Consider the following 72,089-nt stretch of genomic DNA (forward strand, 5'->3'; position numbering starts at 1 on the left):
TGTCCTCTGTTACTCCTTGATAGGCATTTTTTACATATTCTTATAATTGTGTCCTGAGCATCTCTGACATGCTATACATTTTCTGTACAATGGGCTTACTATTTCTTAACAGTATCTTGTGTTTTATTTGTTTTTGTTTGTACAACTACTAGAATCATCTTATTCCCCCAGATACATTTTTATATTCCTTTAATAAATTCAATAACCTTTGCTTACACTTCCTTTTCTTCTCCATATCTCCTACGACATAATCCTAAACTGTTCTACTTTGACATGCATATTTCTTATTATAATTTGCATTATACTGTTCTACTGTAAATATTTTCTCTTTGCTGCTTGTCTTATCTTGTACTTTATGTTCGCTAGCACCATTTTACTCTAATTTACATTAAAAACTGTGTCTCTCTCAGACTGTAATACTTGCAGGATTATAAACTACTGATTCTTTTATTTTTATCAGCTCAAGTAACACTTCCTCATTCTGTTTAAAACTGTCTACTGTAGCTTCAACAACAATTTTGTATCTCTCAGGTATATCACTTACACCAACTAACCTAACAAACTCTCCTCGTGGAATGCTCTTTTCTCTGATTTAGGATTAGAGTAATCTGAGGGGATTGTAGAGATATTTACCTGTTTAAGGTTCTCTATTCTCAATTCATATCGATTTATTTTACTAATATTTGCTTCTCTTTTCACGTTTTATTCAATATTACTAGTACTACAGCTACTACTAGGTCTCTGGCTTGTATTCCTATTACTACTAGCCTGATTTATTTTAAAATACTTAATCCTATTACCATTCTAATTTTGTCATGTATCACTATTCTTAAAAGTAACAGTGCTTTGGATCTCTACATTCTCGGATCATGCGGCCTTTAAATCTACAATTAAATTATTCTATATGCTTAGAGTTTTTAAGAATCTTTAAAATATGCCCTTTGTTAAAACACTTCGCATCTACTAAATTATTGCTAGTTTTTATGTGCAAGCCCGATTCTTTACAGTAAATGCCTGTGACTTGTTTACAATAAATTTCAACACTAAACAAACATCACACAATCGACGTTTTAAAATAACATATTAAAATAAGTCATATATATATATATATATGTTCATTACATTACACTCTTAATTATCACAGTTGTTTCCAGAGCTTTAAATAATTCTTTCCTTTACTGCAAAGTCACATAGGCTGTGTCATTTACTTTAGAACGCAATTTACAAAGCAAATCCGTCTTTCCGACTCTGTTATTAAAATACAATCTGTGATAATTTCACTTTAAAAACGTCACTATATGTTTTTAATGGCTGAACTCACGATATGCAGTCTAAATCTAGCTATCTTGAACTAAATTTTCAATGTATATTTATATTCCAACAGAGACATCGAATGTTCCACAAATTACAAGATATTATAATGCAATAGCACTGAATAAAAATAGCAAGAAACCTTCGAATATTCTAGTAATATGGTGTGATAATATAATAGTTATGCCTACAAGCTTGCATTAAACTATCGCTTCTAAAATAACTAAATTTAACACTAGGGCAGTCATGTATATCTAACGCTTATTGCTTCCTGTCCTGTCAACTGGTTCTGTTATTTCTGTTCTTCACAGAGTTGAATTCAAACATCTGAGCTCATATACCTATTTTTCTTGAAGCTTTTCTCCAGTAGCTATTTCTATTAACTCTACTAGGATTGCTTGTAGTGCATTTGCCTTGTTTGCATGTAACGTTATTAAATTTAAACTTAGCATCTCATAATTGGATGATACATATCTTGTGTTATCAGTTCATTAGGGTGTGCATAAGCTCTATGCAGTCTATTACCTAACTTCTATAGCTTATGACCAAATAATCTCACAGATTCGCCTCTCTACTTTCAAGCATACTTATTTGCATTATAATAGTGTTTTGTATCTCATACTTTCTTTACTGTTGCAGCAACCTGTTTTTCAGTAGCTTAAAGTCGTGGGTTATTTTTAGTTGATCATAGGCTCTGATGAACATTCTTGCTTCTCCTCTGTTCTTAACGTAAGAATATCTGCTTTTTTGAGCATCTGTGGAGCCTGATATTTTAGTAGCTTCATAAATTGTATCAATATCACACTCGATATATTCCTCAATTCTACCATAAAACAGCAGTACAGCACTCGTTAAATGACCAACTGGTGTGCTTGTGACTGTTGAGTTGCTGCAGCTTTGAACATTCCATTCACCATTATGTTAGCCCTATTCATCCACACCCTCTGTCTTAAATGATCGATCCTGAGATCGACTTGGGCAGGTGGTCAAGGTGTTTCACTCCCAATCTGATAATCCCAGGTCGAAATTCCCATCCATCAAACATGCTCGTTTTTTCAGTTGAGGGGACGTTATAATGTGGTGGTCAATCCCACTATTAGTTGGTAAAAGAGTAGCCCAACGGTTGGTGGTAGTTGGTGATGACTAGCTGCTTTCCCTCTCGTCTTACGCTGTTAAATTAGGGATAGCTAGTGCAGATATCCCTCTTGTAGCTTTCGTGAAATAAAAAACAAACATAATTGATCCAAAAGTCGTAGCTATATTTAATTCTTTTACTACTTATTTCTAACTTAAATTAACTTATATTAATTTTCTTTCCAAATTATTTACAATATGTTGTTAGTTAATCTGAAGAGCTTATACTCTATCCCAGTTTGCAATGGGCAGGTAGGAGGTATTATGATGCTTACTACATATAGTATATATTTAATACTAGGATATGCAGTCTTGAGTATAAAGAAAACTAACTCGTGATATTTATGTAAAATATAAGAATTCAGACCAAGAATCATGTTACCAAAAAACAAAAAAATTTACTTATAACTGTATAAAATAAAAGAAGTAACAACTTGCTTCAGTTGGCTATTCTTTGATACTTGTTCCAATATTCTCAAGAGGTGCTCAGTTAATTTAATTAATAGATCAAGAAAACTATCTTTTAAGCTTTACTAGTATTTCTTATACGAGATAGCACCTTTAACTTATACGGAGGTAATATAAATTTTTTTGGCTATGTGCCGAGACTCACTGGCTAGCTGAATGAAGGCTGGTACTTTTGGTCACTTTTTTTGGCCACTGCTGCTGTGTTTTTAACTCAGCTTTTATAAGGCTGAAAAATAATGTTATAAGATTCCAAAACCATAATCAGTTTCTGGGTGTAGATACAGGAAATTTTAAGTTCATTCAGGTTCACTTATATCTTAGTCTTGCAGATGCAGTTATAGTAGAACAAAAACACTGATTTTCTTTAATTCTTCCACTTGTTTCTTTACTTATGATCACCTTTTCTGATATGTGTTGCAATTACTCATATACTCCCTGAAGTTTATGGGTTCTTGTTTTCAACAAACTACTTGTGAATTTAGTTGCCTCATGAGTATATCTTTTAGATGACAAGACAAACTAGTCTGTATCCTTCAGTATTTCCTGACTGGAATTCTAGCCTTTAAATAAACACTTATAGCTAGCTTGCATTCTACAAATGCTTGATTTTATTATGAGGTCGCTAAGGTTTTACACGCCTTTGAAAACTTTAGCTGTTTATTTTGAATTTCGCGCACAGCTACACGAAGACTATCTGCGCTAGTCGTCTCTAATTGAGCAGCGTAAGACTAGAAGGAAGGCAGCTAGTCATCACCACCCACAACTAACTCTTGGGCTAGCTACTCTTTCACCAATGACTAGTGGGATGATCGTAACATTATAACGCCCTCAAGGCTGAAAGGGCGAGCATGTTTGGTGTGACGGGGATTCGAACCCACGACCCTCATATTACGAGTCGAGTGCCGGACCTCAATTTTAACTAAAACATAATATACTATCTCGCAGTTCTTATAATGAGGCAATGTAAAAGTTATCAACCATAAGACGTTTCTTCTATGGACCTTCTATCTTACATGGACTTCTTTACCTCTGATAACTGATGTCTCTTGTTGTAATCTTGTAGATGGAAATGTGGATGACCCTGGCATGTTAGTATCCCAGTACTTACACATCAGGGAGGTTTCACCTACACTTACTTTTGTCTCCTTTCAGTTGTCATTCTCTACTTTTGTCTCCTTCCAGTTGTCATTCTCTACTTTTGTCTCCCTCCAGTTGTCATTCTCCACTTTTCACACAGCCCATGTTAGTGAGTTTTGTTTTTGCTTCCTTTTTTCATGTCTCACAACCACTTTATACAACATATATATATATATATATATATGTTTGTTGTTATAAAAGCACTAAAAATCACATTATGAACACTTAATATTAATAAAACATCTAGAGCAAGTTGATTATACTTGGAAGCAGTAGAGCTAGTATCATAAACTAAATTATTGGATTGGCTGTATTTGCACTTTTACTGTAGCTGTACCATAAATATTGTGCGTGAACATGTTTCATTGTTAGAGACAAAGCAATGTACAAAAATAAATCTATTATACAACAAATAGCTGTTTCAAAATTTTATGTACATCCATATGTATATTATGGAAGTGATGGAACACATGGAGTAGCTAATGTTTCTAAAACTCTACATTAATGAAGGGAATATAGAAAATGTTAACTCTACCAATCCTCCTTAGTGCCTTCTGTTGATATGGATTTTTATACAAGACTGGTTCTGTGCTATTTATTTATATCTTTCAAGCTATTTTGAACTTGACATAAGAAAAACTACAGCACTAAATCGTGCCTTCCCTCACACCTGGCTTGCATCGTACATCTTTAGTCATGATAACCCATTGCACTGTCTCTCAGGAACTAATTCCAGATCATTCCTTATGGCAACAATCCACACCCCTCACCGGTATTGTTATGCAAACTCTCTCATTTCCTCTAACACAGCATGGAATAATTCTTGTCTTTTCAGTCCAAAGCTACCAGGCAACTGACATAGAGAGTTCTTCATTGGGTGTTCAAATCTCAATGGTACAAGACTGAGAGGACCACCTAGTTGTGAAATAAGGACACACTACTACATTATTAACTAAGCCATTCTCAGTGGATAGATCCACTCATATTGGTCTTGGGTTTGCTTTGAGGCACAGATCATGAATATTACTCCGTGCCCCTGATTTCTGTGGTATCTCACATTTCTCAATATAGAATAGTCCAACTTATAGCCATAGCCATAGCCATACCACACAATCATGCTCAGCTGTGCACGTGTGCAATAATGTACTGTTTAGCAATCTGCAATTATTCTCACCTTATCAATATGTTAACAACCAGCAAAAGATTAATTAAACAATATATTTTACTCTTAAAACCTCTAGTGGATGGAGAGTATTCTTTGCTTGAGATGAATGTGGTCTCCTATCGAGAGCTACCCATTAAGCTACCACCTGTCTCGTGAATGTCACATGCCATGGGCTATACCTTTCTAATGCTGTTTGCTGAAAGGAGCTTATATTTGTGGTTTCTCTGCATTAGATCCTCCACCATCTTCAATGTAGGATTCTAGCTCTCGGTAGTGTAGAAGGGTGTGTAGCATTTACAAAATTAACATCTTCCTTATCTGAACAAACATTTCAAATATATATTCACCTATCTGCACCATCTTCCACTCTTTCCTCCCCACTTCCGGTGCATTTAGTTTGCTTCATCAAGATTGAGCTTTTGTTCATGGGAATTGCTGTGCATGAAGGATGTGTCACTTTCCTGTTGGTGGGAGCTATACTCTAATAATAACTAGAGTATAGGCTGATGCAATACATGCTTACATGTGTAGTGGTTCAAATTTGCTTAATGCATGCAAAGAAAATATAGTACATTGCTTAAGGTAATACGTTAACTGACAATGATGATTAACTTGATATAGCACATTGCTTATGGTAATACATTAACTGACAATGACGTTCTGCACGTTTTTCTCCTAACCCAAGGCGCAGGTTAAGACTAAAGTAACGAAATTCAAGGCTGTTCTAATCCCAAAAAGCGACAATTAAAATGAACAACTTTTTACGTTTTATTTTGTTTGTTTAAACTTCTTTTAGTATATTTGAGAACGCGTATTATAAATTAAACACTTTCGTTGCATCCATAAATATCCATAATTAATAATTAGAAGAATGTGGACCTGTGGGTCGCTCGAGAAGTGTCACGTGTGTTGCTAAGGCATTCTACTGGTAATAAAAATGTACCTCAAGCTAACTTACGTACTACGTAACCATGTAAGGTCTGGCAATATGTTGACCATATTTATTTACTTCGTAGTCAAGTTTCTAGGTATAAAAGTGTAGAACATTCATGGAACCATAAAGGTGAAATAACAGTTTATCCTATTAAGAACTTTTCTTTCGCTCCATGAAAATCAACAATTAGAACCTGTGATTTCCTGTACCCAAAGTACGTGATGTCTGATTACACATGCCTACGAATTTAAACTTCACAAAAGTTGTTTTGGTTTTAATGACGGATTTTTCGTAGATCGTAAGCTACGTAGATTTCAAAATTAATATTTTTTCTTTTTATTTCGTAAGAATTCTTTACAAATCGAGGGGGGCTCTTACTTAAATAAAATTTACCACAAATTTAATAGAATATGTTTTGAACATTTACACAAACTCTTGTTTTTACCACAGTGATGAATAAATAATGTTAAAATGTTTGTTTGTTTAAGTTAAGCACAAAGCTACTCAATGGGCTATCTGTGCTCTGTCCATCATAGTTATCGAAACCCGGTTTCTAGCGGTTTGAGTCCGCAGACATACCACTGTACCAGTAGGGATCATGTTGAAAAGGAAAAAAAATGTGAAAATGCACGTACAAACAAATACTATCCAGAAGTAATACGTTATGTGGCCTGTTAACCGTTAATATACTAGTGGTGTGTTTCTCGAGAATCCACGAGAAACACACCACTCCGGATTCTGGCGCAGATAGCCTAGTTGATTTGCGCCATAAAACGCGAAACCAATCAATCCCGTGGATTCTAGAACGATTGATAAGACTAAAGTCGCGACTGGCCTAGAGAAATATATAGCGAAGGATTGTCAACATTTTTAACGTATCAAAAAGTGACCCGATTTGAATGAAAATGATTCGTTTGTGTAAAAGCATATATGAAATTGTGTGAAAATACTATACATGATGAAGAAAAATGGATATCATTTTCGTATTCAACGTACAAAAATTACCATAGAACATGTAGACAATAAAACCTTCACAGGCCTGTGTTATTTTACAGTTACCCACAAAATATGTGAAGATTGGTCACTTACCTAAAGATTCACAAAATCTGGTTTTTGTAACACTTACTTATTGGGAATTCATTACTATACTAAACACACAAAGTCCTCATTGTTGTAACATTTTTTAGAAAGATATTACTTTGATTTTCTCACAAAAGCCAACTTAGAATACAGTACAAGTATGGAACCTCTGTCTTTAGAATTAAGTTATATTAATTTTTAACCCTAATCAGGTAGTTAAGTCACTCGACTCGTAATCCGAGGGTCGCAGGTTTGAATCCCCGTCACACCAAATAAACTCGCCCTTTCACCCGTGGGGGCGTTATAATGTGACGGTAAATCCCACTATTCGTTGGTAAAAGAGCAACGCAAGAATGGGTTGTGAGTAGCGATGACTAGCTGTCTTCCCTCTAGTCTTACACTGCTAAGTTAGGGATGGTTAGCGCAGATAAAACAAACAATTGTCACCTTTTACTACCCTCTACTCGCTCCCTGCTCCAGGTTTCTATAATTGAGAAGGTGGAGGAGGGGGTTTAGGATAGGTATAATGAGCCCAAATAGAACATAAATTAAAATTGGGGCAGGCCACTACGTTAGCTTCGACTATGCCTTTGTACAGTCCCAAATGTACTTGTTATAAACAAATGTCTTAACACTGACCTTTTAAAACGCCTTACTATAACATAATAGCACCAATAAATAGTTGTTTCCATAGTTACATACACAGTTGTTTACACCAGACCTTAAAACTTGGTTACAGAGTTCATCGAAAGAAATATTTTAATTTGGAGAGGCTTTTATCACCATCTCTCCCCTACGTGTATCTCGAAAGCTAACGAAGCGATGTACACGAATATTTTACACATGTAATAGTCCTCCCCAAATATGGTCTGGATCCGGATTCTGGATCACTTTCAATCATTTCTTTTATAACATGAAGATAGGGCATTTTTGCGGTTTAGGATTAATAACTTTCTAGAGTTTAATCCGATTTGTACTAAATGAGCACACAAAGGTTGAGACTCCTCATAACATCACAAGAAATGGGCACACAAAGGTTGAGACTCCTCATCACATCACAAGAAATGATCAGAATCGCAGATCATTCTGGATTTAAGAAGGACTTTTTAGTTGTTGAAATTGAAACTTGATATTATCTAATATAAATGCACGCAATTTCGAAAAGAAGCGGCAGGGCGAGGACATTGAATTTCTCTGAATACCATTGTTACTAATGCATTTCGAGAAACGTTTATTCAAATGTAATAAATAACGTAAAGAATGGCTAACATTTTTGTTGTTTTAGGATATGAGTTGGCCCTCTAGTGGGGCTCTGGCTCTCGAAGCTGGAGAGGCGGGTTCGAATCCATGCGAAACCACAAAATATTCTCCGCACCATAAGCTGTGGGTGCATTATAAACGTAACAGCCAAACACAAGGCAGGAATGGCGGTGTTAGCGACCTTTACATTGCCTTCTCTCTGGTCATTAGTTCAAAATAAAAGTCAGTGGCACGTAGTCATAAATATAGATAGGCAGATTTCACCTTGAAATGTAAAATGGATGAAATATCAGACTACAAACTCCGCCCTCCTCAACGTGGATGATGACTCGTGCTGTAGCCGAACTGTCAAGTTAATTGGCTCATTTATTTTCACAGAAATATTAATGAGGTCCTTCGTTTTGACCGCACGTTGGTCATCGAACGAAACAATAATCTATCATATTTCTCCTATTCATGAGCTTCTACGTCGCTTCTTGCGTTCTATTTCCCTGAGGATCTATCGCACCCAACAACTGTAGAATTTTTCATTAATCAACCAGTTGAAATGCCGTTCAAATAGCTGAAATAGAATAACATATATTGAATTTACCTGCTAACAACTGTATGTAATACTTCTCCTAAGTGTGAGGTTAATCACGGCTTCCTGGTTATTCAGAGCACAGCACTTTTTACAGCGGAACAGTATTTAGCATGTCCACTGAACAGGGTATGTAAAATGTGCTTAGTCTATATTTAGTACAAAACAATGAAGACCCTTTACTATTCTACCCAGTAATAAACGTATAGAATTGGCATATCATTGTCGTACAGAATTATTTTACGCTATCTGAAGCTTAGACGTCCTAACATTCCGCTAAATAAATGTACAGTGCACTATAACTGCGGTCTGCTCTACCTGTACATTAACTGTTAGCGAGCTCAGACCGTGTATAAACGTGCACTGAAGTGTAACAACGCAAGCCATTTAACGTTTAATAACATTCATCTGTGTACTAATGGCGATCCGAAATCTTTTTAATTGAATATGTGCTCTTAGAGCTTGCTTATTAGAAAAATAACAGCAGTGTTTATAGAACATTTTTTCATAAGCAAAGTGAACCTATGCAGAAATCAACACCAAAAAACTAGTAAAATTAAGTTCTTTTTTCACTTTTTCTAGTAACCACTACATTCTGCCCCCGGTGAGTCAGTGATAAGTTTACAGACTTCCAAAGCTAAAATCTGATTTCCCGCTGTGAACATATATCTATCTCACAGAACTTATTGTGTGTCGTTGAGCTACAAAGCAAACAAATGGATTCAGGGTTTAAAACTTAAAGAACTAACAGAATGATAATAATAAAACCCTCCGTATTCTTACTATCAAATAACGACTGTTTGAAATGTGGACTACAAACCTCTTTGCAACATCACAAAAATTAGTACATATGTTAATGTGATAAATCAAATTATTAACACAAGTTTTCAACAGCTCAAGTTTCAGTTATAAAAATATTCGTATATTTCTGATTAAAAAATGTGAAACCCTTTGGCTAAAACAGATACGAAAACAAGCCTTTCTTATATTTATTAACCATCCGAGAAAAACAACAACAACAAAACTACTGCACATAATTATCAGATAATTTAAACGTTAAATAACTGATATGCTTTGTACGCCATATACTACCAGTGGGAATCAAAAAGTTGCAATACATTAAATCATATTATGTCTATTACAAACTCACAATCCACGTGGGAAGGCAATAAGTATATGAATTTATAATGCTAAAATACAAGGTTTGATTCCCTGTGGTGGAACAGCAGATAACCCAACGTGGCTTTGTTTTAAAACAAATTGCCCTTCAATGGCACAATAATATGACTACGGAGTTACAACGCTAGAAACCGGGTTTTTCATATTGTGGGCAGAGCATCAAAAGCCTATTGTATAGCTTTAGGCTAAACCTGAAACAAGCAAACAGATACATACTATGTGAATACAATTACTCAAAAACTGAGTAAAATAAATAGCTACCCCAGCAGTAAGTATTAAAATTGAGATTGTTTGTTTGTTTGTTAATTTGTTTGATTTTTGAGTGACTCATGTGTTATGCTGGACCTTACATCCAACAAAGATATGGCCCCACAAGCAATTAGGTGGATAAATAGTCTAGAAAAAAATATTCTAAAAAAAGCTGATACAATTGAATCGCGTGGATAAATCTATAAGGTTGATAAAACCACCGTATTCGTCAAATAACCTGAATCAATATCTGAATAAGTTAGTTGAGAATATTGAATAACAAGCATAATATGAGCACCTGAAAACAACTGAAGTAAAAAAATCAAAAACGCACGTGAACATTCGAGAAAACGTGGCATGAAGTGGAAACAACAGTTTTCAGATCTGGTATTTATTTAGGATAGCAAATGCTGATTAGTTCATGTTGTTTTCGTGTATTTTTTATGCTTTATTTCTGCATAGTTTTCCATCACCGAACGTACAGGCTCTTTCAGCCTTGGGTACGTTGTAATGTGATGGTCAATCCAGCCATTCGTTGGTAAAAGAGTTTCCCAAAAGTTGGCAGTAGATGGTGTTGACTAGCTGCCAACCCTCTTGCCTATCACTTCAAAATTGGGGACAACCCTCGAGTCGTTTGTGCGAAATTAAGCAACAAAACAAACACTATTCTACAGTTTATATATGTTAAAGGTTAGTAATTTGTCTTCGTAATCGTTATTTTATAAACTAACGCAAAAAAAATGTGAGAAAAAATAATATCAAGAGATCTAAATTTATGCACAAGAACCAGTATAACACCAAACTTAAAGTAAAATATGGCCAGGTGGGTTAAGGCGTTCGACTCGTAATATGAGGGTTGCGGGTTCGAATCCCCATCGTTATAATGTGATGATTGATCCTACTATTCATTGGTAAAATAGTAGCCCAAGAGTCGGCGGTGAGCTGCCTTCCCTCTAGTCTTACACCACTAAATTAGGGATGGCTATCGTAGATAGCCCTCGTGTAGTTTTGCGCGAAATTAAAAAAAAAAAAGTAAAATATTTCATTCAACAAACGGCAGCTGAAACAGTAAAATTAGCAAATGTTATCCTTCAAATAGACAAAAAAGTAGGACAAAAATATGACTTAAGTAAACTCCAGTCGTTACATTCCGAAACTTAGTACATAATGTATACGTCAAGGATATCAAGTAGCTAGAAACTTTATATTGAACGCCTTTCTATGTAGTAAACTAGCCTGCTAGGGTGGGCCTAAGAAATGTTTGGAATAACACGTTAAATACAGTAGTAAAGGTAGCTGTCTGAATAAAACCTTGAATGTCCTTTTGTTTAGAATACAAATAACTGGTCTTTGGTTAGCAAATAAATTAATTACGCTTCTTGAAACAGCCACTACGTCGTTTTATAACACGAATTACTATCATTTAGCACAAGCACAGTGTTGCACAAGGTATATTTTCAGAAATTTCTGCCATTTATTCTTTATTCCTTTAACGCCAAACACCAGCATATAACAAAGGTAAAATGTTTAAAAATTATGCAGACAAGATTAAGTTATGCGCAGTTCATTATATATATATTTTTTTCTCTCTTACTATGATTATTTTGTTTCATTTTATTCTCACCATTACTAGGGCTACATTCTTCTTGGCACACAGAACCGTTGTTATGCATCCGAAACTGTTACAGATACACCTGGATAACAGGTGACCAAAACAGGTAACGAGTCGTTTGTTTGTGTTAGAGTATTCATACAAAGCTACACTTGGGTTATCTACGCTAGCCGCTCCGAACTGTAAACTGACAAGCTACATGAAAGGTAGTTAGTTAACAACATCCACCGTCAACTCTTGGACTACTCTAATCTAAGAGTGGGTTTTGACTGTCGCTCATATAACGCGACGGTGGCTCCCGAAGTATGGAACGCAGTACTGGTGGCGAGGAAAGTGAGATTTATGACGAAGATCGCTATACCCTCCTTATTCTTTTCTGATCAGTTTGCTTTTCCTGCAAGTTACTAGTAAATTATACGTCTGTGTACGACGTTCACTGGAAGAGGGTAGAACCGACCTATCATCACACAAACACCAGAAAAACGACTCGAGCTTGTTTTTAGCCAGTAGTCACCCCCTGGTACGGGAGTAGATCTACGGATTTACAACGCTAAAATCAGGGGTTCGATTCTCCTCGGTGGAATCAGCAGATAGCCCGATGTGGCTTTGTTATAAAACACACACACATATTCAGTAAAAAATTATCAGAGCTAACAGAGACCCATCTCACTGATTCAAGTGCCTGTTGAAGTGAGAAATTTAAGCCCGGGAGATGAAAGGTGGGAAATTGTGTTGTTGTAAATAACACGGTGATTACAATTATAAAAATTCAGAATGTATTTCTCAGCCTACAAATTTATCTCTACAAATATAAGTGGATATGTATTTTTTATTATAAAACAATAATTTCGTGTTTTTTAAACGTATGCCACTCGATATCCTCCTGTTACAACCCTCGCTTATCCTCTTTGTAAAATAGGTTTGGTTTGAATTTCGCGTAAAGCTCCACGAGGACTATCTGCGCCAGCCGTCCCTAATTTGGCAATGAAAGTCTAGAGGGGAGACAGCTAGTTATCATCACCCATCGCCAACTCTTGGGCTACTCTTTTGCCAACGAACAGTGGGATTTATCGTCACTTTAAATGCCCCCATGGCTGTTTGATGTGAGGGGTACTTTAACCTGCGACCCTCTTTATAGCCAGTAAAGTTAGGAGATAGTTCGTTATCATCACTCACATGTTAATAAAGACACTTCCTTAGATTCAACCGCTAGCTAGTAAAAATAGTTGTTTTCAATCACAAGGTAATAAAGACAGCTTTTTGTGTTCAACCACTAGGTAACTACTGTAAGTTACCATTTGGTGAGACACAGCTTTTTGGTAATAAGCCTGTGTGAAAGGAAATATTTTTTAAAATGTTTGTTTAAAACAGTTATTAAAACAAACAATATCTTCTGTTCTGTAATTAGAGAAAAAAACACGAGTGTTTATTTTTCACCCAGTTAGCAGTATAGAATTTTTGTGTTACATTTTCAACGCTCTCTCGTCACATCGTGTTCTTGTTACCCGAATTCCTAAACATGGAAAACGATGTTTGCAAAAACAAAACAAAACACAAAAACACCTATTGTTACGTGTGGGAAACAAAAACTAGTTTTTGCCTAAAGAAGAATGATAACTTCAATTTTTAGCCGAAGTTGGAATTTGAAATAACGCAGAAAAATATGAAGCCATTCTGCTCTACAGACGTTATAAAGTGTTTAATTATTTGTTGTTGTTTGGTATAAAAGAAAAATACTGTTTATAACACATCTATGTCATCAGCTGTTCTTAAAATTCCGAGTATAATTTGATCTAAATGTTTCAATTCCAATATGTCTATGTAAACTCTGCATCCTAGATCGCTGAGAGAAGTTGGGTTTATACATTAATGTTGTTATCCATTCTAAACAAAGGTCTGGCGTTAGCCAATTAAATTAGAATAAGAATCTAGCCTGTCACATGTTTCAAATTTGTTTATTTTTTGTTTTATTTTTTACAGGAAGTGACGTCATTATTTCTGTTTCGAAAGCATCAGTGTTGATCTTCAAACATATACACGTGGTATTAAATGCTCTTTTATCTAAAAGACTTTCTCTAGCTGCTAGTCAATCTACAACCCAGGTTGGCGAGGACTATGATAACGCCTTGCGGGTGTATTGTCGAGGTAACCTGTAATTCCTCAAGTATCCAGCCGAAAGGTGAGAGACCTGAAAGACAGCCACCACTTCGGAAGTTTCCTTCTTGTTGGGCGCACGGTGAGTCTAAAATAGCTCATTTTAACGTAAATGCTGTTTTAATGTGCACGAAACAGACTGATAAGAGCTACGATTTTAAACCCACCTCCATGTCTGTTTGTTTTTTAAACAGATACCCGCGCGATTTCTTATCAGATTTGAAAATAGAAAGTTAAGAGAGGAGCTGGATAACTAGCTATACGCGTTAACTCAGTAAGCCTAACATCTTGCTAGAAACAATCTCTTCTGCTAGTTCTGGTGAGAATTGGAATGGAAGTTATCTCAATCAAATTGGACTGGTTTTAACCTTAAAAGGTAAGCTATATTACATCTGTCTACCAGTCAGCGAGTAAGTAATATAACTATAGTAATAACGTATTTGTTTCAAATTTAAGCCGTACATGAGCTTTCTTAACATAACGGATTCTTCATTAGAACATACACACGTCACCAAAGTATTTCGCTACATGTATGTTAAGAGTGACTCTAAAAAGAAGTATAGTTAATGGACGTTCACTCTCCTCTACACGTTTTTAATGCTCCGATCTCTGTAATACATTCTTCAACACGTCATTGTTACAGAACACGAGCCATAACATATTAAGGTGTCTATTCCTATCCTCACTTTTCCATGTTTCAAAGGGAAGGGATGTATATTAAAACATGTGATACACTATGGATGGGATGGTGCTTATTACAATAGCATGATAACCAAGGAGGTAGTGGATGTTTACTAAAGTTATATGATACACCAAGAGTTGTGGATGTTTGCTAAAGTTAAATGATACACCAAGACTATTATACAAGATGTAATAATATTATATGATCCACTAAGGTCTAAAAGAATGTATACTAATGCTATATGATCCACTAAGGTCCGAGAGAAAAGGGTATATTCTAATCAAAGGATTTCCCAAGAGTGATAAAAACTGTGTAAAATAAAGTGGGCTGTATTAAGAATAGTAAGATTTCTGACGACGTTGTTCATGCTAAGTTAAGACTGTATTATTGAGTATAACACAATCAACTTGTCTAGCCGAACAAAGCAACAATTAACCACTTACCTGTGTGAAAATAAATACCAATATCAGATATATAACCAAACTTAGAAATATTTACTTAACGAAATAAACGTGTGCGTTTTAAGGTAATGTGTACAACAATAAAAAATAGGCTCTTTTGAACTACTTGTTTATTTTTGTCAGGCTGACACACTTTTATACTAAATCAAGATGAAGGTAAACCAAATAATTTCACTGTTACCACAGAGATAAAATAAGAAATTAATAGTTTAGTAAAACTACAATATTTCAATAGCATAATTTGCTTGGAAATATTCGCTTCTAAAATGTTCAGACAGTAACTTCTGTTTAATGTTTGTGTCCGAAAACATACGTAATACGGTTTCATTTAATTTCAGATACATCCGTACAGTTACCATTAGGATTTCTTTTTTTATTTTAGCACAACGAACTATCTGCACTGTGTCTATTGCGGGAATCGAAGTAGGAATTCTACACTGATAACCCCTCATCTCACTTCTGAGTTGAGAGGAGAGGGGCCTATCGATTGCTAAGTGTGTGCCGATGTATATTAGTTTATCATATTATTAATTTTTGAACAGTTTGTATATGAAATTAGGTTACACTCAGTATAGGTTACGTAAACAATTTCAATGATCACATTGAATGTTGGCCTAAATGTTGACTGCTATTTCCTGTTATATTTATTACGCATAAACGAAAGACGTATTGATTAGAGAAAAGCTATTCGGGTTGTTTCTGATTCAAGTCAGTTATGTTAATTACAATAATTAATATCTCACACTTATTATTAAAAAAAAGAAGTACTGTTGGTTTTCAACAAGCACGTAGTTAATTCTATGCAGTTGATTCCGTTAGGGCTACGTTTTTTCTTCTTTTTGTTGGTCCACTTTTAATGTGTTGCGTTTAGGTCAATAAACCCTAAATCTACACTTACCTTAAATTATAGTGTTAGTTGTAGTTCTGTGATTACTACCTTTCTCTGTGGTATTTTGTGGAACCTCAAACGTGGGAAAAAATGTATAATTCAAAATTCGTGCCCTGGTAATACTCTCAAACAAACCATTTAGTTATGAAAAAAAAATAATTGCGGAAACAAATCCTTTTCGTGAACGAGAGTATCGAATGAAAAATTGGTATAAGAAACGATATAAACAAGATATGCGCAGTGGATAATTTAATGTTTGTTGTTGCTAAGCTGTGCTGTTGCGGACATATATTTTACTTATACTGAAACGTAACATTTTATAATGTTATAATCTATCGTAGTCAGAAAAACAATGAATAGAGGTTTTTAGTTTCCATTGAAAAACAGGTGTTTTTTTCTACACGATGTTTCCGTCTGTGTGCTAAAAAGTGTCAAATTGACAAGAATTTATAATTTAAAATTTTATCAGAAAATAACGTAAATAAATGTTTCTAATTTCTGCAGACCACTTCTTGTTGTTTGCTCAAGGACGTGAAAAAAAGGGGTAGGGAGTCGAGTTATAAAGTGATAAAAGGATGAACGAACGTAACGTAATTCAACTCTAAATACAAGTACTGAAGGTTCTGAATTTTCAGTACGAAATTTATTAGAATAACTTCACGTGTAAGATGTTTCAACGAGTGAATCGCAAGTGTTAACTTCTCGGCTGGTAATTAATAGCATCATGAGCTTGGCCTGGTTTCTAAAGCTACACAAAGAATAATCGGCCTTCGTCCAAAAATTCCTGAGATTTATGCACACGTACTGTGGCACGTGAGGTTGCTCTATTTTACTAAGCACCGGTTTTTCTGGTTCTGTGTAAATGTGCTGATCACACGTTCGATTTCGGTACAAAAGTGTAGTTGAAACCTGTTTACTTAAACTCTTAATTCGCTATCTACCTGTCATTTATACAAACTTGTCTTGAGCTGACGAGCTTACAACTTCCTTGATTGTATATCTACCTACATATATGTTTGTCTGTCCATCACTGTTCATGCATCATTCATTTCAATCAGACTTAGACTGTTGTTATTGTTGGGTCTTCCAGTGTTGTTCATGCTTTAATTTCTATTTGTGTCGAATAAACTTAAAATCGTTTTTAACTATTCCATTCTATTCTTTAAAAAGGTATAATTAACACTAAAACTTTAATATAACTTTACCATTAACTCCTGGTCATACTTAAAAGTCAACCATAACTATTTAGTTAAGAGGCGTACCTAGTTAAAATAGCGTGTATTGTAGTGCTGCCATCTGTAGAAAAGAGCATAACAAATAGGTTTAAGGATATCAGCCTTCTGTAAACTCGATTTTATTAAAGTGTTTTTAAACTTTTGTTTATTGATATTCCACAGTAAATAAGGATAAATCCTTACAATCTTCTTTAGGTTCGTTTAATTAGAATAGCTTTGAACTGCTTAAAACTGATCTTGAGTCTTATATTAACAGAGAAACACTAACTATATGATTCAATAAACCGTTAACATATTAGTGAGGTTTAATTTTAATGTTTTGTTATTTAAAACTGTAAACTGTCTAATTCACTTCTGTTATAAATTTACATTTACTAGTAAATGTGTATTCGAACTAGGTATTGTATAATTCAATTCTGTCATAACGCTATGTTGAACAATTATTTTTGAAGTTCTGTGTTGTGTAATGTATTTTTATAAGAATTTTGTTACCTAGTTCATTATTGTTATCATTCTGTTGTCTAATTATTGTTATAATTGTGCTTTTTTAAATTTATTGTTAGAATTCTATGTTATTTAATATATTTTTGTAAGAAATCTATGTTATCTCATTCATTATTGTTTTAATCCTGTGTTGTCTAATTACCTTTAGAATTGTATTTGCGTAATAATAGTTTTATTAGAAGTTTGTGTTGTGTAATTCATTATTGTATTGAATCTATGTTGGATAATTATTTTTAGTGTTCTATGTTGTGTAATCTATTTTTGTTAGAATTTTGTGTTACTGTTATAATTTTATATTCTTTAATTATTTTTTATAATTCTTTGTTATGTAGCATATTTTTATTAGAATTTTCTGTTACCTACTTCATTATTGTTATGAATCTGTTTTGTGTAATTATTGTAAAAATTATGTATTGTCTGATCTACTTTTGTCAGTTTTGTGTTGTTTAATTCATTATTATTATGATTCTATGTTTTTCAATTATTATTAACATTTTGAGTCATATAATTTGTTTTAGTTAGAATTTTGTGTTGCCTAATTCATCATTGTTATGAGATTGTTGTCCAGTTGATCGTTGTTATTATTCTATGTTATTTAATTCATTGTTGTTGTAATTCTGTAGTTTACTTCCTTATAGTTCGAATGCTTTTATTCCCTTATCCAACATTTTTATGATTCCATTGCACATTTTCACAATACTTTCATTTGCTTTGTCATTTTTCAATATCTTTGTTGTTCTGTGCTATCTTTTATCAACATGTTAGCTTTGTGTTGCCTTACATAACATTGTTAAAGTTCCATATTATTCCTATTCAGTATTATTGTAGATCTATATTGCCTTATTCAACATTATTTTAAGTGTGTGTGTGTTTATTTTAGTTAGCATACAAATTCATTGAGTACTAACCCTAATTAACGACCTGAAAAGAAACAGAACGCAAAATCTTTTTTTAAAGTGTGTTTTTAATCTGCTGTGATCTTAAATGTTTTCAGTTTACAAAATCTTAATGTTTTTTAGTCTTTTATCAGCGTAAAAAAGTAAAACATTCAGTTACACAATCACTTTTTACTGTATATTTTTACGCATTATTGACTAGAGTATTTGTTAGATCTAAGCAACACCTTTTGGGAAACAAGTTTCTGGTTTGCATGTTTTAGGTAGATGGACAAACAATCTAAGTCTGTTTAAGCGTATAAGATGAAAAATTCGTAACTCATACAAAGAAATCTTTATTTCTAGCCCACTGGAAACTTTGCAACTCCTATTGATGCCGAGCGCGAAATATTTCATATTGAAAAAACAACAACAAAACTTAACTGTTTACAAAGTAGTTTATTGTACTTAGTCTCAGTGATAAAAATGGGCCTAATAGCCGTAAGAAAAACAACATGTTAGGCTACAAATATTTTGATTTCCATCAGCACATAACACTGAGCATATTTATTTCTCCTCTAGAAGAACACTCTTGGTTTAAATGCTCTCAATCACACTATTTTTTTAATACGAAAAAACACTAATTAAATAAATATACACACTTCTCACTAAACACTACTTTCCAGACATTTTATTTATGGAATTTGTGAGTAATAAATTAAGCATGAAGCCTGACTAAACTCGATTTACTACAATTATTAATAAATTATAATAATTAAAGCAAGCCCCACTGAATAGATCAAAACTAAATATATCACGGCAAATAATGTAGGTAATTCTATATACTAGTCTAACTAGAAGAATGTAGTCTCATAAAACAATTCACAAAAGTATGTCTAACATGATTTGAGTACAATCATCATGCAGGGGCGTAGATTTTTTACACCCGATGGGGGGATGATTTTTGCAACCACTTATGTGGACTGTTCAATTTGCAAATAGATAATCTCTGATTACGTGAACCTGAAAGTTGTAAACATACAGTCACAGAGTGATCTTGTTGCTACGATACTTGCATGTATACTTAGGCCTTATGACTGATACTTAAAAACTATCGCTTAGATCGAAAAGCTTAGAAGCACGCCTATATTAAAGATATACATTTCGGCTACTGAAAAAGCCTACATCTAGGCCTAATTATGTAATTCGATTGGTAAGAACACGAGAATCACAAGAACAAACACACAATTTGTAGGCCTGTGATGCAATAAAACAATTCAACAGACCAAACTTTAGAGGGATAAAGAGTTTATGCACCATACCCCCCACCTAAAATAAAGGGGGGATGTATATCCTCCATCCTTCCCAGGATCTACGCCCCTAGTGCAATGCTTTATCATTTGTGCTCCCTCACTATTTTTTTTATATTTTCGGCCATAATCCTAGTAATATCTCGCGAAGTTCAGACCAGCTTTGAATACTCCTGTTACTCCTAAATTAGTATATACTAATCTAATATAACTTTCAAAAAACGAAATAATAGTAGGAAGTATTCAATAGCCGCGGTTGTAATTAAATCTAAAACCAGTCAAGAAATGGATATATGAGTTTAAAGTTTGTATTTAAAAAAACAACAACAAATACTCAGAGCCATTCTATGAGCCGCTATGCCGTGACTAAAAATTAAAGTATGTAAATATATATATACACACACATAATAAAATGTAAATTCATGAAAAACAAATTGCAGCCACAATATAAGCATACAACACTGGGACACAAAATACAAGATGGGTCATTTTGCAAGTGCCCTGGTTTTTAGAGGTACTGGTAGAAGTAAGACCGAAATTGTGTTGGAGGTACACTGTTTCTCTAGTTTAACTTTAAATTTGCTGGTCTCACATGAGTAAGAAAAAAAAACAGAAGTTTTTGAAAAGATGAGGATGCTTTAGCCCACAAATTCTCACATCTTTACCACCTTTTGCTCTCTGCAGCCACATGTTGGAAGACAGTTTCTCACAAGAAGCAAAAATGATACTAAAAAGCAGCAAGAAATAATAGAATACATCCCATCAGTAGGGAAGACAACATATCAGTTTAATGGGACCGGATTCTTCACAGTAGATGCCTGTGACTTTTTATGATAAAGGTCAACGATAAACAGACAGCACACAATCCATTTGTTTTAAATAATATGTTAAAAGCAAGTCAAACGTGTGTAAAAAAATTCTTTACATTATTGGTTACCACAGTTGTACCCAGGTCTTTAAATAATCTTATCTTTTCCATCAAAGTCACAACAGATGGGTTCAGTTAATTTAGAACACTCTTTAACAAAACAAATTATTATCCTTTATCTCTGTTAATCTGTGAAACTCACTTTCAATATTGACCATTACAGATAAACTAACTATCACGTTCTCTAGCTTCACTTTCACTAACTTCTTCTTTGCATTCTATGATCTGCACGTATTTATGACACGTGACGTAGAAATCTAGAAATATCTAGCCCTCTAGTGACAACAATATTCACGTAAAGAGAAAAACTTGAAAGTGTCGGGTATGATGACGTCAACAATATTACAAACATTAAGTACAGCAATCAAACGGCATACACAACGTACGACTTGTACGTAGTTACGAACGAAACTTGTAAGAATTGTTGCTTTTAAAATAATTAACTTTTAACACACTTGTTATGAAAACTAAATCATTAAATATGAGATCACTAAATAAACTAAATAATCATTCTCAAACTAAACAGATTTGTACATCGAACACAGCAAAACTGTCCTTGATGTTAGAATTCCAACCCTTAATACGTTGTCTGGATATAAATACCAAGATGTTAAGGTATTATCAACCAATATCATAAGTATAGCTCCTATCCTCTACCTTTCTATGCTACTATCAGGATCTTCAATAGTTCTAAAGAGAGACATATAGTAGCAGACCTTATATAGGGCAGGTGGTATAACTACCAATATATTAATTTACCTATACAATATATGAAATGTTCAATAAGTTTTTGTTTGTTTGTTTGTTTGTTTTTTGGAATTTCGCACAAAGTTACTCGAGGGCTATCTGTGCTAGCCGTCCCTAATTTAGCAGTGTAAGACTAGAGGGAAGGCAGCTAGTCATCACCACCCACCGCCAACTCTTGGGCTACTCTTTTACCAACGAATAGTGGGATTGACCGTCACATTATACGCCCCCACGGCTGGGAGGGCGAGCATGTTTAGCGCGACCCTCGGATTACGAGTCGCACGCCTTACGCGCTTGGCCATGCCAGGCCCTGTTCAATAAGTAATTCTAACTATTTTGCCTACAATAAATTTTATAATTTATCTTTATTTTGCATATTACAATTTTTCTATAGTTATTAGAAAATAATTTAAAATATTTAATTAAAATTTTATCCTCGAACCTATTAAAAAATCAGTTTAAATTTATTAGATTTTATGAGCAGTAAATTAAAACAAATTCTATAATAACTAGAACTGAAATGGATAGACTGTACCCACAATGCAATAATGGTCTTACTTCCGCCAGTCACCCTAAAACCGAGAGTACATTACCCACTTTGCGAGTTATACCTCGGTGTTCGGTACAATTTGTTTTGCTTATTTCACGAATCTACATGTAATTAGATTTCATCTAAAAGATTTGGATATGTTGCATAAGATTCACGCTATGCTTCCTTTTGATGTATTCTATTTTTAACTCTTAGTTTCCTAAATATATATATTATATTCTTGAAGATAAATTACCTTAAAAACCTATATATAAATCAAACTACTGATGGAATTAGCTTTATAGGAAGTTCGTTTGTTTGTTGAATTTCGTGTAAAACTGATAAAGGACTACCGGCACTACATTTCCTAATTTTGGAGTGATATATTAGGAAGATAACAAGCATTCAACACCACCCACCGACAACACTAGGGCTATTCTTTACCAACGAATAGTGAAATTGAGCATCACATTATAACTCCCTCATGGCTTAATAAAAATGTAATATAATTTAACCTTCAAGACATGCAAAGACTAAGTTTCTGCTACATGCTCCTAGAAACGAGCGACACCAGTCAGGCAGAAGTTTATATAATCCTTCCTTATAGCCAATGAGAGGACATTAAAGAGCCCTGACAGTGTACTTTAACTTAAGATACGTGTTACTCTTACCTAATAAACTTAACAGGACGGCTGGTATGGCACAAGAGACCAGCATGGCATTAGACTCGTAATCTGAGGGCCGCGGGTTCGAATCCCCGTTGCACTAAACATGCTCGCCCTTTCAGTCGTGGGTGTGTTATAATGTGACGGTCAATCCCACTATTCGTTGGTAAAATAGTAGTCCAAGAGTTGGTGGTGGGTGATGACGACTAGTTGCCTTCCCTCTACTCTTACACTGCTAAATTAGGGACGGCTAGCACAGATAGCCCTCGAGTAGCTTTGTGCGAAATTCCAAAACAAACAAACAAACAAACACTGCTAAATTAAGGACGGCTAACACAGTAAGTCCTCGTGTAGCTTTGCGCGAAATTAAAAACAAACAAACATACAGTACAACAAAAAATTATGTCTGCAAACACCTAATAAAATGAATAATATAATTGGTTCAATAAATAATGACAATAATTACTAATTTAGCAATGTAAGACTAAAGGGAAGACAGTCAACTCTTGAGCTACACTTCTACCAACGCATAATAGGATTGACTGACATTATAACGCCCTCACGGCTGACAGGGCGTGCAGTTTTTATGTGACAGAGGTTCGTACCCACGACCTTCAGATTGCGAGTCGAGCGCTCTAACCACTTGATCATGATAGTCGAAACCGTTTAGGATAACAATCATTTCTTATACATAACAAACTAACTAGGAATGTCTAATGTTACAAAAATAATAAAAGTAAACAGAGATGAATGTATGGCTATAGGTTTAAAATTCACAATAAAAACAGCCTATTCGTTTTCAATTATTCGCTAGCTTCTACATTCAAGTTGCAACTTACTACACTTTTGATTAAGCCATTTTCAGTATTCATTGTTATAATATTGCTTCCTCTAAAAACACTAGTAAGATTAAAGTGCGTTTACCTTGAATCACCTAACATAAAAGTAAGTTTCTTACAAAATATACGACCGATTCCAAATTAAACACTAGAGTTTATCATTAAAAGTATAAAAATAACCCTGTGATTACTGGCAATGGCAGAAAAGTATTTTGGCTAAAGGTAAGTTGAAAGCTATTGATGGATTATTCAGAGCAGCTCAAAAGTATATCAGTTTCTAGATTCACTAAGGCTCCTGGTTCCGGAACTTACCATAAAATGTGCAGGATGGTTGTAATGAAATGGAACACTTACATCTCAGTTAAGTAGTCCATTAATCAAAAGGAAGTACGTGTGCTATAATTTAATCAATATGTTTCTTCCTAGAATGAAAAATCAGAACACACAGCCTTAAAAACGTACATCGTGATTCGCACATTAAAACACTATATGCTTAAAAGAAGTAGCTATTGTTTGACTCAAAAGTAGATACAAAATTGTGCCCTTAAAAAGCAGTTCCTGTTTCCTGTAAAAATCAGAACGCAATACCCTTAAAATGTGGGTTTCTCGTTTGAGAAACAAAATGCCATAATCCTTTACCGTACAAAAAAACGTAACGGAATATTTTTTAAAAGATTATATCCTTCTCCGTGCAAAAAAAAACAACCAAAAACACCAATATATCCTTAAAAACTAGTTCCTAATTCGTGCGAGAGACAGAGCATCGTAAACTTAGGAAAATAGTTCCTTTTTCTGAAAAGGAGAAAGAAAAAACAAAATAGAACACCATAGTCTCAAGAAGAATTCATTTTCATAGTGGAAAGTAATAAAATTTTCAAACGAAGAAAACTAAAATAGTCCAAAAAGGTAATCCTTCATTTAAACGAAGAACTGGGCATCATTACGTGAAGAAATTAGTTTTTTAAAAAAAAAACACTACCTTGTTATCTCAAGAAATATTATCCTTCCAAAAAACAAAACTACGGCTCTGTCAAAAACGAAACTAGTTCTTGTACCGTAAATGTAGTGATCACCTTTAAAAAAGGAAAAGAAAAGAAAAATGTAATTTTAAGTAAGTATGTTGTGGCCGTAGGAAAATAGTCCCTCATACGACGAAAAAGACAAGAACAGTCAAAACTATTTAACAAATGTATATCCGAAATGTTTATGTTTTAGATATTTACACTAAGTACTTGGTCATTTTAGATCCAACACCTTTATTTTCTCAATCCTTACCGTAGGCCTAATGTTGTTATTTGTTTTTCCCTTCTTCCTGTAGAACTTCTGTAATCCAAGTTTTGAAGAATGGGTAATTCAAACTCTCGGTCAGTCAACTTACCACGGACTCATTCTTCTGTCTCTTCGATGTTACAGAAAGATGATGCTCATATCCGAAACGTCTCAAAGGTTCGGGTATTTCCACAACCACCAAGTAGCCAAATGTTGCGGACTACAGAAAATGGCATGTTTCTCCAAAACGAAGGCACCATTACTGGAAAGAAAGCGCAAAGATCTGCAACTAGTGACGTTAACCAAGAGTTTGTAGGTCTTCTCCGTAAGCGACTAAAGTTGCAGGAAGCATATTATTGTGATTCGTCTGTTAGACGAGATTTTTTCGGATCGAATAAAGCGTACAGCGATCCAGATATTGTACATAGTATGTTGAACTGGCACGATCTTCTGGATGACGAAAAGGATGAAGTCAACAGTATATACCACTCCAAAAGCCTAATTGCTCTGAGTCCTAGTGAAGCCAAAATTAAGGCCAGAAAGAAGTCACAAGAATTTGGGCGATTCAATTCCAGTAGTCTTCCGCGAGATTTTAGCAGCACACACCATCTTGACACAAGAAGATATGTTGATCAGTTTAACAATCACAAAAAGTCATTCTTTTCCAAACTGCGAAATAATAATAAAAATGAAAACAAGAAAGAAGTTCCTGCACGTGCGCAAAATCCAATCATTCCAGCGCCTGATTATAGCACTGAATCTGAGGAGCCAAAAATTGAAGATAGCGATGATAAGGGGTATTGTTCTCAAGAATTCAGGGTAGAATCTCGAATGAGAAATAGCTACAACGAAAATGGGGAAAACAGGAAATCGAAACGCAGTTTATACGATGTCAATAAAAAACATCTTTACGATGAAGATACAGACAAAGCAGGAGTGGAAACCTATTCGAGCGTTAGTACAAATTCAAAAACACCGAATAAATATGAAGCATTTAATAAAGAGTTATGCACAACATTCTTAGAAGATATTCCTCAGCGACCAAGCTGTTATTCAAGACTTCAGAATTCAACCCTCTTAGAGAGACAGATTAACAGATCACACAAAGAAAGTAAAACTAATTTTGATCCAAAAATAGTATCAAGTGTTGTCAAAGTATCAAATCAACCAATAATACCGTGTAAATCAGAAACAACTCAGTTATCTTGTCCTCAGACCGTGACTAGAAACAATAAAGATTATATCTCATCTTTTGATTACCAAAATACGTATCATACTTCAGAAGTCACTAATAAAGTGGACCTAAAACATCAAGACAAACCTTTCGCTCATGTTGAAAATATGTCATTCAAACAAAATCAGTGTTTACCAGTGTATGACTGTGGGATGTATAGTCCTGCACTCAAAGACAAAACTAATCTCAGCTTGAAGAACCCGTGTGATCAAGCGAGACCTTATCTCAACGCTACTGGACTATCCTCCGAATCAAGCCTGTCTGATGAAGAAGATATAAAAATTAGTGTGAAACTAAAACCCATTTTACCAAGGAAATACCTTCAACTGCCACGTTTCTCGCCAACTGAAGCTTGGAGATCTTTATTTTCTGATGTCCATCAATCAGGAGCAAGCAGCGAAGGAGAGGACGAGGTAAAATTACACCAAATTCATAGACCTATGGCTCCACCTAGACTTTTCACTGATCGCTGTGGAGATTCTGGAATTTCTCCAGATGCTGGAAGTCCAGCATTAATAAATGATACTTTTGAAGTTTTATTTTCTGATAGTAAACAATGGAAGAGTCTTCAAAACGGGCCTTTACTAGCTGAAGAAACACGGGCTTTCAATAAACAACATGATCCAGTGCAATGGACTCCTGCACAGGATTTGGACGATTCAGAAAGAGGAAGCGAAGAAAAAGAATTTGAAAGTCTTATTCCTTCAACTCCAATTCAACCCAAGCCAGCTTTCCTGAACAACTTATGTACTGATTATTATGCTTCACGACATATTACCGAACCTAACGGAATAAAAGCGCCACCATGTGGCTCACCAGAACCAATGCACGTTAAAAGCGAAGAAAAATATAATAGAACTAACAAGAAAAACCAACAACACTTCAATAGTCTACGTAATCTAAAAAAAGCTTTCGGATTTCGAGATAAGCTCTCAACTTTAGAAATCGTTGATAACGTAGATTCAAATTGGCGTCTCAGTCGTAGTGTACCTGATAACATTGATAACACTGAAAAATCTGAGATTCTGAAACCAGATTACGGACATCTAGAAAGAAACTGTCCGGGATCCTTGGTAGTAACTTCTGACAAGGAACCACAACAAAGCAAGCCGCTTCCAAACAGTGAGAAAGAGTGTATGATGTATCTACCAGGATATGAGGTAAAATGCGTGGAGAAACATAGCGACAATGTAGAAACTACATCAATTCAGAAGGGGAAAAAAACAACACATACTAGAAAGAAAAACAAATTTACATTCCAAGGCACTTTTCGAAAAGAAGAGAAACGCAGATTAGAAGAAAAATTATTAAATGAGGTTGCAGAAAAGGAAAGACTGCGCGAGGCAGAAATAGAATGGATGAGTAAGGTAGAGGAAGAGTTTCGAAAACAGCGAGACACAGAAAAGCTTAACCTACGTAGTCAATTACGGGTTTTGAACCAACAACATGAGCTGCCAAAGGACAACTCCTTCCGAAACCTTAGGCCAGAGAATGAATTACGGCCTGACTCTCAGAATGTTTACTGTTTTTCAGAATTAGGTAATCTGTCAGTTAGCAGTGAGAAAATCAAAGGGTATGAAGACGGCGACACAACTAATAGGCAGACGTTAAACGTATCGAAGTACTACGACCCTGTGGATGAGCCCAGGATTAACAATAGGCCTACAGGAATGGGAAAATGGTTGCTTCGTAACCAACATGTAAGTGTTAATACACCAGACCCATTAAACATTCCTAAACAAGTTAGAGAAAAAATGAGATCTGTTGACTCACCTGCTAAACATCAGCACCAACAAAACCACTGTATTCTGAAACTATAAACAAAGAGGGTTTTGAAAGCCAGATACACCAAAAAGACTTTAGGAGGAACAGAAAGGTATCTAACGATTATGATATATTTCCTCCTTCAGACACAGGACAAGTAATAAAATTTGAAAAGTCAAAAAACACTTCATTTTCACATATATATCGACCACACCCAACTAGGAACGATAATACAAACAATAAAACGTTGAATTCGACATACGTTCAATATGACAAATACGGCACAAACAGAAATGAGGACTTCTCGTGTTTAAAGGCGCCAACGAATATCAAGTCTCCTGCTATACCAGAAAGAGAGAACATTCTAACTAAAACGTCGTTAAACAGTTTCGATCTGCCTTCGTCTCTAAGTACAAATCGTGATAAACAGTTATCAGAATCAAAAAACAACTTTAGCAGAAGAACCAACAACAGGGATTTAACACTCGAATTCATTGACTTTACCGAACCTCACTCTGAAAAAAAGCTTACACGGATTAGCCGCATTGATTGGATTTAACAATCGTACCCTTTGCAGGAACACTGAATTCCTAAGGTAATTCTAGTGATATTTATTTCATATTACAGCATTTGTTTTGTATCAATTATATCTTTACACTCAGCGTTTTTTTCACTCTGTTACATATAAACAAACAAACAAAAAACGGACAGTAATTTCGGTTTAAAATTCTTCATCGCAGGAGGAGATGGAGATAACCGGGGGTGCTCAGAAAGATGAACTTTCTCTTCGCCCCACACTTGATTCGAGCGACCCGAAAAAAAATAAAAATAAAAAATAGAAAAAAGAAAAGAAAATAATCGTCTTGTGATTAGGACATTGCGTTGTGTTATATATAATTATTGGATAACCATATTTTATACAAGTTCTACTACAAGAGTATCCCAACTGTTGGAACGCTTCCTAACTTAAATGTAATAAACAAATAGCTCCTGTTTTAAATTTGCAAAGTTTTATAAATCTAGAAATCATCTCTAAATAACGATCGTGTTCATGTTTGCCTTAATTTTATATTAACTATGTACTGGATACCTTAAAACAAGTGACGACAAATCTAGTCCGGCATGACCATGTGGTTGAGGCTCTCGACTCGTAATCTGAGGGTCACGGGTTCGAATTTCGCGCAAAGCTACACGAGGGCTATCTGAGCTAGCCGTCCTAATTTAGCAGTGTAAGACTAGAGGGAAGGCAGATAGCACTGCACAACAATTTTTTTTGAAAAGTTTTGCTTCCTGAAAAGTTTATGCTGATTGTGAGAGGTACCTTGTGAGTATGCACAAATATAGTTTTGGTTTTGTTTCATCACGTAGGAACTCTGAGAAATAGACAGTTAACTGTTTACCGGCAATAACGTATTTAACTGCGTTTATGTTTCTAATACGCTGTTAAGTTCAACATAATTAAAAGTGTTTTGCTCCTGATTTTCGTTTGCATTCAATGTCCAGTGCATCACGTTGCAGTGTCCAACAATAGTCAGCAAGCATTGACGGATTCCAGTTGCCCTGATATCGTTTTTCCATTGTAGCAATGTCCTAGTGAAACTGAAGATTTCGATGAAACGGTACGTGATGGGCAAATTTGGATGTGATTTTCGTGATCAGCAGCCAAACATCTATAAGGAACACCCAACAGTGTTCAAGAAGCAAAAATTTTGTTGTGCAGTGTAGTCATCACCTCCTACCACCAACTCTTGGGCTACTTCCGCGACTCTGGATTGCCAATCGAGTGCCTTAATCACCTGGCCATGCTGGGCCTGTTAAATTAATAACAAAGTAGTTTAATAAACCTTTTATATCAGTAAGCCTACAATCAGTATGATTGTAGGGATAACTAAACTAAAAATGAGAACAATGAAACAGCGTTTCTTACTTTGTTAGGCCTATCAAACAGATCCTGCATACGGCAAGTGTTTAATCTGAATTAACATTACGAGCTCAAGATGTATTTGCAATTATATAAATGGTAAAAGTAGCGCCATTAAAAACAGCGTGTTCTCAACAGACATGCAAGTACAACTGTATACATATAATATAATTAATAACTTAAAGTCAGTGATATGGAGAACAGCATTTCTATCTCAGCAAGCTCACGTGTTCAATAGTGTAGACAAAACGTAACCTGAGAATAATAAAAATGTAACTTCATCGAGTAATATTGACTTAGCTTATTCCTTCAAACCAACAATTTAAAGGTTTTTTTTAATTCGAGCTCAAAGAAGAACGGTGTAATGGAATAATGTTAAAAACTGAAGATGTATTTCCTAAGGACATCAAAGAGAGAACTTTTAGGACTTGGGCTATTTTGCTCATAAAGAGATTTTTATTGGATGATACCAGATGTTTTGAAACCATTGCAAAACTGGCTCAAAAGTGGTTAATAAGGCCTAGTAAACGAAATATACTGTATGTAACCAAGGAAACTAACGTGAAAATGCATACAGCACAATCGTTCTCCAAAAGTACTTACGCTCTCTCCAGCTGATACAAACCTATAGAAGATGTATATGAGCAGGGTCCCCGAAAATGTTCTCTTTTAAGAGTAAATTAAGCCAAATTTAAGAGTAATAATTTTTTTTTATTTCTTGCTTTTGAAGTTTATATTTCTTGCTGTGTTATAGAAGAACAGAGTAAATAATGTCTCTCGTAATTCATGGTATGCGTATGTTTTACTGACGTCATGACAATACAGGTTGCAATGTCAAGCGTTCCTTATGTGACGTCATTTAGTATCTACTTACCGACTGACAGATAACACACAACTGTATAATAATAGCACGACTGGTTAAAACAGGCAAGCCCTCCAAATGGCATTCGATCCCGCTTTAGGGAAGAAAACCAAGTGTTAATTATTGTAAAATTTCCTGAAGACAGCCCACAGTATAAAGTAATGAAAGTGTAGTAATTTTGATTAGAGTACAAAAAACAAATATGGAAAGGAATAAAAGCTTTATTATTGTTATTTTATATCTGGGTGGGTTTCATTTGTGTTTATTTATTAAAATCGAATATCACAAGCACTAAATATAAAGTGTCCACACGCAATATTTAGTAAGGATTCCAGAATTAACAATAGGAACAGTTTATTTTTAATTCTCTCGCGGATTTCATTACTTAAAATTACGAAAACAAATCGATCAACGTATGTACATCGTAGTATTAGCAGCAAAGATCCACAAAACATTTGCGGTCAAATTCGCTCCTTTATTGCAAGAATACTTATTTAAATATAGGGGTTTTAGAATAATACAAAAATAAAACCATTCAAATCTTAAATCTAGTCCACTTATTTTATTAATAAGTTAAAACCTAATATTAGTTACGCTGTTATTAAGTAGGCCTATGTTCGATGAAGAGATAAATTAACAATGTAACTTGTGGACGTTTTTTCTTTAGTTTTGTTAGGGTTAAGTGCCTAACCCATTTAAGTATATTTATTATGACTAATGGCTCCTTCATTCTCTTATATATTATCTCTTGAAATCTACTGTTTCGTGAGGATACTATCGAATAAAGTGAATAAGAGAGACATATTGCATTGGCTAGCAGGTGTTGACCTTCTAGTCTGTATTTAATTGCTTTTTTGTTTGTTTGTTTTGGAATTTCGCACAAAGCTACTCGAGGGCTATCTGTGCTAGCCGTCCCTAATTTAGCAGTATAAGACTAGAGGGAAGGCAGCTAGTCATCACCACCCACCGCCAACTCTTGGGCTACTCTTTTACCAACGAAAAGTGGGATTGACCGTCACATTATAACGCCCCCACGGCTGGGAGGGCGAGCATGTTTGGCGCGACTCGGGCGCGAACCCGCGACCCTCAGATTACGAAGCGCACGCCTTAACGCGCTAGGCCATGTCAGGCCCTTAATTGCTTTAATGAATCATTTCAAGATTACACGATAAACTTACAAAAATCGCTTGAAATATATACTGTTAATTTTGAAACCTGTTTCACGCGGGACAGTAAATCAATTATTTATTAAACGGAACTAAACAGTGATTGCTAATAACACGAAACACCATTTCAAGATGGATATATTGAAATTTAATTAATTCAGTTCTACAATTTTTTTTCAGAATTTCTAGTGGCACAGTGGTATGTCTGTGGACTTACAACACTAAAAATCGAATTTCGATACCCGCGGTGGGCACAGTACAGATAGTTCATTGTGTAGCTTTGTGCTTAACTACTAACTAAACAATCTGTGTACTGAAATTTTGAGTTTTTGAGATTAAATAGAGAAACCTGTATTAAGTCACATTTTAGAATAACAGTAAGCATACTTTTAATAAATATACTACCATGATTTTCCAGCTTTCTTTAACACATGATTTTAATCTACTGACGTTCGATACAGCTTGAAAGAAACAAGATTTTCGTTTTACACTTAAACTTTATGTCGTGCCCACTGGACTGCCACTGTTTCTGTTCATAAAATATCTTTATATTTCGTACCTTGACCGCTATGATTTCCTATACGTCATAACTTGCTTTTAAATCTATCTATGCATATACGGATCTTATTGAGAAGGTAATATGAAATATGCCATTTACATTGTCATAATTACAGTCACCCTTTTTGCAAAATAAAATTAATATTAAACTTTATTCATTCAAAACCAATTTTACAACATTACCTTGAAAGGGATTGATTATTTTATTATACTAATGACGCACTTTCACCAACGAATAATGAGATTGAGCGTCACATTATAACGATCCCGAGGCTGAAAGAGCAAGTATGTTTGGTGTGATGGGGATTCGAACCCGCGACAAACAGATTGCGAGTCCAACTCCCTCACCACCTGGCCATGCCGGGCCTAGCACATTTTAATAAATACAGTAGCTGGAGGACGGGTGAGATAAAAACTCATTTGTAAAAAAGGATAAGAAATTGTGCTTCTATTTTTTGCTTAACATAATGAGCAAAAACGTGTAATAAAAATATTTAAAGGTAGCAATATATTTTCTCGGACACACACTTTGTTTTACATAATAGAGATACATTAACAAGCTTGTTTTTGTTATTTCTAATAGTTATTATCATTCATACTGTTTAATGATACTGACAAGATATATATTAAATCTTTTTTCAATAATTTATTTTACATCCATAACACTGATATATTAAAAGTGTACAAAGTTTGTAAATAGTATATATTTTCTGAAAAACGTCCAAGTGGGTCAAAAACACGAATCAATATGTTATGTTTATAGCAGTGATGTTATATATATATATAAACATGTGTTTAATAGAAATAAACTTCTTTTTTAAGTTGCAAGAACATCTGAAATTCAGATAAGTTTTAAAAAAGTTTATTTTAATTAAACACATCTTTATATATATATCACTGTTATAAAAAATTAAACTGTGGGTTGATTAAACTACTCTACTAATTACCCGATTGCTACTTATCCACTAATCAACAAATGACTAACTGTTACAATACTGCTCTAATCAACTGACAGTTTGATAATATTAGTAGAAGTAATCCATTTATTAAAACGTTCTATTAATCAACTGGCACTTAAATAGTAGTGGTCTACTAATGAAATGATTATTATCACTCACAATTTCCTATTAACCAACTGACGCTTAACTCGTAGCGTTGTCCCTTTCTCAGTTGATAATTACAGATTACAATTTCCTATCAATCAGTTGACGCTTAGCTGGTAGAAACTGTCCACTAATCAATGTTTGTAATAAAACAATTTTTGAGTATTTATGTTGAACTTTAAAACAATGTTATAAATAAATAAATAATATTCTATCTCTTGGAGTAAGCCCAAGATTGTATTCTGGTACTGACTATCTGCTAATATTTCGTCATCGCTTATTGAAATAATAAAATAGGAAATGAAGCTACGTGCATGGTTTTGTAAAGTAGCCCATTTCACAATAAATTTGATGTTTTATATACATAGAATGATTTTGTTCTTTCTCTGTACTGTACGTGTCATTCAAGTGAGTAAAAGATATAAACCTTATTAAGCCTAACCTTGTAGGTTAACAAACGTTCTTCTGTCTACACACTTAGGCTTAATAACATTTTAATCTTTTATCATTATCCGTTTGTTCAAGTTCATTCAAATAAGTGACATACCTTCCGGACGAACATCGTTACTCACTGCTAGGTTTGACTTTTAATTCCTTTATTTATTGGGCCAATAATGGTGCTTCTGCTTATTTTATTTATTTGTATTGTTTGTTGTGGAAACAGGCCCGGCATGGCCAAGTGTGTTAAGGCGTTCGACTCGTAATCATAGGGTCGCGGGTTCGAATCCCGGTGGCACCAAACATGCTCGACCTTTCAGCCGTGGGGGCGTTATAATGACGGTCAATCCCACTATTCGTTGGTAAAAGAGCAGCCCAAAAGTTGGCGGTGGGTAGTGATGACTAGCTGCCTTCCCTCTAGTCCTATACTGCTAAATTAGGAACGGCTAGCGCAGATAGCCCTCGAGTAGCTTTGCGCGAAATTCGAAACAAACGTTGTGGAAATATTAGACGGACTAATTACGAACAACAGTGTTTTTTTCTTCTAATACCCTTGCTTCACAACAAGACTCATAGTTGTGAGAGAAAAACAACAATAATTAATATGTCATTCACAATAGTGGATACTGTTCTTTGAAAACCTGTTTATCACATGCTTTCGAGTGAAAATATGTTCATAATGTTCACATTAAATGCTTGAAAAAGGCAATGAAGAAAGCAAGCTTACGTTTATTAAATTAATTTTATCTTTACCTTCCAAATAAAGATCTTAAGATGCAGGAAATATACAAATCTTACTTCAAAGGGTACTAAACCAGCCACATAAGACGCTAATCTTTAGAAATACATGCAAACTTTACTAAAAAAAGAAGTTCCTAAACATAAGATCTGTATAATTGATTCTTTTACACGATCAGTGTTTTCTTGGCTTGCTTTTTCACACTTTGAAATATTTCTAAATAACGCTTTCATCTTCAGTTGATGCTGTTGTTTCCAACCGTGTTAAATGATAGATCGTGGACCCCCCAAATTCAAGTGTAGCCATTTCCAATACAAAACTGTTCTACAGAAAAAGGGCTACTCTTATCAAATAGTTGTGTTTGCAATCACAGTTATAACATCTCCACAGTTAAAAATTAAAAACGTATTCAGCAGCAATTCCGGGTTCAAACCTTGGACTTCCTGATTTGCAGGCCTGTATACCATCTTTGATACCTGTCGTCTTTTTGTTTTGTGTTTAACAAAACTGGTGTCAACGTTGCTATTTATTAGTGGAAAATATATTTTTTTAGTTTAAGTTTGTGCTATTTTATTGAGCCATTTCGCTAGAATTAGTTTCCTCAAGAAATATGAATCTATTAATTAAAGTAAGTTTCGTATGTTTGCAAATAAATTTTTTATTTGAAAAACGGCAGTTTCTTTCTATTAAATTAATTTTATCTAGTGCATTCGTACTTTAAAATATTAATAATTACATCTTTATTTTCGTTCCAATCTTTTTTTTTAAATAAAGTAAGCAAAGGAAAAAATATTTTTGTAGGAGTTAACTTTTAAAATACTCTCGATCACCCACATGCTTCGAAACTTTCTAAAAAAGTGTGCTATTAATCAATAAACACTATTCTTATCTTGGACTTTACTGAACTATCACATGGTGTGTCTGTCAGTTCATTGACGAGTCAAATCCTTCCATAGGATTTGGTGTTGAACTCCGGCATATTTGGTACAAGAGAATGACATATTCTTCTCTGATGTTATGCCATTCCATAGCAAGCCATCCTTCAACTAAAAGCTGGTACCCATCGTACATCCGGGTAAACTGAAACACGTTGGGTAAAACATCTTGAGACAATGATACAGTATGATGCAAACCAGCCTCGAAAACGTAATCCTCGGACTGAGAGTCCAGACGTGCGAAGTCACTGAGCCACACTATAGTTCATTAGTGTACGCTATAAAATCTCTGACAAAGTAATATCCTGATAATGATTAACAGTCAAAGTGATATCCTGATAATGATTAACAGTCAAAATGATATCCTAATAATGATTAACAGTTACTTGTTGTCGGTTTCTTTTCAAACGATTCAGTAAATGACATCCTTGTAATTATTACAGATTATTAGCAACGTGTGTGTTAGTTGGTGGGCTTGATGTTGTTATCAAATGTCTGATCGATTAAGACGTCCACTTTGAAACATGCTGATAACAATGCGTACGATTAAATTTTCTTTTAAACCTGTCAGTTCCTCAAGCAAACGTTAAGAGGGAAAGAGATAATCAAACTGATGATACAGTGAAGCCTTAATTGTTCGTTTTTGAATTTAGCGCAGTTACAAGAGAACTATCTGTGCTGACCAGCCCTAATTTAATAGTGAATGACTAGTAAAAAGGTAGCTAGTCAACACCACTTACCACCAAATCTTTACGTACTTATTATCACAAAAAAGGAAATAGTTGTGAAACGCGATGAATTTTAGGAAGACATCTATACAAATTTACTCTTGTACAGTTAATCATGAATGAATAGTTTATTAATTTTCTACTTATTCTGTTATTTATTTAATATTCGTAATTTCTGAAAGGCACAAGTCTTAAGCTGAAGGAAAAAAAAGAGATTTTTTTTTTACTTCTCACGCACTTGGATTGTTCGTTTTGTTTAGCACAGTGTTCAGAATGGGCTACTTGTGTCGTGCTCACTAGATGGCGTACAAAAGGAAGAAGCTACTTTTATAGGCATAACTTAGCAAAGAGATTTGTATTTTCGACAAATGAAAATAAATAAAAAAAATCAATAAGTCTAAAGGATTATTTTTAATCTATTTGGTGAAATTGGGTGTAATACATGTCTAGTTAAGACTTTTCTCTAAAACTTTATATTACTATAATACAATGAGGACTCTCTGAACAAATACTGTATTACTAAATAAGAACAATATACAACTTTCTGTTGACTAAAACTACAAACGTCCACCAACAAGACAGTAGGAAGTCAACGGAATTACAAGGCTAAATCGGGGGTCGATTCACAGCAATGAAAATAGCATATAATCCAATGTGGCTTTATATTTAGGTAAAAACAATAAAAAAACAACCACATGGAGATTTGAATATAAAAGTTAAAAAATACTATTCTATAAATGCATTTTTTTTTCAATGACGAAACGCACAGTAGTGGTTGGGTTGGACATCCTCAATGTTCATCAAATATTCAAAACTGCCTAAACTGTTGTCGCATAGAGTTATTTTTCGAGCTTATATTTATGGCTGAACAGTCTAACGGAATTTATAGTAAACGTTTCATAAAGGGAAGACATTCGTAAAAAAACAACAACCACAACAAAGGATAGGGTTTTTAGTTAAAAATAAAATAACACTGCACAAAAATTTTTTTTTGGAAAGTTTTGCTTCGTGAAACGTGTTTGCTGATTGTGACAGGTACCTGGTGGGTATGCACAAATATAGTTTTGGTTTTGCTTCATCACGTAGGAACTCTGAAAAATAGACAGTTAACTGTTTACCGGCAATAACGTATTTAATTGCGTTTATGTTTCTAATACGCTTTAAGTTCAACATAATTAAAAGTGTTTTGTTCCTGATTTTCGTTTCTATTCAATATACGGTGCATTACGTTGCAGTGTCCAACAGTAATCAGCAAGCATTGACGGATTCCAGTTGCCCTGATATCGTTTTTCCATTGTAGTTATGTCCTGGTGAAACTGAAGATTTCGATGAAACGGTATGTGATTGGCAAATACGGATGTGATTTTCGTGATAAGCAAACAAAAATTTATAAGGAATACCCAACAGTATTCAACAAGTAAAATCTTTGTTGTGCAGTGTAATACTAGAATCGTAAGACTTTTACTACTATTAGTTAGTTAGTTAGTTATCACCATTAGATTCCATCTAGGAACATAGGGCCGCAATCGCTTGCGGATTCTTCAACAAGTATTTAAGTGAGCAGGTTGTTAGCCCACTGCACTTTACTACTATTAGTAGTCAAAAATATGAACATAAACTGTATTAGGTTTTCACAATAATACGACATACGTAAACACTTGTCACATCGTTCGAAAACTTTTCAACTTAATGAATTTTTTTTTTTTTTTCAATAATGTCCCTAGTGGCAGAGCGGTAAGTCTCACAACTTGCAACGCAGAACACAGATAACCCTACTGCATCGCTTTGGTCTTAATGCCAAACGAAAATAAACAAATTTTTCGAAAGAAAATACAGTAAATTAAAGAGCGTTTAAATTTTCCAAGTAGTTTGCTCAAGTGTAAGTAAACTAATATGAAAGCGTATTAAATGTCTTAAACTATATTTCACTGGTTTTTAAGTTACTTAGAGAGCGCTGTTGAACATTAGTGTTGCAATGCAACAATAAAGCAATCGGTTGTTTGTGTGCCTGTCTAGGAAACAGTAGAACGAAGTTTCGAGTTGCTGGACAAAGCAAGATCCGAAGCTTTAGCTACTTCTACAATCCCATTATTTGGTGCGAAGATCCCAGAAATCCTTTATAGCAATAGATGGTGCTGATTTTCTTCCCCGCCCTCCATTTCAGGTTAATAGTTAAGAATTACAAACGTGAAGGTTGAAAATATATTTTACTCAATCTTCATCAGAAGTTGGTCCACGTTTTGGACCAGTGAAGGTCAGGTTCAGGTTAGACCTTTTCCTCCCTCTTTGGAATTGTTATTTTGTTTGTAAACTCACTGAATTCAAGGTAATAACTCTTATTACGTTACTATTGCATTACTCAGCGTGTCACATTTTGTTCATTGTCTGCAGTTTTAGTTAACATATGCTACTAAAATATCAATATAACATAACAGTTTAGTTTGATTTCACTCAAAAGTACATTAAGGTTGTCTGCGTAAGCTGTACGTGGCGAAACACTAGAGCAAAGTCAGCTAGTCATTCCCACCTACACCAACTCTTGGGTTACTCTTTTAGAAACGAATAGTGTGATTAACCCTCACGTTGTAACATTGACGCTGCTGAAAGGGTGTGCATGTTTGGTCGTATGGAATTTCAAACCTGTAACTCTCAGATTACAAGTCAAACTCCCCAACCACCTGGCCATTCTCGGTAACATAGCAGGTTTAACACATGCATATTTTGAAATACAATATTAATAAGTGCTGAGTTAAAAGGAAACAACTCGTTGTGTAATAGTTTATAATATTGTGTCTCATCTTGAACGATGGTATGGTGACGTGAGGATGTGAATTATAGTATTTGTGCAGTTCCGGATTCTATTTTTCACGTGTTTTTATTTTAATGCTAGTAAGTTTTTGTTTTTTTTTCTTTTTCCAGATAAAAATGTGCGATAATAAAAGTGGATTATATGTTGAATTGCTATTGCTGTCATACAAGATAACTAAAAAACACACACAAGGGAATGGGGAAGATAATTAGAGTGGGTCATTGATTAGGGACAACAAACACTATGTATACGATCGTTGGTTGCACAAGTCTATATATTTATCCGCGACTTTGTTTGTCTTTCCCACTCAGAGAGCTTCAACCGTCTTATCGACTTATGTTCTCATTTATGTCTTTATATATCTGTGTGTGTTTGTGTATGTAATAAATAACCCGCTTTTGTTTTCTGCTGAATGTATCTTTCCTCAATTCAGTCAGGTCATGATGAGGTTTAACTCTTGTGATGAATGTTCTTCCAAACCTTTGATGAGAACAGGTGGTATTCTTACATGTACAAAGTTGGTAGAGTGGAGAATATCAGAAGCTGAGTGAAATCTAACTCAACCGAAACTGTTTAAACTCTGTGTTCTGACTTTTAATCATCCTATGAAATATGTGTCATGAATAGGCTTTAGATTTTCCCAGGATAAGAATGTTTAGAAGTTTTTCTGCTGCCAACTAATTTAATAATTAATTATTATTTATTAAACTTTGTTCTCAGTAAAATTAAATTAAATAAAAAGTTCAACTTAACAATTTGATTAATAAAAACAAACCCTTTTGGCAATATTTATACCTAAAAACCTTTCATGTAATAAGTAGCTGTTGATAAAATGACACCTTAGTCAGTAGTTGCAAACATATTTCAGAATGTCCTGTCACAACCTGTTAACAATATTTTTACAAAACCTACCTGCACACAGAATTAACTAATTTTGAACAGATAAACTATAGTAAAGGTAGCTAGTAAACCACATCAACTATTGAGCTACTCTCTTAGAACACATACATGATGCCAAAACATAGATTGCATATTTTCAGCAATGGGATGCAAACCATATACTACACAATACAAAGTCCAAATACGTTAACTATTTATCCAAACTCAGCACTAGAAGAAAAGCACAAAAATAACTCCCAACAGAGATATAATCTTTCAAACCCATATGCCTATACCAAATATTTCAGATGAATAACATACATCACAGACACAATTTCAGAAATGTAAAACATATTTTATCATTGTAGAACAAGTCAGCATTTAGGTTGTAAAACTTAGACTACCCTAATATTCAAGTTATCTTTGCCAACCTTTTCACTTCCCAGTCAGTTGTACAGTCTACTTGTAGATTGTCCAAATCCCTCACTTTGAAAACCTTAATGAAGTTTCTATTTCTTCATTTGATAAAACAAGTTTAAAACCTTACGTTTCTCCTCATAACTCTACATTACTCAGACTTACAGAATGTTTTTCCTAGTAGTTGGTTAACAACTCACCTGAACTAAAAGCATTTGAATTGTGATGACAGTCATGGGTGTAGATCCTGGGGTGGGATGGGTGGGATACATCCCCCCCTACATTTCAGGTGGGGGGTATGGTGCATACAATCATCCCCCCTACAGTTTGGGCTCTTCAGTTGTTTTATTGCATCACAGGCCTATAAACTGTGTTTGTTCTTGTGATTCTCGTGTTCTTACCAATTGAATTACATAATTAGGCCTAGATGTAGGCTTTTTCAGTAGCCAAAATGCACATCTTTAATATAGGCGTACTTCTAAGCTTTTTGATCTAAGCAATAGTTCGTAAGTATCAGTCAGTAGACTTAAGTATACATGCAAGGCTTGCAAGCACTATCACAAAATCTACCTACGTCTTGTACGTAGTGAAAGATTAAGAAAAATTTTCATCGCAACAGATTGAACAGAGCATGAAATTCGAAAATATTACTCCCAAGCGTACACTCCTGTGATCTAGATCAGGCAGGCCATTTGTAGCTAGTAGCTGCATCAATCTTATGTGTACATTGTGCAGTTTTCCTACACCATTTGTTCCTATACATATCTAGCCGGTTTTATTGTCGAACGCCTTACTCTCCTTAGCTGCCAAAGATGCTGACCACAGTATACGTTTAGTGTACAGTTAACGACAGGTTCAGGCCGCTCGGATCCAGATGCGCCCTTGCCTGCTCGGGTGCAGACACGCCCTACATCACCCCCCTCTGCTCCCTTTAGAAAACAAAGGAGCACACAAGGCTAATTTATTAATGCAACATGCAGTTGAAGCTTGTGAATGTGTTCGAGATTCTATCCAGTGTGTACATGAACTTGGTGTCTTGCTTCAGAGGTCAGGCAAATACAAGACAATCTTTAAAAATATTGTATCATCAGACAGCCATAATGGTCCAGTTAAATACATCTGCCCACTGTGTCCAACACGCTGGTTGTGCTGCCTATTTGCAATTACATGTGCTAATGATCACTACAGTGACATTGTTGATTCTTTGTCTGAATTAGCAAATGAAAAATCAGATGTAGCAGTAAAAGCATGAGGTCTGCTGAACAGATTTGACAAAGGAAAGACAGTTTTAGGATTTTTGATGGCTCAGCATCCATAAGCTGCATTAGAGGAACTAAACCGTGCATTCCAAGCATAATCAGTGACAGTATCTGGCATGATTGAAGTATCTACAATGACAGTTGAGTAATTGCAGGTATTCTGAACAGAGGAAAATTACAAGAAGATATTTGATGAAGCTGAGAAAAAGGTAACTTCCCTAGATTGAACTATCACGCATTTGCAGACCCCTCAGAAGGATCACAGGTGATGTCTCAGCACACCATTCTGCAACAGCTAGAGATTACTACAGAAGCCAATATTTTGAATTTGTGGACACAGTCATAGAACATTTGACCACAAGATTCAATGTAGACAACAATGACTTGAGGCAATATCTGGCACTTCAAAACATGATCACATCTGGCAAGATTGATAACTCGGTTATAAACTTTTATCCAGAAATCTCTGCACAACAGCTCGAGTTTCAGTTGCCCATGTTCAAAGGAACAACAAAAGCAGTATCTCTGAAAGGTGCAAAGGATGCTTACTGAGAAATGCATGAAACAAGCCAGCAGGTGTTTAGTGAAGTGTTTCTTCTCACGAAAATTTTGCTTGTATGTCCAGTATCCAGCTGTGAATGTGAACACAGCTTTTCTGCATTAAGACAGTTGAAGATGTGGTTAAGGTCAACTGTGTCTCAGTGCAGCCTCAACCATGTGTCAGTTTGTCACACTTACAAAGATGAGGTCGACAAGATAAATATAAAAGAGCTTATGAAAGAATTCATAAACAGATCATCACAAAGGAGGTCTACATTTTGGAACATGTAGACTAGAGGACTAAATGAATCTTACTTCAATGAAAAGTATGAATAATTATGTGCTACATTGTATTGATGTGTAATTTTCAAGAGTTCGCAAAGACATTGTAATTATTTTTATCAAACAACATGAAAAGTTTTTCAGTAGATATAAACTTATCAAGGGTAATTACTAATTTTATTAATATTTGAAAACGTAATTCATGCAATGAAAGTTATTAGTAATCTTGTCAAGTATAATGGCCATCTTTTATACTGTGCAGTGTGCAGGAATAAATTCATGTGGTAGTTAATTTGTGACACATTTGTCTTTATTCTATTAACATTTTGAAAACTGTTCACAACACCTCATTTATACAAACCTACATGGACACCTTGAAGTATCATGGCAACAAGATTACTCTGTGACTGCATGTTTACAGCTTTCAGGTTCACGTAATCAGAGATTACCAATTTGCAAATTGAACAGTCTACACAAGCGGTTGCAAAAATCATCCCCCCAATTGGGTGTCAAAAATCTACGCCCCTGATCACAGTATATGTACATTTTCCCGACGTATATATTGATGCATGATGGAAGACTCAAGATAATGTAAACCATTATCATCAGAAAAACACAATATAAGCTAACCCTAATTTTTATCCTTAAGATTTTAAATTTAATTGAAACTTCATATGAACAAAGCTACAGATGATTCATCTTATTAGTTACTTTAAACAAAGTTTTTATAATAGAAAAAAGTGTATTTTACATGAATCATAGATTAGATATAGCAATAATACATTGTTCCTTATTCAACAGGATTTTTACAGAAGGGGTAAAATTATGAAAACAAAGGGGAGACAGTCATTCAGTCAATAAGGATCCCAACAATCACTAAGATATCCAACCCAATTCAACCAATCAGAATCCCAACAATCAGTAAGTTATCCAACCACTCAGGATCCTACCAATCAGAAATGTATCCCAACAATCAGTAAGATATTCAACCAATCAGAATCCCAACAATCTGTGAGATACCCAATCCCATTTAACCAGTCAGTATCCCAACAACCAATAAGATATCCAAACAAAGCTACACCGTCCTTGAATAAAGTAAGATCACCTATAATGATAACATTTTATCATATTGTACCCAGCCTGATGAACCCTGGTATTGAGTGAAATGTTCTATCAGCACTGGACATGGCAGGTATGGTGTGATTATACACGATGTTCTTCTTTGATTTCACTCACGAGTTTTAGAATTACTAATGTAGTTTTCTCTCACTTATGAGAAAAAAGAAGGTTTAGCTTGCTTGTTCACAAGTTCTTCTCAATTACATAAAAGTTAATTAATACAAATTAATAGCATATAACATGACTTGTAAATGACTTAAATAAAACTGATAAGCTCACTTAAGTTATTCTAGTTAACATCATAACCATTGTCAGTTATGATGTTAACAATATAAATAGCCCCTCAACCACTACTATGTCTATTGTTTTCCAGTCAACTGAATGATCCCCAATATTGAGAAAAAGGTTTAGCTCGCCATGGATATTGCAGATAATGTGTCTGACATATTATTACAAACTCTACTTTGTTTTCATTCTTGATTACTTGGGAATACATACAGAAGATATAATTACATGGCATTTCACAGTCTTTTGTGTATCATAGAATCCTTAATACATACCTAGGCTCACATCAAATACTTCTCTTTTGTATTAGCTCCAGGGCTTATCAATACAACTGTCAATAATTATGATATAGCTCTTCACATCAGCATAACAGGGATGCTAACTGTCATACTTCAACAGTGTTTGTAAACTTTAAAATAGCACAGAAAAGAAAAATTAATATTTTTCAATAAAAAAGGGTCATTGATAGTACAACAGTCAAAACAAAAGCATCTATGCAGTGTACATGTCTAACTAGCATTTGAACAAATTTAATAAAAATTATAAAAATATGTTTAAGTTTGTCCACATTTACATAGATGAGATTGACATTATTGTTTTGTACCATCACTGTTACTACAAAAAAACATCTCGTCATCCTTTTGACTTTGTTTTTTAATTTTGTGCAAAGCTACACAAGTGTTATTTGTGCTAGCCATCCCTAATTTAGCAACGTAAGACTAGAGGGAAGACAGCTAGTCACCACCACCCATCGCCAATTCTTGGGCTACTCTTTTACCAACGAATAGTGGAATTGACCGTCATATTATAACGTCCCATGGCTGAAAGGGTGAGAATGTTTGGTGCAACTGAGATTCGAACTTGCAACCCTCAGATTGTCTTTGTGCAAGGTTAAACAAGGTTTAGCTGTGCACAGCCATCTGTAATTTTGAGTTCATGTGAAACAGGAAAATTAGCAATCAACAGCACCAACTACCACCTCCTGTGCTACTCCTATGAGATCAAATAATGGGATTCAACTGTCAGTCTAATAGTACACATACAGCCTCAAAACATGGACCATGTTTTCATGGTGAGAGAATGCAAACTTTCAAATGCACAGTCCAAGCATGTTAACCACAAGGCCACACTAAACATACTTCTTGAAAATAGCAGCTCTAAACTGTATGAAAGTGTTAGGTTATTAACATAACGTTTTTAAAAGATCATCCATTATGCCAACATTATCATATCAACAACAAACCAAAAATCTTAGGAATGACACACCAGAAATATTCTTCTATCTCAATTAATGACTGTTTATGAACATCATTTTTGCTTCAATTAAAACAGTCAGATATACACTGAAAGATGTTTTGTTTACTAGTAGTGTAAAACAGTTACAAAATAATCATTTATATGTAACTAACCAATAACTAATTATTGTCAGCAGAGTATCTGAAAATTAAAAAATGTAATTAATTATTTTGATGAATAATTATGAATATTTTCTTAATTAGCCTGCATTTCACTGTCATCTTGGTATGATCTAGACCAGTGGCTCCCAAACTCTTTTAGTCCAAAACTCTCTTCATGTGAAAAATAAAACCTGAGGCCCCCCAACCTATAAAAATGCCTTAAAATATCCCCCTCACACTCCTTAGCATGGTGATTGAAAAGCAGTTCTGTAGTAAAAACAGTAACAAATCCTTTAAACATACTGTATCATTTTTATCAGTATATTTCTATTCAGAATTTAAATTAATTCAGCATCTTTGTTTTTTGCCTATTTTTTGGCATCCCTCCCAGAAAAAGATATACAACCTCCAGGGTGGCCACTGCTCTAACTTTGGAAAACTAACCTAGATGCCTATAATCTCAATTTTCAGTTCACATTATATATAATTAAAGAGAGTGAGAAAAACAGAGGATTTACTAGTGTGTTTTCAATTGTGCTGCCAGAAACATTTCCATGTTGAATAGATTGTAAAGGTTGTTCTTTCATTTGTTTGTTGTAACTGTTTAATAATTGACTGAAACATTAAAACTAGCTCAGAGTAGTAAATGGCTACTTTAAAGCATATAAGTTTAGAAAAACAAATCACAAGTAAAGATTTCCAATTACTTTTAATGAATAAGGAGCATGTTAGTGTAATATAACAACAGTATCCATACACTATTTTGTTACATGAACATAAAAATTGTAATTTTCAAGTTGAACAGTGCCTTTTATACATGGGATAGACAGTCAGGCCATAAATATCAGTGCTTTAATTATAGATATCCCTAATTTTGGACTCGTGAGCAGAATGTAAACAGCAAGCAATACTAACCAATCTCAAAGGTTTTATTAACTTATTTGTACCACTTAACATAATTTACTGTAATTTTTTTGACAAATATACAGCTAAAAACATGAAGCATTCAGCAGCATCACCTCTTGAATCATGGATGCTCCACAATCTGCAGCCAATACACTGAACAACAGGCCACACCCAGCTGTTTCAGATCAATTAACAACTAATACCACTTATAATTATATTAGAACAAAGCAAAACTACCATCTTCTCTTTCAATTTTTTATTAAAGATACATGTTATTATACTTTGTATTATACACTATTGGAATGGAAACATTGCAAGGAAAATCCCATTCATAGGTGAAAAATCATCATATTACTCATATTGTAAAAAAATGTAATTCCTGACAATATCATAACACTATCAGAATGTTGTTTGACTAAAACATTCATGTAATAACTTATTCCTTTGGGTTCTCACCTCCCTTCAGTTGCTTTTTCTCGGGCAATTACAGATTCTTCAAACTTGATCATGAAGGTGGTTCCTTTATGCCAATGGGCTGTCACTTTTGCTGGCTACATTGAAATAGAATGGAAATACTAAATAAAGTGAAAAGTTCTTAACTGGGAGAAAATTTTAGTAATAAAAACATTTAATTTTTCAATGATTTACTAGTAAGTTATAATTATACGAAAAATTTCAAATAAAGTCCTCAAGTCTCTTACTATGAATTCAGCCAATTCAACCAAGTTTGTGACCGGAAAGAGACTACCATAGTTTTAATGTTTTATTTTCACAAAATTTTACAAACTTTCAGTAAACATTAATAGTCTTTTGTACACAAGAAATCTGAATTTTTAAATAAGTATTTTTCACTAAAAATTTCTCTGAGAACATATGGAGTCAAAGTATTGACTGCTCCAAGTGCAAAGTGATTTTCATGTTCAAAACACAAATTTTTATTTCGATCTGAAAAATGTAAAATTTCATTTGTGTATCCTCGAAAACATCCTACATAAATAGCAAATATTTCCTTTCAGTAAAACTTTATATTTCATCTGTTCATTTTCTCTATTCTAACCCTATATGCATTTGGCCAATTTGAGCAACCTCATAACCACCATAAAAATGCAAAAGTCTAAATTACACTTTTTGTCTTTCTAGAATGCCTGAAAATTGTAAGTAACAATGCTAGTTTATCCTAAATAGCTTAATGTTCATAAGAGTATACAACTGTTTCTACTTAAATTTTGTTGCCTTTTGAACAATGTCTAACTAGTAATCCTGCCACACAAGTTATAAATCATGTGGCAAATATATATAGTTCATGTTACCTTATTGAATTATTTGACACAAAAGCTAACCAAAAGCATAGTTCATTAATTATTTTTAATTTATTTAATCTAACTTAATTTTTTAAAATTTAAGTTACTTTATAATAACAAGTAAATAAAAATGAAAACAAGAAATGTAGTACACACATAGGTATTTTTTTATTTACTATTCACTGATGATGAAACCTAAGCCCTACTTTTTTATACAAATGGTACTTCTACAATAATTTTTACTTAATTAAATACTGTACATTCAAACTTATAATAATAATAATAACATGGAAAATCAAACAATGCCCTATTATAAATATCATAATTTCTCTGGCTTTCTAACTATATGGTAAAAACTTTTAATAATTGATTTAAGCTCATCAATATGATTCCTGCAAGAATAAAATTGTAAATCAACAACAAAACATACAATGCAATGTAGAGAAAACAATGTAATATAATATGATAGAGTAAAACATGGACTTTTTATTATTTATAAATAATATAGTATTAAACATCACAGAACTTGATTGATTGATTGATTGATTTAGTTTTCATGGCACAAAGCAGCTATGCTATCTGTGCCAAACATCCAGTAAAAAGGTAAAAATAAATTAAATGTAGTAAAATACATAAAAGGAAATGAAAGTAAAACAAAACATCATTGAAAAACAGAAAAAGCATAAAACCAATGTTGACACCTAGTCTACAATGTTAAGAGTAAAAGCAGAGTAAGAGAAGTTGTAAAGGACTTTCTCTAGCAAAATGGTAATGATCATAACACGCCAGGAAGACTAACAGGTAAGTACAAGAACCACCGTCAGTCATCTGAAGTTGGTCTTCCCAGTCCTGGTTCTGGGTTGTGTCATTATGGCCAGTACCAAAAGGTAAAGTAATAAAAGTGTTAAACGACATGCAGCAAAAATGTAATAACAACTCGCCGGGATGACAAACGGGTAGTTCAAACGGCAGCGTTAGTCACCTGAAGTTGGCCTTTCCAGTCCTGGTGTTGATTTATTTAAAGTTCTGGCCATTTTCCAATGTCATATTGAACTAGAGAGATTGAGACTCTGATAAGGGAACCACAATTAAAAAGGTGTAATGAATAAATATCAAACACATAAATGAGGTTAAAGAGATTAATGGCCATTAAAAAACTAAAAACTTTATCAAGGTGGACAGTCACCATCACCAATAACTCTGTCCAATATTACAGACTGAACCTGGGAAAAAAATATTGCCGTCGTTGAGAATTGTAACGATGGCAAGAAAGTAAAACGTGGCTGATAGTGATTTGAGTGTTACACAAACTACACACTGGTGCATCAATTCCAGATAAAAGAAAACGATGAGTTAAGAAACTGTGACCAATGCATAATCTAGTTAGAACAACTTCCTCCTTCTGAACCTTATGAAAACTAGATGGCCAAAGCCCAATATAGGGTTTTATTTGAAAAAGCTTGTTGTCGCGTTGCTAACTCAAAGTGGACTGCCAGCTGGCATGGAGCCGAGCCTTGAATACAGGACCGTAATCCATATACGGAATAGGCACAGTGTTGATAGTGCCAGAGCAGATAGATTTAGCTGCCATGTCTCCAAGCGCATTCCCGCGAATACCAACATGGCCTGGTATCAAAAACTGAATAGAAGTAGATATCAATGAGAAATGGGCCAGTCAGTTTTGAATATCACCAATAACAGGGTGTGAGCCAACGTGAAGTGATTCCAAGGCCAGCAGAAAACTAAGGGAGTCAGTATAAGTTGGAATGGAATGATTGTTCGAAAAATGTTCAGTAAATAAAAGACGGTACTTCCAATCGGGAGTATCTGCCTTTTTCAGATGACTTAAAGAAAGGTCACATTTGGGGGCTGTAATAAGCCATGCGGGGATGGACTGACCAGTGGATTCTGCAATGTTATCCAAGGACAGACCCAATTCATCCAATTGCACCTGGATGAAAAGGCCAAAAGGAGCAATGGCAGATTGTCTGTTTTGAAAAAGTAAGGCCCACTGAGGAAGGAAAACATATCCCCAAGTGGGATGCTTTGGTAAGAAGCGAAGTTTCAAAGAATACAGTAAAGACAGTTGCAAATGGCAAAAGTGAAGAGAAGGTTCGTGAGATTCCACGTATAAGCTCTGAACTGGAGATGTGCAGAAAGCCCCAGTGTAGAGTCAAAGTCCTTGATGATGAATGGAGTCCAGCATCTTTAAGGCCAAGGATCTGGCAGAGCCATAGACCACTGATCCATAGTCGAGTTTTGAACGAATAAGAGTACGATATATCTTTAACATAGAACATCAATCCATTCCCCAACTGGCGGTAGAGAGGACACGGAGGATGTTCAGTGCTCTTGTGCATTTGACCCGTAACTGCTTTAAGTGTGCTACAAAAGGTCAGTTTACGATCAAAGATAAGCCCCAAGAACTTGGTCTCCGGGACCACTGGCAGCAAAACTTCACCGATATAAAGTTCAGGATCAGGGTGAATACCCCGTCGACGGCAAAAGTGCATGCATACAGTTTTGGAGAGAGAAAAATTAAAGCCGTTCGCCAGAGTCCACTTCCGTACACAATTGAGGGCAGTTTGTAGTTGCCGCTCAATATATCTCATGTTTGACGACTGACATGAGATGAGAAAGTCGTCGACATACAGCCCATTTACAACAGTGAGAGGGAGTTGTTCAGTGATGGCATTTATCTTTATACTGAAAAGTGTGACACTCAAAACACAGCCCTAAGGGACCTCAAGTTCCTGTACAAAAAATATAGAAACAAGATATTGGCATTTGAGAAAGGCTTCTCTGATTGATGTTTCAAGTCAAATTAGGTGGTCTGTGGTGGAATGCTGTGGTTGGAACCCACACTGGGTGGGCAAGAGGAGGTTGTTTGATTTGAGGAACCAAACAAGACAAGCATTAACCATCCTCTCTAAGGTCTTACAGAGACAGCTCCTCAAAGCAATTGAATGGTAGTTTGAAGAAATCTTGGGATCTTTCCCAGGTTAAGAGAAAGGTAAGATAATAGCCTGACACCAGGCATTAGGAAAAACATTGTCCTGCCAGATCCAGTTAAAAACAATTAGAAGAATATCAAGAGAAGCAGGAGAGGGATAGCGTAGCATGTCATAGTGAACATCATCAGGCTGATGTACAACAGATGTATTGCCAGACCAATGAAGGGCCATTTTCAGTTCAACCAGTGTAGAGGGACAATTATAATCAAAGAAACAGTCAGTTCGAAAGGAAATAGGTGAACGCTCTGCCCGAGTCTTGATGACCAAGAAGGTGGAGGAACAAGCAGAAGTGCTAGATATCCAGTAAAAGCTTTCACCTAGAGTATCGGCAATGCACTGGACATCAGCTACCTCTTGGCCATCAGAGAGTAAGATCGAGAGGGGGACAGAATCCTGTCCCATAATAACCTTGGAACTGGTGGTAGAAGATATGTTAGTTGTGAACTTAATCCAAGATTCCTTCTGGCTTTGACGTCTTACCCACCTAGCATGTGCACAGGCCCGTTGGAAAGCGATGAAGTTCAAAAGTGTGGGATATCTACGGAAAGTATCCCAGGCCCGTTTTTGAGCCTTCCGTGCCAAGTTGCAAGCAGGATTCCACCTTGGACGAGGATATCGTGGAAAACGTGTCGAGATTTTAGGAATACACCAAGCAGCTGCTTGTATAATACAGTCAGTTACTGCTGCCACAGAGTCATTTATTTATGGCTAATTCGTGAAAGCAGGATCAAGTTCTGCGAGAGCAGTGAAAGTGGACCAGTCTGCCTGATCCAGCTTCCATCGGGGCACGTGGGTAGGGTGGCATCGACCACGGCCAGTCTCTCTCAAAAGTATAGGAAAATGATCACTACCTAGTGGATTATTGTCAACCCTCCATGAAAAATGGGAAAATAATAAAGAGGAGCAAACCAAGAGATTAAAAGCAGTAAAGGACTGACTAGATACATGAAAATAAGTAGAAAAACCAATATTGAAAAGAGAAAGGTTGTGATCTGAGAGCATACACTCTACATAGCAACCCCTCCTCTCAATAACAGCACTTTCCCAGAGGGGATGATGTCCCTTAAAGTCCCTCAGAATTAGAAATGGAGACAGCAACTGCTCAATGAGAGCATCACGGTCTGATTGATCATATGTACCAGGGGACAGGTAGAGAGAACAAACAGTGATGGTATGACCCAAGGAAACACGGATGGCTACGGCCTCCAAGGGTGTGTTGAGTGACAAAGACAGGGTGGGCACATGGTGATCAACTAATCGTGCCACCCCTCCATGTACTCATCCATCACACAGCCTGTCATTTCTGTACAGAAAAAACTGCCGATTGGTGACTGTATCAGCAGGTTTTAGAAATGTTTCTTGTAAGGAAAGACATACAGGATGGTAGAAAGCAATCAGTTTTTTGATATCATCCAGACTAGAACGTAAACCTCGACAGTTCCATTGTATCAAGATGGCCATTTTTAATGACGGGTAGGTGAGATGGCTGGAAAACCCTCCTGTTTACAACCACGTCTTTTTTCCTTACTGTCCTTATTCGGAAGAGATCTATCGACCTCCATGGATCCTGTTCTGGGTCAATTGGGTAGGTCTTTGTTGTTGGAAGGAGATTCCAGTGACTGAGGACACAAACGAATAATTGTTTTGCATCGTTGGGTGGGAGAAAAAGATGTATCAGAAGAAATGCCTGTATTTGAAACTGAAGGACGTGGATCTTGAGGTTTGTTGGAATGTATGGGAGGAACAGAGATGAGTGTAGAAGTTGATTCATCAACCTTTTTAACTATAGAGGTCAAAAGGCTTTTCATTTGTTTTGAAAACGATTCTCTTGGAGGCACAGAGAGATCTGTCTGCACTCCCACTGTAGTTGTGGAATGAAACGCAGCAGTATATGTCCTAGATGGAGTGGCGGACAGCAATTTCCGAGCCTCAGGATAACTAATGTTATGAGTCGTTTTCAAACACTGCACCTCTTTTTCCTCCAACCATTTTGGGCAAGAACAAAAGTAGGAAGGGTGAGAACCATTGCAGTTGACACAATGTGGGTCTGTGTGACACTCATAGGAATCGTGGTCCTTGCCACCACAATGAGCACATGTCAGGGAACCATGACAGGACGTCTTTGAGTGGCCTAACCTCTGACATTGGAAACATCGAAGAGGGTTTGGAATATACGGCTATACCCTGCAAATTAGATAACCTGCCTTGATGGTGGCAGGTGCACGTTATGATGTAAATGTCAAAACGAAGATATCTGTCAGCAGTGTAACTCCATCTTTGCGAGTGGAGATGCGCCTCACTGCAGAAACTCCTTGAGTGGAGAGACCAGCGAGAATCTCTGACTCGGGGACATTCTTCAAATCCCTCTCAGCAATAACTCCTCGTGATGAATTCAAGGTAGCATGAGGGGTAACCTCAATAGGTACATCCCCAAATGCCTTTGAATTCAAGAGGAGTTCACTGTGTTGGGATGTGGATGTTTCAACCAATATGTCTCCAGATCGAAGATTCTTTACTGACTTTGGAGAGCCAGCAAGTCCCTCTTGTCCCTTCTGAATAAAAAAGGGGACATTTGCCCTAAAGGTTTTCCTGAAAGAGAATGTAATATGAGAAAATGAGGTACGTGTGTTACAGATGTTGAAGATTGCTGCTCAGAGTCTTCAAAACGTAGTCGTTTACCTATTGAATGTTTTTCACTATTTTATTTAAAAATTTTCATTCGAGGATCCATAGGAAAAAAGGAAAATTTCGGTACCCACTGACCCCACCCACCATGGAGCCCTACGAGGGGACGCACCACAATGTCATGCTAGGACATTACAGCAACGCCAGGGTTTCGTGAGCACCATACCCAAACACCAACATCAGACACAATGTCCACAACACCATTGAGAACTTCCAACACTGGTACTTGGTTGACTCTAGCCCAAGTGGACAAGCCGACTGACCCAAAGGCCACCCATCTACAGGAATTCAAGGCCAAAGTGGTGTGTTAGGGTTGGATTCCTCAACCACCAGGATCCTCTCCTCCCCTTCACGGGTCGCCATGCACGGCAAACACGTGGGTGAATGTTTAGATCCCAGAGGAGGTAAACTGAAAGAACAGAACCTTCCTTGAAAGGTCCCCTCACCACGTACAGGAATCCACACCAAGGGGCATCAAAGAACTACTGGCAATTTGTGAAAGGGAAGGTGTGACAGGTAGGCATGGCAAGTGAATATGATTTTATAGTTTATGGCTATTGAAGGCTACAAAGATTACACTGTTTTTGAGTAATATCAACACTATAATGAATAATGTACATTAAATTTCATATTTCTTGGATGGGTAGTAAATAAATAAGAAAAGAGAAAAAGACTAGAAAAAATGTCAATTCCCATTCTAGGAGAGACTGATGATTTTAAAATATTTCCTTATACAATTAAAAGATTAAAAATTATATAATATAAAAATGCCAAATTTATTCATTTCTGATGATAATAAAGTAGTTTAACAAAATTTCTAAAAAACACAAAAAATTGTGATATGTGCACTTTGACCTACCAGTGAAGACTGTGGACAGAAATATTGAAAAATTTTGTCACTTTTCCTGTAGTATCATAAAAGAAAATCAAATACTAATATGTTCACAAGAATTTTAAAATATTCTAAAATTTTTCAATTTTAATAAATTTAAATGTTGCTTTATCTTGAAAATTAGTTTAGTTCAACAGAAACTACACTTACTAGTAGTAATCCAATTTTAATGCAACTATACAAAATATTTAACATTTACACTCTATATATAAATATTTAATTTAAAAATACTTTATATGATATTATTCAATACAAGATAATTGAATTAGTAATGATAAAGAACGATGTGGAAAGTGTATGAGCAGCCATAGTTCAAAGACTACTTACAAAATTACAGCCAACCAACACTGCCTCAATCATGCCTGCTATGAAAGCTGCACAATTCAAGGTTCCTGAAAATAAAGTTTTTTTTTTGAGAATATGTGTGCACAGAAAACCTGTACATGACTGATATAAAGCCTATTTGTGTCAAGGTCAATATATACTCTCCTTCACTCAGAAAAAAACAACCAACAAAAAACAAAACCTTTTGATCTTTCAATCAGATTAAGCAATGACTGAGAACAGTTCTCAGTCAACAAAGTTATCAGGTTCTGACAAGAAAATATTCAAACCCTATGCCTATTTGGAAAACAGAACAAGTCCACTCACTCATCAGGTTATGATCAGAAAAACATTCAAATCCACATTCCTGCTTGAATGACAGTACTTTAGTCTACCAACTTGTCACATACAGAACTAGAAAACATTCAAACCCACATTCCTACTTGCATGACAGTATTTTGGTTAACAAAGTTATGATATTTTGATCAGGAATACTAACTAAAAATCAACCTGATCATCAGTATAGCTAATTAAATAAAAGTTTCTAACATAATTACTAACAAAGATCAGATTGCATTATTTCATCAGTTGGATACCCCTACTGTTAACAGTATCTCTGGTCATAATCACAATAGTATCTCAATAGGTTCAGATAGCTAAGAGATTTAGGTTAGTCCTAAAATTAAATCCTAAGTTAATAATGCAAATCAAGGTTTGTAATAATAGTATAACAATATACAAGAAATTAAAACAAACATAAAAAAGATATAGAATTTGATATATGAAGTCAACCAGGAAACATTAAAATCCTTATTTCTACCTATGTCACACTACTTGAGTCAACCTCATCATACGATCACAAAGGAAACATTCAAATCTTCATATCACAATAGTATCTCAATAGGTTCAGATAGCTAAGAGATTTAGGTTAGTCCTAAAATTAAATCCTAAGTTAATAATACAAATCAAGGTTTGTAATAATAGTATAACAATATACAAGAAATTAAAACAAACATAAAAAAGATATAGAATTTGATATATGAAGTCAACCAGGAAACATTAAAATCCTTATTTCTACCTATGTGACACTACTTGAGTCAACCTCATCATAAGATCACAACCAGGAAACATTCAAATATTGCTGCCTGTGTGACACTACTTGAGTAAACCTAATCATCAGACCACAACCAGGAAACATTAAAATCCTCATCTCTGCCTGTGTGACACTACTGCAGTCAATAGAATTTTCAGGTACAACCAAGAAACACTAAAATCTACATCTATTTGTGACAGTGCTCCAGTCAGACTAATCATCAGACCACAACCAGGAAAAACTCAAACCCACATTCCTTGGTTGAATGACAATGAAATGGTCATTAGTTATTGAATCTCAACCACAAAAATCTAAACACATATCATATCTGCAAGAACTTGATCTTAGAAGTATACTACCAACTTTAATATACTGCAACAGTTCCATTCACTCTTTGTTTTACAAACCACTGACACAATTTTTAAGCTAAGCCAAATAATCTCACATCACAATAACAAAAATTTAAATAGTAGCACATTATTATCTTTGTTCAACCTTTCGAGTATTAGTGACATAATAATCTCCTTGTTTTTTCAATTTTTTAAAATGCAAAATCCTGTTTCAAAAGTGCTCCTAAAGTATATACAACAAATTAGAAAGTAGTCCATTCTAAACTGAGCCACACTGGTTGAAGAATTGATAAAGGATATATTTCTATAAAAGAAATATTTTCATACTTGGTAATGAATTATGATAAAAATCTTTACCAATTAACACATACTATATTATACTTACCTTTATCTTTGGGTACTGAGATGAATTTGTTCACAATAGTTTCATTCTCAATAAGATAATCTAGAGGATTAAATGAAGGAAATGTTTGAGTCTATACTAACTCAATGTCATAATACCCTCATATTATACCACATACACTGTAAATATTTATAAGTAATAGTAATCAACTACGTATTATTATGCTTCACTATATACTGTGTTTGTTGTCCAGAATGTCACTGTTAAACATAAATCTGGAATATTTTCAAAACTTGAAAATGGTGGGGGTCCTTAAATGCAGCATACAAAATAAAGTCACAGTAAGTACTAACGTCAGATATTTTCATATATGATCAATATTTAAGCTTAAACACTTACTAGACTCTGAACTATGAGAACTGTCCATAACATCATACACACAAGTCATATAAATGGTAAGCATACAACCCTTCAGTTGTTTTTTTATTAATCATTGCTAGGAAACAGTATGACATATGAAAAGGTACATTAATGTACATGATTATTAACACAGAAGGAACTAAGTGAAGTGATAAAAATAAATTAATAAATGATGCCACCAAGGATATATTTTACACAATATGCCCTTCCCCACTCTCAAGTACAGCATTCTATTAAGGACTGATTCTAATTTCAGCCAATCACAAAACGTCCTTGAAAACTTGCATGACTTTGAATTCTTCAGAACAATGAGAGTGGTTGAACAGCACTGCTGTAGACAAGTCTAAGCATTACCCTACAACCAGTAACTGGTAGATTGAGATGTTTTTATAGAGTCACACTGACAGTGATTGAACAGCACTGCCATAAACAAATCTTAACATGGCCCTACAACCATTAACTGGCAGATTGAGATATTCTGGTGGAGTCACACTGACAGTTCTTGTAGTCAGCATCCAACTACAATGTGAACTCTGTTTCAGGATTTCTTTGTATCTGATTAATCATATAAACTACACTGCCACTTATGCCCCCTAGTATTAAAATTTGTATTGGCAAAATGTCTCTCTCGCAGTCAAAAATATGAAGTGTGACAAATGAATTCACACCACAAATATTGAATATTTTGATTTACAGTACGGAATGTTAACTCATCAGTGGCTCTTAAGATCCAGGTATGACCTTTCCTAATTTTGAGCTACCGACCACAAGAAAGAGTAGCCAGCACACCAATAACTCCTACCATCACAAGAACTTTCACTGGCTTTGAACTGAATAATGAAACTGATTGTCACTCTTAGAATACACCCAACCCTGAAAAGCAGAGTATATTCAGTAACATCTCATCATAAATCTTGAGCCATCCTATAAAACTTGGCATGCTAACCAATTGGCATTTTTTGTCTCACTGTACTGGAATTAACAGTTCATCTTCTAAAAAAACATGCATATCAATGAGCATATTTTGTCAAACTTGCTTATATATAAATTAAATACTATCCATAGCTTTAGCAAAAGTATTTAAGAAACATATTTTTAACATATGAACATTGCATATTTCTTTTCTTATTATCTGATATAATTCTCCAAGCTTTCACAAACAATAAAACTACAAAATAATTTTTTAAAACATAACATGATATTATTGTTTGTAAGATCAAACTATTTTTGCTTCCCCCAGATACTATTGGAACAAACTATTTTTAACACTGAGATAACACATGTAACAGTCTAATGATGTGATAAAATAATTGGAAAAGGATACATGTCTTTTCGTCATCATTGGCATGTTCTAATTTATCAGCTTCTTTCCCAAATACAGCCTGGAAGAATAAATCTTTGATCACTCAGGCATTGCAACATATAATATAGTACAATATCATCATACCTTATTATATTAAAATTCTGCTAGCACTGATAGGTAGATGTTAACTATTTTCACTTTTATTTCATCAAGATTACACCATCTAACCAATTAAAGAATAAAACTTCCAAACTGTGTTTTAAAAAATTAAAATAAAATTATTTTCATTCTTATTAATTATGCACAGCTATGTACAATATCTACTTGTTAGTATTCCATATATTAAAACATATATTATATCCTGATTCAAATAGAAAATTATTCCTGAGTATTAAATGCACTTTTCATCTACCACTTGGCAAACAGTATTTTGTATTATGCAGTAAGTGAAAAAGTCATGTATTATACTGCTGACTGTAACATCAAATTATTTTTATTACTATTAGATGTATTATTTACCTACCACTCTGTTAAACAAGTCCTATGTTTCTATGTTGCATGGATAAGATATCAACCACAATTAGTTTAACAAGCTTAAACCAAATAGGATCATAGATGCACAGTTATACAAAACAAAGATTCAGTTATGAAAAAGAAATTAGAAAATCTTAAAAAAGAAACAGTTGATACTAAAACTAACAATTAAGATTTTATTTTAAGTATATTAAATATAAGCAAAATATTTCAATGAAGATTGGTCACACATAGGTTACTGAGACAAGGATTCTAATTAACACCACAAGGTGGTTGATTTCCTAATTGTTTTTTCTTCTTTTGTCTTTTCACAATAAAGCATGTCACTGATATTTTTGACCTGACTGTTGCATGGGGAACATTAAAATTAATTTAAGTCGTATAGATATTAATCCTTTGTTAACAAGTAAAAATGATTATGAAGTTAAAAACAGATAAAGCATTCTTCCACAATTATTCAAAGGAGAACAAGAAGATATGCAAGTCACCCTCTTTCACTCTTGGTAGATCAATATGAAAGAGTTATTAGTTTAAGTTTCAATCTCACAAAGAAAATGTCAGAAAAAACACGCCACACCTGAGAAAACGAAGTAGGGCAAATGTGCCACATCAAAAACATAGCTGTCAAATCATTTGTAACATATGGGAGAAACCAAAAGAAATTTTCACACACATCTCAGAACACATCAGTGCTTTATTTATGTATGAACACAAAACTACTCCAGCAGAACACTTTCTATACAAACATGGAACTCTAAAAACAGAAAACCCATTTCAAGTTTTTTTTCTTACAACCCACCACAGATTTTAAAGAAAGAAAATTTAAGGATGTAACACTCATTAATGAAAAACCTCCAAACATGAACAGAGATAATGGGTAGTACAAGTAACTGAAGTACCATTCAATAAACACATCATACCAGTACACTTGACACTATTTCACATTTAACTGAAGTACCATTCAATAAACACATCATACCAGTACACTTGACACTATTTCACATTTAACTGAAGTACCATTCAATAAACACATCATACCAGTACACTTGACACTATTTCACATTTACATATTCTGGAGTATCACACAGTCTTGCAATGTTTTCAACACTGCTTGGAAACTTTGTATCCTTTTGACGTATTGTTTCTTAACAGCTTCTATTTTCTATGTACTCTTTTTGCTAACCATGAAAAACAGTTCTCTTTATTTTTACATCTCATAAAATATTTATTTGTGCAACATCTTAGTATGGCTGTATAGTTAGCTTTGTAGCTACTCTGTAATATTAGAACAATAATAAAACATTTGTAATGCTTTATATGTAGTTAGATGCCTGTCACAACATACTAGAGAAATAGAATATAAGCATTTTTATAACTTAACAACTATTCTAATATCAAACAGTTCTGTATGTTAATCCTGAGGAAGCCACAAAGGTGAAATGTTGGTTAAAATAAGAATTTTTTATATATATGTAAGGTTTCGTGTACGTATACCACATTGCTAAATCAAGCAAATCTAGCTTGGCCACCACTGTAGATTAAACTCTCTAAGTTATTATACATTTCTAGAGTTTGCTGATTTAAATAACTAATCAATATAATTATCTGTAAGCAGCAATTACATCAAATAGTGTTGCATAAACTAATATTAATACATTAATAAAAATCAGTGTTTCTAATTATTACTGTTGTGAATTATTCCAACATTTATCAAAATTACGATTAAACCAACTATCATAAAAATATCAATTAACTGGAATTAGAGCCTCCAATTATTATATTTTCTATTATTCCAATTGTTCAAGTAATGAAAAATATTTAGACTGTATGCAAATGATAATTACCATACAGTTCATTTAAGATGCAAATTACTTTAGTTATAATTTAAGCACTATTAATACTTTACATGGTTGACAAACTTAGTAAACTGCTAATTCTGCTATCACATATAAAGCAAAACTTACCCCTAACATGTTTAAAATGGAAACCTGCTAATACAGTGAAAACAAACCTTAACTTCAACATCAATGATGGGAAGCCTAAATTATCCATAGCTCTCACACACACAATCTCTGAACATGTTCAAGGAATGCTAGACTCCTGTAGCAGACATAAGCTAAAAATGATATGCTTGAAGCAAAACTAACTATACATAAAACATATTTAGGAAGCAGGGGGACCTGAAGCTGACCAATGAGGGGGGCATGGGTTTTTTCAATACTGCTTCACACAACTGACTCATAAGAAGTTACTAAAACTGTTACCATACAGTAAACAGACCTTACCCTCCACATGGCTGACTTAATAAACACCAACATATTGAGAAGTTTGGTTTCTCTCTTGAAATTTCTCTCTCTCACAAACAAAAGGTCTACCATCCGTTGACCAACATGGTAACCGAGATCTGACAACCTAGTGAATTAAACAAAAAGCTATTTTAATGATCACTACATTTACTGATTTACATACAAACATGTTATTTTCATCAACAAAAAAAACATACTGCCTGCATAACAATAAGCCTAAAGTTGTGAGAGATCTCTCAAAATAAAATTTCTTAACAAACTGATAAAGCACTAGATAAATGCAGTAATCAAAGATTTTACAAGCACATTATCCTGGTAGACAAACTACCTATCCAGTATACATCAGAAAATTTTCTTTATAACGTGCAATAGCTATCAAATGTTTTTTTAAGAAAAAACACTATATCTTATCTGTTGTTTACACTTACGCATCTCTGTATAGAATTGACTGATCTCACAACCAACATAAATTATGCTTCTTTAATTCTAGAATGACAAAAGAGTATAACACAAAAACATAAATGTTTAGAAAAAAATAACTAATATATCATAACATAATACCTTTATATGTATTCATTATTTTTATTGTATTGACCTTTCAGCTATGCCTATCTAACAATAGAGAAGTTAGAATAGTGTAGTACATTTGCACTCATGCTACTGTATCCAATAATATAAAACTGACCTTTAGTACAGTGGAGCGCCATTAAGCCGTGGACTAGTAAACTGCGAAATACTTAAACCCTGTACCAAGTCTTGTGAGCGAGGATTATCGCGGCTCACCGCTAATTTAAGAATGTGTAAAAACGCGACTTACGAATTCAATCCTGGCTTTATAACTTCAAGAGGATATTTAAAAAGGATTTGCTTTAATTTGGGAAATACATAAAATATATTACAATAGAAATCGACCGTTAATCTACCTTATCCGCTATCTATGTCAGCTTTATGGAGGCCGCCATTGTTACTGAATCACACCTCTCCATACATTAAAGTTAATCCGCGGTAAATCCATGAAAGAAGTGATCAATAATTAAAGTATTATTTTTAATTCGATAATCCGATATAATGATCACGCAATGGCCCAGATGAGGCTCCTCGGCAGAGCTGTTGGCGACTTCGGCTTTTCAGACACAAAGGTTTAAGCCGAGGACCACTTAAGCCGCGGTTAAGCAAGTTGACCCCCCAAATACCGAGGCTTAACGGCGCTCCACTGTATTTACAAACTGACCTTATCATAGCTGTGTTTTAGTAGACTAGTATTTTAAATAATATAATGTGAACATGTGTTACATTATGTATATAGATTATTTTTATTTAGAAATAAATTAAATTATTTTTCTTAAAATGTTAATTTGGAATTGGTACAAAGCCCTTGGAACAAACTAACAACACAAACAACATGTCTTAACAAAAATGTTACCATTACATTAAAAAAAACACAAGTGTGATACATAGGAAATATTATAGGAAACACAAGATATAATAGTTTGGTAAATAAATTAACTATAAAATTGCACTAATGACACTACACACTACTATATACACTACAGTCTTTTGCCATGCACAAATACAAACTAAATATAGCTCATACTCACTTTCCTTGCAATTCTGGAACAGTATATACCCTATTCTGACAATACTGCACAATTTCACAGAAAAGCAGGCCAAATGTGCTAATATTAATCTGAAATTTAAAAAAGTAAATTTAGTTTTGTAGTATTTACTCAATGCTTGAAAATAACCAAGAGCTGGATTAGCTTTAATCCTTAAACAGAGGGTAGCAGCATCAATCGATGATGGGTGCCGTTTAAGGGTTAATATATCACAGAAACAAATCTCTATTTCTACTATTACTATACAACATGACTCACAACTACATTTTAATTTCTTTCCTGTCATTTTAACTTCATTTGTAATTTGTTTCTAGTCTGTATAGTACTTTTTATTCCTGCAACATAAATGGTTGAGCAAAATAGTGGTTTAGCACCTGTGATCACTTTGCAGGTCATATTTATGAGAAAAAACTTCTTAGAGACTGTTAGTAGCATTTGTAAATAATTAAATACTACACTACAAATCCTATAATACAGTATGGAACCACAGGTGATTTTTAGCTTTTCTTAATTTCAGATGCATGAATGACACTTTCCCAGGCCAAACATGGTCTCCACATTTGACTCCCATGTATTTCTTTTTCTGGGAGCTGCTCAAGACCCATGTGTACAAAGAGAAGATCAGGAACATCAAAAATACAAAACAACAAATTCATGATTAGTGTCAAACTGTTGACAGTGTCATGAATATGCTTAGCAGTACTCAAAGGGAATGGAAATACTGTCTCTTCTGTAAAATGTTTTGAAATGCCAATGGTTCCAGACTTTACAGACACCTTCTATGCCATATTCCCAGGAAGTTTATCTAATATGGAGGGTAGATAGTATAAAAGCCTTAATTGTCTAAGAATAAGACAAGAGGTAACAAATATAAGGGCAAACTTGCAGGTGTAACTAGGTGTCACAACTAAGTAGCATCACCAGAAATTTCAACAATGCACATATGCTATACTTACTAGCATCCCTAACTTGTATGAGTTGGACATGTACAACTTTTCATGATACCACCACTGAACTGCCATCCATTTTTATGAACTGAGTATAGGTTTAGTGAGCTGCAAGCTTTTTTATTAAGATTAAAATAAATAACTGGAATACTAAGGACATTGTTAAATTTGTGGAACAATAACCAAGGTTTGAGAAAACATGATAAGTTTATGAGCATGGAAAATTTTGATATAAATGCAGAAAAGAATAAAATCCATATAATTAGGAAAACTTACTGCAATGAAATGAACAAAATACATTAAGGAGAAAATCAGATTCAGATACCAGTCAAATTCAGGTGCCAAAATTATCTTGCTTTGGTACTGCAGGCAGTTTTCTCTAAGAGAATTAAAAAGGAAAGTCAAAGAAATATGGTAAGTAAAGTTTTATTTGAGCAACAGACTTTGTGGACTTGAGCACCCACATCTCTCTCCTAATTTCCAATCTTCTTATGCAAGACTAACAAATTGGAGGATAAGACTAATAGATGATGCATCTCCACTGCAATGTGGATCCTACTTCTTCAGTCATCTCCAAAACCTAGGATACATTTTATAACTCCACATTGTAGCTTGTACCCTAGGATCTTTTTCTTAAAAAAATGCAGCATATTTTGTTTAATTTTAATGTGTTTTGTTCTGGCTTAAAATTTATGATTATACGAGGGCTGTTCAAAAAATATGCGGACTGGCGTCATAAAACAAAATGTACTTTATTTAGAAGTTACAGGTCTGGGACCCCTTCAAAGTACTCTCCTCCCAAACGCACACACTTATCCCAACGGTGTTTCCACTTGTTGAAACAGTCCTGGAACGATTCTTTTGTAATGTCCTCCAGCTCCTTCGTTGCATTTGCCTTAATCTCGGGAATCGTCTCAAATCTTCTTCCTTTCAAGGGTCTTTTGAGTTTGGGGAACAAGAAAAAATCGCAGGGAGCAAGGTCAGGTGAGTAGGGGAGGTGGGGAAGAACAGTGAGCGAGTGTTTGGCCAAAAACTCACGAGTTCTGAGGCACAAATTTTGCAGCAACGAGGTGCATCTTCAATTTTTCGGTCAAAATCTTGTAACAAGATCCAACTGATATCCCACACTCTTCAGCAAGCTCCCTGACAGTCAGATGTCGATTTGCCCGCACCAGGGTGTTGATTTTGTCGACGTGTGGGTCGTCAGTTGACGTGGAAGGACGTCCAGGACTCTCATCATCTTCAATGGACTGTCGACCATCCTTAAAACGTTCATGACACTTGAAACATGCCGTATGCTTCATAGCAACATCACCGTAAGCCATGTTAAGCATAGCAAAAGTTTCAGTCGCATATTTTCCAAGTTTAACACAAAATTTCACAGCACGTCGTTGCTCCTTCAAGTCATTCATTCTGAAATCCGTCAAACGAAAAAATCGCACTTCACTTAAAACCGCATAGCTAATACACAAATGAAGATATCTGCAATCGGGAAATGGCGTCATAATCAGCTGATCTGTGTGAACCTAGCGACACCAAGCGGATTCCCCTGGAACCAACTGGAGCTGCGCAATTCAAACACTCCGCGTATTTTTTTAACATACCTCGTATATATATTTTAAACAGTGCAAGTAAAACTACTAATAAAATTACATTCAAGCTTTAAATAAAAGAGATGGCCAAATTATCAAATTTTGCATCTACTCCATTTTTATTCTTAGAGATTTAACAGTTTTCCTCATCACGAGCTTATAAATGGAAACTAGGTTGAACAAAATGACTGCATTACTTCTCAGCTTGTTGAGAAAAAACTGCAAAGATTAAAAAATAATAATGCTCCCAAGCCAGAGAATATTTCTCCAACGGTTTTTAAGGAGGATAAGGGTTACACATGTGAGCCATTTGCAATTATTTTCTGTACGATTATTAAATTTTGGACAACAAGGCAGGGAAATCTGCCAGTATCACTTACTTGAGCAATATGTTGTCTACCTCTCTTACCTGGCAAATATGCAAGTGGGTACTGCTCCTATTAGTCATTGTGAGTCAAGCAAATGTGAGCTAAATAATCTAATTATAGCATTTCATGACCTTGTGAGAGCCATGTAGTAAAGCAAAATATAGGCTTTGCCTATTTGAAACTCAAAGTAGAAGCATTTTCATTGAATGTAAGGGAAATCAGTAGGTTACCAGTCTGTAGCTAGACAGTTTGCTTAGATGGTTGATAAGATTAACATTACAATGCATTTATTTTACTATCAGTAAAGATTCAATTTTAGCCAAAAATGTTCCAGATAAACTTGTTTAAAGACAAGTGTTACTTTAATTTATTTTCGAACTTTATACAAATAAATGTGGTGGTATCAATACTGACACCACCATTACTACAAGCAGGAAAACATAAAAATAATGCACATGAAATATGGATGAAAAAAAACCTCCATTTTCCACACTGTACTATTATTCAGAACTCTATACAAATGTCACTCTTTTCAAGGGAAGTAATAAATATCCTACTCCCAGTAAATATAGACCCATTAGTCTTGCTTTACCAAGTTATTTAACAAAGCTTAGGATTTTATTAAATAATCAACATGGCTTCAGTACAGAAAAATCTTGCTTAGAAGTCTTTTGACATTCTTTAAAGAAGTTAAAAGTAAGAATGTAGATTCAGTTTATCTGAATTTTCAAAAAGCATTTGACAAGAAACTATAATAAAGGAAAACAAAAAAATTTGCAAGTGTGTGAGATAACTTAGCTAACTGGATAGAAGTATGGTTGGATGGAAGAAAGCATGTGGTTCTTATAAACCAAGTTCAATTAAACTGGATTAATGCCAAACCTGGAGTACCTTAAGGCTCACTCTTAGGACCTTTGTTCTTTTTGTTGTACGTCAATAACATAGGTAAAGGAATGGCCAATAATTTACTTAATTATTCTGATATTAAGGTCTTGGATGCTGCTAGCTGTAAAGAGGATATTGCTGCTTTATAGAAGGATTTAGATAATCTGGTGAGTTAGACAAATAAATGGTAGATGGGTTTTGTGATAAATGTAACATAATGAATGTGCATTTTCACAATTTGCATTACAAGTATTATTTGGATGGGAATAACCTCAACAGTGACATGAAAAAAGTTATCTTTATGTAATGGTTGATCAGTCTTTTAAGTCATCTAAGGCTGTATCTACAGAAGTACTAAATACAGACTATAGTTTCATTGTATAGGTTACTGGTTAGACCATATTTGGAGCATTGTATTTAATCTTGGGCTCCTTACCTTAGAAAATGAATAGAACTATTGAAAATGGGTCACTGGAGGGATACTATAATGTCACCTGGTGTCAAGGAGTTGTCATATCAGGAGATAAGATCTCTGAAGGTGTTTAAGTTTGTAAAAGGAATTGAAGGTAGTCATGCATCATCTTTTCTCATACTTGACAGCAAGAATAACAGGACTACGGGATACAAGTATTTGGCATGTAGGACGAGGAGTCATTTTTAGCTAAGACAGTTTTATTTTTCTAACAGGGTGGTTGGCCTTTAAAATAGGTTTCCTTTAAATAAATACAGTAAATTTATGTGAGTTTAAGAGAAAAATTATAATTATATGAATGATAAGGACTGATTTTAAAATTTTATATCAAATTTATTTATTTAATAGTTTTAGTCTAGTTCAAAGGATGGACAGTTAAAACGACCAAAGAGGGCCCTTGTTGTCCCCAAACATTATGTTAAAAACCATTACGAATTGATCATAGCATTAAGAAAATATAAATTAGAAAATAACCTGCCATAATTTTTTAATATGACAGGTTATTTTCTAATTTCTATTTAGTTAAGTATATTGTTATATTACTGGCGTTAGATTACTGACTAATGTCAGCCTGTGACCGCCAGTATGAAGCTATTTATTATTTGTAAATAACTTTAAAAATATCAACAATAATTAATCTACGTGTTGAGCATGGATTATAACATACTAGTTAACTAAGCTTACATAATTACACTCACTTCACTTTTTCCTTTGCTTAGAGGCTTATCTAGAATATTTACTTTAGACTTTGTTGATGCCATCAGAATTAAAATCAAGGTTAATGACCAATCATCCGGACTCAATTTTAAAATTCTATAATACAAACAGTACTGCTAAATGTTTCAACCAAATTACTTATCAGCCCTTCTTCTACCTCAGAAAATATATTGTCAAGATTGTTAGTGTTACTTAATGAGCTCGAATTCCTTAACTTTCCGCTAGGGCACAAATCTATTTATTATCGTTATTTTATTCACTATATTCCATTCACTTTTGTAGGCAGCTTGATAGTGAATACTGATAAAACAAATCCAGAAAATTTCCTATGTGGTTAGTAACAAACTATGTATCTAAACCAAACAAATTACTTCCATTCCACTGCTTTGTTTATTCACTTTGCTCTTCCAGTTAACACTGATGAGCCACGAATTCTACGAAAATAATAAGTTGCAACAAGAGTAGCGAATCAAAAAAATGAAAAAGCCTCTACGTTATTTTTTCTTCTCTGAGATTCTCGTTTTGGTTAAGATAAAAGAATCTAACAGACAAATAAAACTTCTCATTTTGTGCTGTTGCTTAACATAATATGTAATTTTCGTCTCTGTCACCTCAAAATATTTTGAACTTTACATCACTTACTTTGCCTAGTACGCGCAATGATGGCGAATCATTTTTATTTCACATGCAGATTTATATATTTTATCTTCTGACCTAAGAAAATGTTATAACTTATATTCAAGCTTATAGATAACTGGTAGATCAGTATGTCGATAAGTTCCATGATAAAGCTCACACTATTGTTTTTTGTTTTTTTACATTAACTTAAAACGTATTTGTCAGTATTGGACAGCTTCGTCTTTTTATTTTTTACATAAAATCTTCCAAATATTTACCCTTTATTTTTATTACCCAACTAATTATGTATGATTTTATCAACCGTGTTATTTTGAAAGTGCACCCCAGTGGCTCAGCGGTATGTCTGGGGACTTACAACGCTAAAAATCGGGTTTCGATACCTGTAGTGGACAGAGCACAGATAGCCCATTGTGTAGCTTTGTGCTTAATTAACAAAACATATTTCGAAAGTAATATTTATTTACAATATTTCAAAATGTTCAATATATTTATGTAGATATTCATATGTGTTAGTTATTTTTTTTTAAGAACCGTTAAGTACAATCTTAATCAAAAGTGCTTCAAACCGATTCTAGAAAGAGGTTGTCTAAATGCAAATACATTGTTCTATGGTTAAAGAGTGTATCAATTGCAAAAGACGAAACCACCCCTACCTGTTGTTCATTTTCTCAACACAAAAAAAGCAACATATATTTCTTGAATTAAGTTGCAAGTTATTTTTCTCAAAGAATAACACGGATAACAGTTTATTATGAGCACACTTATGGTGTACTTTTGTGAAAATTAAGTAGCTTATTTGAGGATCTCACTCCTTCTGATTACAAATTAACTAAGGGAGCAGAAAAACATACTAAACAATTCCTACTCCCTTTACTTCCAGGCCGAATCAACCTACTTTAATTCTAAAACTACAAAAGAAAAACAAATTTCATCATATGGATCTCAAAAAATCAAGATAATTCAGTTGCACGTTTTCAGCACTAACATGCACACAAGCAAAAACAGCACTACAAAACAATACACAGTGCAAATGAAGGAGGTGTAGTTAAACATACTACGCTAACAAAAATAAAATAAATGAAAATAACTTTTAACAACAATAACTATTAAAATATTTCTTGAGTATCAAGATACAAGAAATATAAGAACAAAACCTATAACGATGAATTACGTTACAAAATATAACTTCAGACTCTGAAAAATATAATACGCAATGCAAAGCCTTATAATCATACAAAACTGGTATATAAAACACTATTTAACAAATATAAAACTGCTTAAATAAACCATTAACAAAAATAATTTCTAATAGGTAATACACGATACATATAAAACTGAAACACATGAAGCAACAACACATTACGCTAAACCTTATGCCAACTTCATCTAAACATGAACTTAAGAATGTATTCTATAAAACGAAGTTAGCATTAAACTACACATAAAACTGTGCAAAGCATTTTCGAGTTTGAACCAGATCCTCTCGGAAGTAATGCATTTCCTCCTCCATCTGTATTGGCAGCTCTATGCATTTCAACAAATAGCCTTCCCCATGGTTATACAATGCTCAACTAAACCTCCATTCATTTGTACGCCTGTTCTTGATACATTTTGACATCATAATCTGCTGGAGCAAGAGATGATCTTTCAGTTTAACATGGGCTTCACACGGAGCATTAATTTCTCCATCCTTGTCTCTCGATCCAAACTTTCGCTGATGTCAAAGGCTGAAGATAGGATGTAAGCAGTAGAATTTGCCATTGCAACTGATGGTAATATCACCAGTTGTGGCAGAGTAACAGCTGCTATTTGAGTGATGTTCTCTGGGGTCATGGACAAAGGAAGCTAGATCCATGGTTGATCATTTCAATTTGTTAATTCCCCTCTGGCGCCAAAGATACGAACCTTTTTACCATGATAAATGATGCAATGATCCCACTGTAGGCTAGCACACATTTTGTTCCTGTTGTTTTCTCTAAATAACATGCTCTGAAAGGGTACTGGTATTTTGTTTTGCCCAGCACTTTGTTGCCTCGTCCATAGATATAGAGCTTTTGGACTCCTTTGACTTGATCTGTTCCTCCTCTCGAAAGAGGTCTGGTTTTGGTGTAATTTGAACATGCTAAAAAAATGACAAATCTGTCATCTTGGGAACATCTGAACTTAATATACCTGACTCTCTGGGTATGGTAATGAAGGCTGTTAATGGTAAGACAGCAGTTGGTGTTTCTTGATTCTCCAAATTCTATGTGTAAAAGAGGCCTGGCATGGTCAAGCGCGTAAGGCGTGCGACTCGTAATCCGAGGGTCGCGGGTTCGAATCCCTGCTGCAAACGTGCTCGCCCTTTCAGCCGTGGGGGCGTTATAATGTGACGGTCAATCCCACTATTCGTTGGTAAAAAAAATAATCCAAGAGTTGGCGGTGAGTGGTGATGACTAGCTGCCTTCCCTCTAGTCTTACACTGCTAAATTAGGGACGGCTAGCACAGATAGCCCTCGAGTAGCTTTATGCGAAATTCCAAAACAAACAAACAAATTTATTTTAGTGTTATTTTAACTTGTTATTTTACTTGGAGCTGTGTAGAAAAGCTTCGAATTACTATTATAAATTAAATGTAAAATAAAAATTATATCTAGCACAGATAGCCCTCGAGTATCTTTGTGCAAAATTCCAAAAACCAAACCAAACTCCAAATTCTAGAGGCCTAATTTCATAATTACAACCTACACATTCCACATTTCTTCATCCTTGAACTCTGATAACAAACGTTAGGTCCACCTTTAGGTGTGGAAGGTAGTACCAGAAAATCTTAAATTTCTAAGACCTGAAATAGAAATGATTGACTATTAGATCCTTCCAACTTAAGCAGTGGACAGGTTAATTTTTATGCAACACCAAAATCATTGTAAACTCTAATAGTCCGGCTCAAACTATAAAATAGACAGAAGGGTAATAAACATAATGCTTAAAGGATATCGTCAAAAACACAGGGAAAAAGAACATTTTGATTGGTTAGAAAACTTGGTCAAAAGTTATGATTAACACTTACAAAAATACATTAATCTTAAATACTCGTCATAAATAAAGGTGAAAGTATTAAAAATAATTCTGTGTTCAAGCTTCATGTTTAGAAGCCTATGTGTGTTCATTCTTGTCAAACCTGTAGAATATGGTCTTTAATACCTGCAGCCAACAAATAATATAATCATCCTTGGATAGTAAACTTCATGCAAATCTCAACTGTGCTGCCCAGCGTCATGATAGCGTGATAATGGTTCATAGGTAGCCTACAACCCACCTTCACTCTCTCTCCACTACAATCTGATTGTTTGACCAATCAAGCTCGGGTCCATTATGAAACAAATAGAAATCGAGAATGCATATATGAAAACCCCAGCATAGCCAGGTGGTTAAAGCGCTCGACTCGTAATCTGAGGGTTGTGGGTTCGAATCCTCGTCATAATAAAGATGCTCGCCCTTTCAACCGTGGGAGCAATATAATATCAGGTCAATCCCACTATTCGTTGGTAAAAGAGTAACTTAAGTGTTGACGGTGGGTGCTGATGATTAGCTACCCTCCCTTTGGTCTTACACTGCTAAATTAGGGATGGCTAGAGCAAAACGCTCTCGTGTAGCTATGCGTGAAGTTCAGAAACAAACAAGCATACATTATTAACCAATGTAGACTGAGTACCACCTATTAAGACCCTTATCTCGTTTCCCATGTCAATTTATGTAGCTAAAAGTACAG

General features: G+C 34.6%; 2 protein-coding genes across 5 annotated transcripts; one reads left to right on the top strand and one right to left on the bottom strand.

Annotated features, from left to right (window-relative positions):
- The first annotated feature begins 14,121 nt into the window (after positions 1-14,121).
- LOC143257044 (uncharacterized) lies at positions 14,122-31,215 on the top strand. 3 transcript variants are annotated; one of them, XR_013031665.1, is made up of 3 exons: positions 14,122-14,345; positions 25,246-28,789; positions 28,935-31,215. XR_013031665.1 is itself a non-coding variant. In XM_076515144.1 (3 exons), exon 3 carries the CDS (start codon positions 25,272-25,274, stop codon positions 28,248-28,250), a length of 2,979 nt encoding a protein of 992 aa, XP_076371259.1. In that variant the 5' UTR covers positions 14,122-14,345; positions 14,458-14,639; positions 25,246-25,271; the 3' UTR covers positions 28,251-31,215. The 3 variants fall into 3 exon arrangements, 2 of the variants coding, with proteins under 2 accessions (XP_076371259.1, XP_076371258.1); XM_076515144.1 differs by adding an exon at positions 14,458-14,639 and having other exon boundaries at positions 25,246-31,215; XM_076515143.1 differs by having other exon boundaries at positions 25,246-31,215.
- Positions 31,216-46,778: 15,563 nt separating this feature from the next.
- Positions 46,779-67,909, bottom strand: Trs31 (trafficking protein particle complex subunit 31). 2 transcript variants are annotated; one of them, XM_076515146.1, is made up of 8 exons: positions 67,681-67,909; positions 62,701-62,789; positions 61,082-61,208; positions 58,284-58,341; positions 56,582-56,641; positions 54,757-54,821; positions 54,397-54,442; positions 46,950-47,088 (listed from the first exon to the last, which is right to left on the bottom strand). In XM_076515146.1, the coding sequence occupies exons 1-7, from the start codon at positions 67,741-67,743 to the stop codon at positions 54,434-54,436; spliced, it is 471 nt and encodes a 156-aa protein (XP_076371261.1). In that variant the 5' UTR covers positions 67,744-67,909; the 3' UTR covers positions 46,950-47,088; positions 54,397-54,433. The 2 variants fall into 2 exon arrangements, with proteins under 2 accessions (XP_076371260.1, XP_076371261.1); XM_076515145.1 differs by lacking the exon at positions 54,397-54,442 and having other exon boundaries at positions 46,779-47,088.
- Positions 67,910-72,089: the final 4,180 nt, after the last annotated feature.

This window comes from Tachypleus tridentatus, chromosome 7, assembly GCF_004210375.1.
Source record: "Tachypleus tridentatus isolate NWPU-2018 chromosome 7, ASM421037v1, whole genome shotgun sequence".
NCBI lineage: Eukaryota > Metazoa > Arthropoda > Merostomata > Xiphosura > Limulidae > Tachypleus > Tachypleus tridentatus.

Coding starts and splice junctions, on each gene's coding strand:
- Trs31 (XM_076515145.1), bottom strand. CDS start 67,743: ATGGCATCAACAAAGTCTAAAGTAAATATTCTAGATAAGCCTCTAAGC. Junction 56,642..58,283: donor CAATGATGACGAAAAGACAT/GTATCCTTTTCC, acceptor TTAATCCTCTAG/ATTATCTTATTGAGAATGAA. Junction 54,822..56,581: donor CTCAGTACCCAAAGATAAAG/GTAAGTATAATA, acceptor CTTTATTTTCAG/GAACCTTGAATTGTGCAGCT.
- LOC143257044 (XM_076515144.1), top strand. CDS start 25,272: ATGGGTAATTCAAACTCTCGGTCAGTCAACTTACCACGGACTCATTCT.